Source organism: Triticum dicoccoides, chromosome 7B (genome assembly GCF_002162155.2).
Source record: "Triticum dicoccoides isolate Atlit2015 ecotype Zavitan chromosome 7B, WEW_v2.0, whole genome shotgun sequence".
NCBI lineage: Eukaryota > Viridiplantae > Streptophyta > Magnoliopsida > Poales > Poaceae > Triticum > Triticum dicoccoides.
The window spans coordinates 396,152,102-396,224,190 of record NC_041393.1 but is presented as its reverse complement, the minus strand read 5'-3'; the positions used below and the strand labels follow the sequence as shown (position 1 = coordinate 396,224,190).

The following is a 72,089-nucleotide window of genomic DNA, read 5'->3' as shown; positions in this document are numbered from 1 at the left end:
TCAACTCATCATTCAGTCCTTCCAGAAACTTCTCCTGCTTAGCTGCATCCGTAGAGACGTCATCTGGGGCATAATGTGCTAGCTTACTAAAGTCATCCACATACTAGCCAACTGTACGTCCTCCTTGGCGCAAGTTGCGAAACTCACGCTTCTTCATGGCCGTAGCTCCTGCTGAAACATGGGTGATAACCCGCAAGTATACGAGATAGTTGTAGCCTCTTTCGATAAGTAAGAGTGTCGAACCCAACGAGGAGCTAAAGGTAGAACAAATACTCTCTCAAGTCCTATCGGCCACTAATACGACTCTACGCACGCTTGACGTTCACTTTATCTAGAACAAGTATGAAACTAGAAGTACTTTGTAGGTGTTGATGGATAGGGTTGCAAGATAATAAAGAGCACGTAAATAAAAGCTAGGGGCTGTTTAGATAAAGATGCAATAAAGTAAATATAGCGAGTGTGGAAAAGTGGTGGTAGGAGTTGTGAAATTGTCCCTAAGCAATTGACTACGTTACTAGACCGGTAATCACTATTGCGATTCTATTTGAGGGAGAGGCATAAGCTAACATACTTTCTCTACTTGGATCATATGCACTTATGATTGGAACTCTAGCAAGCATCCACAACTACTAAAGATTCATTAAGGTAAAACCCAACCATAGCATTAAAGCATCAAGTCCCCTTTATCCCATACGCAACAATCCCCTTACTCGGATTTGTGTTTCAGTCACTCACGCAACCCAGTATAAGCGAATCATGAATGCATTGTAACACCCTGTAGCGGGAATCCCTCACGCTTGCGCTACACGGAGGGCACCATAGGACAGCACCAATAATAAAACATGCAACTCAAACCAATCATAGCAATTCATCAATCATCGATAGGACAATGGAAATCTACTCAGACATCATAGGATGGCAACACATCATTGGATAATAATATGAAGCATAAAGCACCATGTTCCAGTAGAGGGTACAACGGGTTGCGGGAGAGTGGACCGCTGAATATAGATGGGGGAAGGTGATCGAGATGTTAGTGAAGATGGCGGAGGTGATGATGGCCCCCCGGCGGTGTTCCGGCGCCACCGGAAGCAAGGGGGAGAGAGCCCCCCTTCTTCTTCTTCTTCCCTGACCTTCTCCCTAGATGGGAGAAGGGTTTCCCCTCTGGTCCTTGGCTCCCATGGCGTGGGAGGGGCGAGAGCCCCTCCGAGATTGGATCTATCTCTCTGTTTCTGCGTTCTGGAATCCTTCCCCTTCACCGTTTCTTTTATATCTAGAGATCCGTAACTCCGATTGGGGTGAATCTTTCGCCCAGACTTTTCTCGTAAAATTAGCTTTCTTGCGGTAAAAGAAGAGCGTCAACCGCCTTACAAGTGTCCCACGAAAGCCCAGGGCACGCCAAGGGGGGAGGGCACGCCCCCCTGTCTCGTGGCCACCCCGGACACCGTTTCACGTTGATTCTTCCTCCAAAAAATCCCAAATATTCCAAAATAATTCTCCGTCCGTTTTTACCCCGTTTGGATTCCTTTGGATATTGGGTTTCTATGAAACAAAAAACATGCAACAGACAGGAACTGGCACTGGGCACTCGATCAATATGTTAGTCCCCAAAATAGTATAAAAAGTTGCCAAAAGTATATAAAAGTTGAATAATATTGGCATGGAACAATCAAAAATTATAGATACGACGGAGACTTATCAGCATCCCCAAGCTTAATTCCTGCTCGTCCTCGAGTAGGTAAATGATAAAAAAGATAATTTTTGATGTGGAATGCTACCTAGCATAATCTTTATCATATGTCTAATCATGGCATGATTATTAAGACACGAGTGATTCAAAGCAATAGTCTATCATTTGACATAAAAATAATAATACTTTGAGCGTACTAATAAAGCAATCATGTCTTTTCAAAACAAGGCCAAAGCAAGCTTATCCCTACAAAATCATATAGTTTGGCCATGCTTCATTTTCGTCACACAAAATGCTCCCATCATGCACAACCCCGATGACAAGCCGAGCAATTGGTTCATACTTTTTAACGCGCTTCAGCTTTTTCAACCCTCACGCAATACATGAGCGTAAGCCATGGATATAGCACTATGGGTGGAATAGAATATAATGATGGAGGTTATGTGAAGAAGACAAAAAGGAGAAAGTCTCACATCGACGCGGCTAATCAACAGGCTATGGAGGTGCCCATCAATTGATGTCAATGCGATGAGTAGGGATTGTCATGCAACGGATGCAATAGAGCTATAAGTGTATGAAAGCTCAACAAAAGAAACTAAGTGGGTGTGCATCCAACTTGCTTGCTCATGAAGACCTAGGGCATTTGAGGAAGCCCATCGTTGGAATATACAAGCCAAGTTCTATAATGAAAATTCCCACTAGTATATGAAAGTGATAACATAGGAGACAATCTATATGAAGAACATGGTGCTACTTTGAAGCACAAGTGTGAAAAAAGGATAGTAACATTGCCCCTTTTCTTTTTTTCTTTTTTTTTTCTTTTTTTTTCTTTTTTTATGGGGCAATGTTCTATAATGATGATCATCACACTTTTATTTACTTACAACTCGATATTACAACTTGATACTGGAACAAAGATATGACTCTATATGAATGCTTCCGGCGGTATACCGGGATGTGCAATGATCTAGCGTAGCAATGACATCAAAAACGGACAAGCCATGAAAACATCATGCTAGCTATCTTACGATCATGCAAAGCAATATGACAATGAATGCTCAAGTCATGTATATGATGATGATGAAAGTTGCATGGCAATATATCTCAAAATGACTATGAAAATACCATGATAGGTAGGTATGGTGGCTGTTTTGAGGAAGATATAAAGAGGCTTATGTGTGACTAGTCGTCGACCCATGCATTCGCACGGGCTAGTGTATATTTTAGTTTGATTTTCTGTTTTGTTTGAATTCAAATGTTTATTTCTTTTATACATGTTCCCATTCCATATTTTCATTTATCAATTTTGCATGTTCACATGTAAATAAAATAAAATTATATATTCACGTGCCATATCGTGAAAAATATATATTCGCAAGTTTGGCAATATGCTACAACATTTGGTTAACTGTACGAAATGGCTATTATATATAACATGAGTGTATATCATATTTACTATAAGTATAAAAATTGGAAAATAAATATCTAGATTCATAGTGTTACATCGGAGTGGCGTTTTTGCAAACCGTTAAATCCTAGCTGTTAAAGGCCAATGATATATAGGTATATGCATTAGCACTTCGGTCAACAATAATATCATATAATATATCCTTGCTAAAATTATGGTTGGTTTACGCTATGCTACTAATTTACTTTAGCTTTCTTGAGGTGCAATTCATACTACTCAGAGTTTAGAATGAGATATCTTCATTTTCTTTAATAACTATCTTCAATGGAGATGTTAGATCAACTGATTAGATGAAAACGGTCATTGTAGAAACCTTAGTTTGTGATATCGCTACACCTAATTCCAGTATCTAGACGTCAACACGTGCGGCTGTACGGGCTAGCATGAAAAAACACATAATAGTGACATTTTTAGTATGTTCATTTTACAAATTCTTTCCATAATGATATAGAAAAATATCCAAATTAGTATTATCCAGCCATATTTAGTTCTCAACTCCTTCGAACTTTCCATAGGACAAAATACTATATTCTTTGAATAAGTTCCTTATTGCATGCATTATATGTTGTAATTTGGTGGTGTAGTAATAAGATATAAAAGAAAATGAGTTGAGGGACAACAGATGTTCGAATAACGACCTTTGAAGTATATATAGTACTCCCTCCATCCGAAAATACTTGTCGGAGAAATGAATGTATCTAGATGTATTTTAGTTCTACATACATCCATTTTTATCCATTTCTTCGACAAGTATTTCCGGACGGAGGGAGTACTATGTACAAACCGAAAGAAATAAGAGCTATACTATAGTATCCGAAATCAAGACCAACCTGCCAACTTATCAGTTAGATGTTCATTGGAATTGAGGAAAAAAGTGGTCCCCACAATCTAATACTAAAATTGAAATATTATACTTTAAACAAATGACATGAAAATAAAATACTGGTTAAAAATATGTAGCAGTTTTTCACGATTATTCGAATTGAATTAGAAACTCGTAATTAGGCATTTTACATATTCATATGATTTCAAACCAGCATTACCTCGGGACTTCTTTTATTTCTTAGCAATCAGTTATATAGTACAACATTTTTTTTTGCCGTTCAACATGAGTAATTGGCTATCTTGATAGAAGTTATATAGTATTCTTTTTGCCTTCTTAGATTCCGTGGTATTGTTTTTTGGTTGATACACCATTGGAGATCTAACATGTATAGTTCTACTTCCAAAAAAATACATGTATAGTTATCTTTTGTCATAGCTAGTTATAATTGTGAACATTCAAACAAAGTGTAGTGCAATTTTATTTGTTCTGCACTTCTGCTTAGCAGCTTTAATAGTTTCTTATTTTGAACCGAGAACAATTCCATTCCACAAATGGCAAGATCAGATAAGTGCCGAAAAACGGAAAGATGTGGTATGATGTTGCATTAGATGGCATGTAACACATGTTTGATCACATCGACAATGTATATCTCAGAGATGCTAATTAATCTCTTCTCATAATAATGACAAAAACATATAATAGTAGGAACATATTACTCACTCGTACAAAAATATAAGAAGTTTTAGGTCACTACTTTAGTGATCTATAAAACGTCTTATATTTATTTACTGGGGGAGTGCACTATATATGCAAAGATCATAGTGTCATACGTTTAGACGGAAATGTTGTAGTAACATCCCTTCTAACATGTGACTTGGGTCGCCACTACCAGTTACATGAAAAATGATGCACGACCTTGTAAATTACCACCAAATCCTCCCAGCGAGTGTAGTTTCTTCCTTCCAACCAAAAATCTGGCCCCATTAAAAAACTGGTTTACAATCTATAAAGTAAAACAAAAGAACTGATTAGTAAAGATTAGCTTAATTTTTAAAAATATAGATTTTGGTCCTTTTATTAAAGTCTGGCTACCAAAGTAGCAATGCACGAACTATATGTCATAGTTATATCAGCGGTACTTGCTTAAAAAAAGATACATATATCAATGATATCCTTTCCATAGCTTTTCTCAAAATGGATGCAACAGTGGGAAGCAAGAGGCGCATGCCATGAAGATTTAATTTTACATCAGTGACAATAGCAAGCTATAATCGGTAGGAGAAAGCACGCATGATCCTTTCTGGTACAAACATCATGTTGGCGTAAATTACATTGGCATGGACGACTTCGAGTCCAATGATTCTAAAGAGTTCTTCTACAGCATTAGATATGTACGAAATACATATAGAATGAATGCATGCAGTCTGAAGAGAATATGATTAATTAGTGTTCTATGTTATATCAGACTTGCAGTGAGATGTACAAATTAGGCATAAAATGTGTTAGTTTCCACCAGAAACACATGTATAGATAAATATTCTACATTAGGATGAAATTTATACAAAACTCCTGCATTCCTCCGAGCAGGTAACAAAATTGGTTGGCTGCCACGGGCTTTACTCATTTTGTCTGTTCTTCACAAACGAAAATAATAGTCTGGAGTACAGATTTATCATAGTACACACCTTTATCCACTGGATGCACCATTGTGATTAGAAAATACATGTCCTTTACTTTACTTAAAAAATTATGTTGTCAACAAAAGGCAAGCATGCATAAGCACTTCATGATTTTTGTACAAATTACATACTGGAAGCGAAACAATTTTCGATGAATTAAAGAAAAAGCTCTGTGGTTTCTCTATATTATGCAATGGGAGCTCGACAAATACCTTACTAGATTATTAAGATGCTATCATGTTTCTCTACAATCTAGCTACATTGGAACACCAGAAGTAATTTCACTTGTGAGAAGTTTATTCTGCAAAGGCATGAGATGTATTCTGTATAAGAAGTTAAGGACACATAGTAAATTGCCAATTAATTAGTACTGATCCCTTTGTAGTATACATTTAAGGAAAAACTTGCCCGGACATAAAATGCATTTGATTCTTGGAAGTGGCGCTACCTTACTACAATATGTTACAAAATAGGCATACTTCCATTTTCTGTAATTTACTGAGCGCCACATTAGAATGCTCTGTACACAATGATTATGATCAACTTCAGTTATAAAAATCACTGTGATATGCACTATCAATATGAAACTAACTCTGTATGATATTCAGAGCATCATATTAAGGGCTTGAATTTACTAAATGGCAAAAATGATAGATTAAAACTACCCGTGCGCTGATACAGAACATATACATCACAGCCAACTCTTGCAGATCATATCTAATGAACTGCCGAATTAATATAAATGTGTGTTGTTTGTCAAAGCTGACATGTTTTCGTTCATAGTAAACTTGGTATATCCATCTCTAAACTTGCATACTACATGCCTAACTGTTGCAGTCACCAAGATTTCAATTTAATTTCTCGGGTTTCATTTGGACCTGCTGTTAGTAGTGTGACCAGCAGTGTGATTTTGTGGCTTATATAACCTTTGGAATGATAGAATGATAAGAAAAATTTGCAGGTGAAGTACATTCGTACTATGTTTAATTTGGATTTATCTTTTCCAGTAAAATGGCTTTCTTCCACTGAATTATTAATCCGACAATCATACCATAATCATCAATCATCATTATTGGTTTCACTCTTGTTTGCAAACTTTGCAGACTATCCGTATATGGCAAGTTAATGACCATAGAAGCTATGGTTGGAGGAACACAGTAAAAGATCACGACGGAAGTATAAAGCCCAAAACACGTGCTCTTCTAAACAAAATTTGAAACATAATAGCTTGCTACTTTACTCATGGTTTGGCATGTGGATTGTACAATGGTGTACCTCAGGTGGAGCACTGGCGGTCGGTGTTCCGTCGAAGTTGTACATATTGTTCTAGAGAAATGGTAGAACAGCGAGACTGGATACTTCCATATAGGGGCTTGAGGCCATCGCTTATGTGGCAAAGAGAGCGTTCCATGTGGAGTCCATGCCCGACACCCATTACTGACATGCTTAAGCAGGACATAACATCCGAGTCGGCGACGCCCTCCATTTTTGCAGCCCCCATAGGCACCTTAACTTGCTATATAGCCACAAGGCATGCATGCTATACATGTACAATTTTATTAATAAACAGCTACAGAGATAAAATAGTTCATCTATGGGGGAGCGAGTACCTGTGGTGAGTGCCAACCACATCAATAACAACAAAACGATCATATTGTTGTTATTGTCTCAACGAAGTATTGCTTGTCTCTGGTGGCTTGATATGCTAGATATATACTCCAAGTATCTGCACAATGGTGCCATGCATCTCAGTATCCACATGGAAAACCACTGTAGACGACTATCAGATTTGATGACATTAGTTATGAAGAGAGAAGAAATATGATTGAAGCTGTTGATACAGGCCGTGAGTTGCGACTCACATGGCACGAAGACACAGGCGCGTAGTAGCGAAACTGACATCCCAATCATGTTCCGGCTAGATGTGCCAGTACATATATACGTAAGCACATCCATATAAACTAAAAGAGAAGTATTTCTTCCAGCACCTAGCACACGCATGTGAGATTCAATTGATGGCAATAGATTCTTGATCATACAGGCCTTCATATTCACGAAGCTCGACTTGAACATATATATACACGTACATGTACAAACCTCCTAATCCAGCATGTACAACCGGCACCCGGCATGGATTGGGGCGTCACCACGGTGAAGAACGCCGGAGCGCAGCGGAGGTCGGGGAAGGAAGTGGGTCGAAGGAGCTTCTCCCGAGGTTAGGGTGGTGAGGACGCAGGACCATCAGCAGAGATCGAGATGGGAGCAGAGATCGAGATGGGGGGAGAGCCGCCGTAGGTCGGGGTAGAGAAGGCGCAGGACCACCGCAGAGGTAGGGGTGGGAGGTGGCGGCGGAGATCGAGGTTGGCGTGGCGGAGCTTCGGGAGGAGCGAGGAAAAATAACACTTTGGGGAGGAGGCGGAGATGAAGATGGCTGGATGGCTTTTGGGCCATACAATGGGCTAACCCCACGCAGGAGGCACATGACCGTGATTAGATTTTTCTCACCATGAATAGATTGTTTAGTCAATCTACACCATAATAATTCAGTCCCACCAAATTAACGGCTGATGATTTTTAATTAACATGATAATTTTTAGGGAGTCTGTAATTAGTATAGGTATAGATAGATAGATAGATAGATAGATAGATAGAGTGTATCATATCACGGTGTTTGGATGCACCGCCGAAGTTTGCACCAACTCTCGAGGTGAGAAAGGGCAATGCACGGTATCAAAGAGGCTAGCAATGATGGAAAGGTAAAAGTGCGTATAATACATGGACTCACATTAATCATAAAGAACTCATATACTTATTGCAAAAGTTTATTAGCCCTCGAAGCAAAGTACTACTACGCATGCCCCTAGAGGGATAGATTGGTAGGAAAAGACCATCGCTCGTCCCCGACCACCACTCATAAGGAAGACAATCAAAGAAACACCCCATGCTTCAAATTTGTCACACAACGGTTACCATACGTGCATGCTACGGGACTTACAAACCTCAAGACAAGTGTCTCTACAATCCACAACCACCCACTAGCATGACTCTAATATCACCATCTTTATATCGCAAAGCTATTGCAAGGAATCAAACATATCATATTCAGCGATCTACAAGTTTATGTAGGATTTTACGACTAACCATGTGAATGGCCAATTCCTGTCATCTCTCTAAATAGATATAAGTGAAGTAAGAGAGTTTAATTCTTTCTACAAAATATATGCCCACGCTCTAACAAATATAAGTGAAGCAAAAGAGCATTCTACAAATGGCGGTTTTCTATGTGAAGAGAAACAGGCAATCCAAACTTCAAATGATATAAGCGAAGCACGTGAAGCATTCTATAAAGCCATACTCAAAAGATTTAAGTGAAGTGCAATGAGCATTCTATAAATCAACCAAGGACTATCTCATACCAGCATGATGCATAAAAGAAAAATGAAAACTAAATGCAAAAGACGCTTCAAGACTTACACATAATGCATAAACGAAACGAATACGGAAACATACCGATACTTGTTGAAGAAAGAGGGGATGCCTTCCGGGGCATCCCCAAGCTTAGACGCTCGAGTCTCCTTGAATATTTACTTGGGGTGCCTCGGGCATCCCCAAGCTTGAGCTCTTGCCTCTCTTCCTTTTCCTCATATCGATACCTCCTCGTTTAGACACTTCATCCACACAAAACTTCAACAGAAAACTCGGTAAGATCCGTTAGTATAATAAAGAAAATCACCACTCTAAGTACTGTAGCAAACCAATTCATACTCTGTTTTTGCATTGTGTCTACTGTAACATAGCTTTTTCATGGCTTAATCCACTAATATAAATTGATAGATTCATCAAAACAAGCAAACTATGCATCAAAAACAGAATCTGTCAAAAACAGAACAGTCTGAAGCAATCTGAACATCCACCATACTTCTGATACCCCACAAATTCTACCAAAATTGGGACAAATAAACAAGTTGTATAGCAAGACAGTGCAAAAGGAATCAGAACCAATTGACATTCCAGTTAAAAATGTAAAATCGCGCACTACAGCCAAAGTTTCTGTCCTGCACCGTACAAACCAACAAGCATTGTAAACATCCTAAAGGCAAACCTTAGCACATTATTTTTATAATACAATGGAATTGTACAAGGGGATAATTATTTTTGATGAAAATTTTCCGTAATTAAGATTCACAAAGTTTTCGTGAGCATGAACAAAGTTCAAAGAGCTCTCCCACTTCAACAATGCTTGTCTCTTTCACTTTCACTTTCCTTTTTGAAAAGTTTTAGGTTTCCCTTTTTATTTTTTTGTTTTTAAACTATATAAAAGCACTCAACAGAAATAAATGACTCTTTAAAACTTCCAGTTGTCTCCCTGGCAGCGCTTTCTTTAAAGCCATTAAGCTAGGCATATAGTGCTCAAGTAATGAATCCACCCGGATCCCAAGGTATATCAAAGCCAATTTTAATTAACAATGATTTGTAATTTAGTAGTGAGCACAAAGTAACATATATAAAGCAATGACGAAGTCTAACTCTCTTCCTATGCATTGGCATGTCATAATAGAACAATTCATGCACAGCTAGTAAAGGCCAATGCATAGTATAAGCGGTTTCTTGCAATTCTATTGTCTTAGAAACATAGAGAGGTGAAGACATAGTTCCTCTCTCATAATAATTGCAAGTAGGAGCAGCAAGCACATGCATATTATATCTATCAAAATCATCATGTGCAATGGTAAAAGACAACCCATCAATGTAATCCTTACTAAGCACAAACTTCTCCGATGTAGTGTAGTTTGGAGAATTCAAAAAGATAATAGGACTATCATGCATGGGTGCAATAGCAACAATTTCATGTTTAACATAAGGAACTATAGCAAGTTCATCTCCATAAGCATAATTCATATTGTCATCTTGGCCACAAGCATAGCAAGCATCATCAAAAAGGGATATTTCAAACAAATTCAAGGGATCATAGCAATCATCCTTCGGTAATCACGAAGGGAAATTAAATAATGTATGAGTTGGAGGGTTACTTTCATTAGAAGGTGGGCACAGGTAGCTAGTCCGCTCTTCCTCTTTTTGTTCTTCGCTCTCCTCATCATCTTTTTCATCCAATGAGCTCATTGTTTCATCAATTTCTTCTTCCGTAGCTTCCTGCAAAATATTAGTCTCTTCTTGGACAGCGGAGAAGTCCTCAATATATGGTTTGACATAGGCATTAGAAGCATAATTATCATAACAATATTGAAATATGGCAAAATTTTCAGATTTATAAAGAGTAGCATCATACTTTTCAATCAAAGAGGCAATCTCATAAGCACCTTTAAAAGCAACAAATTCTTCAATTTGTTGAACATCATAGTAATTGTAAACACCCTTAGCATACGAAGATACGATTCCATTATCATTAAACAAGAATTGATAGGGTAGGTGTTTCTTAGGGTCTTCAGAACAACAAGTAAACTCATATATTTCACATAAATTCCAAGCATAGCATTGCAAACGTTGAATTTGATCCCATAATAGTTTCCCTTTTTCAGATATACGGTGTCGCACAAAACAAGCATGCTCATCTAAAGATTTGCCCTCAACTAAACTAGTGGGGGTTTCAGCACGAGCACAAAGGGATCGAAGATGATCCAAGTAAAAAGCTTCAGGAGTGTGATAGATTTTGAGTGGTTCTTCAACCACTGGTTCAGTAGGTACAACTAATTTTTTTGGTATTTTGCGTTTCCTACCCATAGATAAAGATAGAAAACAACTAAGAACAACAAATAAAAAATACTTAGTGATAAAGCAAACAAGCACACATGAGAATATTCACCCCACGCTATGACTCCCCGGCAACGGCGCCAGAAAAAGGTCTTGATAACTCGCAAGTATACGGGATAGTTGTAGCCTATTTCGATAAGTAAGAGTGTCGAACCCAACCAGGAGCTAAAGGTAGAACAAATACTCTCTCAAGTCCTATCGGCCACTGATACGACTCTACGCACGCTTGACGTTCACTTTACCTAGAACAAGTATGAAACTAGAAGTACTTTGTAGGTGTTGATGGATAGGTTTGCAACATAATAAAGAGCACGTAAATAAAAGCTAGGGGCTATTTACATAAAGATGCAATAAAGTAAATATAGCGAGTGTGGAAAAGTGGTGGTAGGAGTTGTGAAATTGTCCCTAAGCAATTGACTACGTTACTAGACCGGTAATCACTATTGCAATTCTATTTGAGGGAGAGGCATAAGCTAACATACTTTCTCTACTTGGATCATATGCACTTATGATTGTAACTCTAGCAAGCATCCGCAACTACTAAAGATTCATTAAGGTAAAACCCAACCATAGCATTAAAGCATCAAGTCCCCTTTATCCCATACACAACAATCCCCTTACTCGGGTTTGTGTTTCAGTCACTCACGCAACCCACTATAAGCGAATCATGAACGCATTGCAACACCCTACAGCGGGAATCCCTCACGCTTGCGCTACATGGAGGGCACCATAGGACAGCACCAATAATAAAACATGCAACTCAAACCAATCATAGCAATTCATCAATCACCGATAGGACAATGGAAATCTACTCAGACATCATAGGATGGCAACACATCATTGGATAATAATATGAAGCATAAAGCACCATGTTCAAGTAGAGGGTACAACGGGTTGCGGGAGAGTGGACCGCTGAATATAGATGGGGGAAGGTTATGGAGATGTTGGTGAAGATAGCAGAGGTGATGATGGCCCCCCGGCGGTGTTCCGGCGCCACCGAAAGCAAGGGGGAGAGAGCCCCCCTTCTTATTCTTCTTCTTCCTTGACCTTCTCCCTAGATGGGAGAAGGGTTTCCCCTCTGGTCCTTGGCTCCCATGGCGTGGGAGGGGCGAGAGCCCCTCCGAGATTGGATCTATCTCTCTGTTTCTGCGTTCTGGAATCCTTCCCCTTCACCGTTTCTTTTATATCTGGAGATCCGTAACTCCGATTGGGGTGAATCTTTCGCCCAGATTTTTCTCGTAAAATTAGCTTTCTTGCAGCAAAAGAAGAGCATCAACCGCCTTACGGGTGGCCCATGAGAGTCCAGGGCGCACCCAGGGGGGAGGGCGTGCCCCCTTGTCTCGTGGCCACCCCGAACACCGTTTCGCGTTGATTCTTCCTACGAAAAATCCCAAATATTCCAAAATAATTCTCCATCCGTTTTTATCCCGTTTGGATTCTGTTTGATATTGGGTTTCTGCGAAACAAAAAACATGCAACAGACAGGAACTGGCACTGGGCACTGGATCAATATGTTAGTCCCAAAAAATAGTATAAAAAGTTGCCAAAAGTATATAAAAGTTGAATAATATTGGCATGGAACAATCAAAAATTATAGATACGACGGAGACGTATCAATGGGCAGTACGGAAAGCCTGCTGTAACTGATCCCATGTGACAGTGTCGATAGGATAAGTGGCTGTGAAATTCTCCCACCATGATGATGCGGGTCCATCAAGCTGATGTGCGGCAAAACGCACCTTCTCCGCATCTGTGCATCCTGCAGTGGTCAACTCCCTTCCCATCTTGCGGAGCCAATCATCTGCAACTATCGGCTCGGTGCTACTGGAGAACACCGGCGGATTCAACCTCAAGAAATGGGCTAAGTGATCAACAAGTGGTGGTGGTGGTGGGTTATTGTTGTTGTTGTTATTCCCCTAATTCTGATTCTGGACTAGTATTTGCATCAATGCATTCTGCTGCTGGATCAACTGAGTGAGCTCCGCTGGGAAAGCAAATCCATTGTCACGTCTCGGGGGCATCTGAGGGTTTAGAATAGATGAGAATATAGAATAGAATGAGGTCTAGAGAGAAAACACTACCCATATGCACATGAGACAAATTTCAATCAATATCACTTCAATCAATTCAAACAAGGGCATACAACGGTCTAACTATCATTACAAAAGTGCTCGGACTATACTATATACATGGGGAAATGGTACTACTATCATGGTGGTCGACTAGAAAAACTGCTCGGTCGAAGACTCCGTGATATCTTCTCCACCTTCATCAACATAGTCATCATCGCTATCGTCTGGGTCCAAGTCGGTGTCGTCGATGATGATGTAGTTCTCCGGGCAAGTGCAATCATCGTCTTCTCCTCCTGTCGCGGGAAATCCCATGAATACTTTTAGCTTCTTCTTCAGATCATCATTCTTCTCCACAAGCGTTGCTATTTCCTCCTCATACCCATCACATGTAGACTTAAGTTCTTCTTCCAGCTCCGTGATCTTGGTCATAGCCTTCTTCAGGTCTATCATGCCTGCGCACATCTGGTTCTCCTGGCGACGAATGTGCTGGTTTAACTCCTGGATGAAAGCTGCAATTGATCTATCCTTCCTGGTGCTGATCATCTCACATTGATCATCTCGGCGCCCACAAATCTGGTAAATGGTATCCTTGAGATCCTTGTGGTAAACTTCTCCAATGCGTCCCATGGTGATGTGAGCTGCCATGCTCTTTCCTAGACTCCAGGTTGGTGCATGAAAGGAAAACTCTATGGGCTCAGTGACGGGCATGAACGTCCTTCCTGGAACTTGAACTTGAATCATCCAGCGCTCCTCTTCTGGTAAAGTGGCAATGTAGGTCCCGGTGAAGCTTGGTACTCCGATGTTCAGGTATCTAGTGACTTCCTTCAAGTGGCGTCCAAAGGGTGTATCTTCATCCGGTTGCGTGAACTTGTTCCTTGCATCCACCATCCTAACAGAGTAGAAAAGATGAGGAGTCAGAAATGAGAAGAGAGTAGTGATCTAGGGCTTTAGCTTAATGGTCATGTCCTATAGTCAGCGTGTGCTTTGATACCATCTTGTAGCGACCAGACCTCAAACAGTCTGATCTCTGTGCTTTAGTGTCATCCCTGGATCAGTAATGCTGACACACACAGTACTTGAAGGATTTATAACAGAGTAGCAATTACACACTTATTACATCAAATGTCGCAAAATAGAACTTATTACAATAAATATGGCTTAAGGCCATCTAATAACGATAACAGCGGAAGGCTTGGAAGATAAGTGAGTCCATAAACTCCAACGGCATCACTGAGTATAAGACCACAACCTAAGGCACCTTACTCGTTGTCTGAAAAGTCTGCAACATGAACGTTGCAGCCCGAAAACGGGTCAGCACATGGAATATGCTGGCAATGTAACACATAGAGAGTAATGAAAGAATAATGCTATACTACATGCATATTTGGTTGGTGGATAGCTCTATGGTTACAGTTTTGCATAAAGCCAATTTTCCCTACTGCAAAGGAATAAATTTTATTTAACTATCATGGTGGTTGTTAAACATTGAGAAGGTTCACCCAACTCAATCCCAATCAAGCATCATCATTAAACCCAACAAAATTAATTAAAGTAACATGATGAGATTCACATGATAATCCAAGTACTAGATACTCAAAACGTCCATAATCGGGGACATGGCTAACCATGATTAGTTTATACACTCTGCAGAGGTTTGCGCACTTTTCCCCGCAAGACTCGACCTCCTCCGTTGGGATTCTCGCACTATAGGGTGTTTCAGAAACGGATGACCGAGACATAGTCTTTCAGAAGCGTTTGCACCTTACGATGGGTAGATCGTTACACCTACTTTCCCCTACATCTGCTAGTCTACCACTATAAAAGTTCACACGACTTAATCAACTATGCTAGAGCCCATAGTAGCTTGCGGCTGCACATGGAAGTTTCTAGCATGAATAATCTCATGATCCCTTTGAGCCTGGGTGGCGGTCCATAAAGAAAATAACATGCAATCACTGGAACCCCAGGTGCCTCAATCCACCCAGATGTGTATTAAAGTTGCCACCTCAAATAAACCATCAATTAACAATCTCACATCTGTCATGGATACACTCGCCCAATCCACGTCTACTAGCATAGCATAGCAATATAAGCAAACATAGAAGTAACTCCCAAAGGTTTGATAATAAAACAGGATATAGGCACTACCTCAACTACTTCCCAACCCACATATTAATCAGATCCTAATCATGCAATTGTTTGAGGATTGATCTAATGCAATAAAACTGGGTAGTAAAGAGGTATGATCAAAGTGTTACTTGCCTTGCTGGTGATCCGTGAAACCTAGAGATTCAAAGTAGCAAGCGACGCACTCCGGGTACTCTATCACAAACAAACAAGCAGACAATAAGCACTCATCTAATGCACAGGTAAAACACAAATAAGAGATCTAACCAGAAAGTTCAACTTAAGAACTCCGGTTTGCAAAAAGAATCAAATCAAACGAAGCAACAAAACTCAAACGGCGAAAGAAACAAGCTTCGTGTTACTAATCTGGACCTAGGTCAAATTTTACAGTAGCAAAAACTTGTTTGAGTTGGTTAAACGGATAGAGGGTTTCGAGACGAAACTCCATGCGCTTGTATCGCCTGATTCCGATAAATGAGCGAAAAGTTATACTAAAACGAAAATCGGATCCGAAATCGCGATCAAAAATAATCGCGGAAAATCCGAGAAAAAGAAAAACGGACGAACAGGCTAACGAACGAACGTTCGCTGTCTGCGGCTAAACAACGAAAACCGTTCGTTAAAATGAACGTACGGACGAACGTCCGCTAAATAGACTAAACCGGAAAAAAGATAAACCGATCTAAATAAAAAAACGACCACGGTCTTTTAAAAAAACCGGTCGTTAAACGGCGAAAACCGGCGCCGGCGGCGGTTACCTCGGGGTTGGGGTCCGGCGGGGCGGCGGCGAGCTCCGGCGGGTCCGGCGTCGGCGGCGGCGAGGGGATCCGGCGGCGGGTGGCGTCGGCGCGCGGCGTTAGGGTTAGGGCGGGGCTGGGCGGCTCGGGCTAGGCTCCCCCGGCTTATAAAGGCCGGTCGGGCTAGAGTCCAGGTCGGGTACGGTCCGGCTAGGTCGGTTGACTTTAAAAAAAATACGCTCAGAAAATAAATTAAAAGAAATACTAAACAGACTCAAAAAAATCCGAAATAAATTTTCCCCGACTTCTGAAATCAAGCCGGACAAGATGAATATTTATTTGGGGCCTAAATGCAATTTTGAAAAACGCGCATTTTTCCTAAATTCAAATAAAATAGCGATAAACTCCAAAATGAAATCATATTTGATTTTATTATTAAATCCTCAATATTTATTTATTTTGGGAAACTCATTTTATTCCCTCTCTCATATTTTTATAATAGAAATAATTGCAGATAAAATAAATAAAATCAAATGACCCTATTTTCAAAATTTGAGAAAACTCGAATATGAAAATAACGAAATCCCCAACTCTCTCCGTGGGTCCTTGAGTTGCGTAGAATTTCTAGGATCAAGCCAAAATGCAATAAAATATGATATGCAAATGATGATCTATGTATAACATTCCAAATTGAAAATTTGGGATGTTACACGCATCCATTGCAATGCTTCTAGAGCCACCAAGCAGACAACAGAAGAGAAGAGGGCCCCTTATGCAAGGTTGGGGGGCATGGTCGCGGGAGACCGCCAACCAGTCTGGAAAGTCAGCTCTGGACGAGGAAGGTGTGTCGTGGAACGACACCAGCATAGGATCTCATGCCACATCTGGCGGGAGAAGGACCACCCAACAAGGATGTGTTGCATGTCCTCAATCTCCTAGTTGCAAAGGATGCACCGGGCGGCATGGAAAGGCCCACGGGCCAGGCGGCTCGCATTCCAGCACCTATTTTGGAGAGCAAGCCAGATGAAGATCTTTATATGCAATGGTTTCCATGTCTTCCACGTGAGGCACCAATGCGGGGTCTGCATGGCAACCAGGAATATCGTGTCATTGCAGGAGCTAGCTAAATACTATCTGAAGGTACTCCACCGCTAGCGAAGCACGTGGGGGATATGAGAGGTTAGTGTGTCGGAGACAGTGCCACTGGCCGATGTAATGGACCATAGCGGTAAGGCCGCATGCACCTTGGGTGTCCCAGACCCAAGAGCAAAGGGGGAGGTCATCCTAGACCAAGAGAGTCTCACGACGACGGCGAGTAACCAGAGTAAAGAAGAGAGGAGCAAACTCAAAGGTTGACTTCCCATCAATCCAATGATCCACCTAGAAGAGACAGGAGTTGTCATCACCAATAGTCCAGGAATTAGAGGCTCAGAAGATCGCTTGGACCTCAGGGTCACAGGGTATGTGCAGGTGTCGCCAACGGCGAGAAGGGTCCGTCTTTTGAAGCATAATCCAGCAAGCTCACAAGACAATGCTTGAGCGCTAGAGATCTCAAATCCCAACACTGCAAAGAGAGGTCGGACGGCACATGCGTTGCCATTTGACGAGGCACTAGCCACCACGCATGTCCTTACGGCCGACCCAAAGGAAGCCACGGATGACGCGGTTCACCTACTTGAGGATCGACTAGGCGATAGTGATGAGGTAGTGAACCGGGATGTCACTGAGGATGTGTCTAGCTAGGCCAGTCGGTCAGCATAACAGAGCATAGATCCTAGTGGGAACTTTTCGGATGGAGAGCAGCAAACCAAGGTACTACAGCGGGAAGGTGGCAATGGGACACCTCAACTCTTTAGTCGGGACGGGGAGGTGCTTGTCTGAGCATTGAATTGGTGTGGTGAAGCACTTGGAGAAGTTAGTGTGGAGCCCCGAGACAGTCCCAAAGATGGGAATAAACTCGTGGATCGGCAGTATATCATGGATGTTTGGGTGGAAGAAGATGACAACACCATCGGCATATAGGGGCACACTAGATGCTGCATGACGGATCATGAGCCGCTGAAGGATCCCCGAGGAGACCACCCTCTTGATCAAAGAGTTTAGGATGTCGATGATGATCATGAACAACATGGGTGATAGGGGGATCACCCTGACGGAGGCCGCAGGCATAGGCAATGGGGTGGCATCCTGTTAATCAAAACTCGCGTAGAGGCCGATGAAAGGAGGATCGAGATCCACTCCCCCCACCGACAGTTGAAACCAAGGTGTCAAAGGGTCCCAGGGAGAAATGTCGATGAGACAGAGTCGAAGGTGCGATGATATCCAACTTGAGAAGCATGCAAGGCACCTTAAGATCAGGGAGAAGATGTGCATTCTACTGGACAAGAAGGAAGTTGTTCGGGATGCTTCCTCCAGTGATGAAGGCGCTTTGCTTGGTGAACACAAGAGAACTCAAACGTGGTTCTAGCCACAGGGAAAGGGCCTTCGCGAATAGCTTCACAAGAAGGTGAATGAGACTAATGGGACGAAGGTCAAAAAGAGACTCCCTGTCGGCTTTCTTGGTGATCAAGGTTGTTAGGACATTTCCTGCTTTAGTGTTTTGGTGATGATGACAACTCACTTTATGATCTAATCATGTGCCAAGTTCTTCAGGTACTCTCTCTTCTGGTACAAGATGATTAGACATTCCCTCTTGACGGAAAAGATCGAAGACGGTGGTTCCGACGTGTTTATTTCTTTGGTCGTAGGAATCGCATACTATTAAGAGGGAATCCACATCGGAAGGTATTGGGTGAATCAATGCACGTACACTTTCCTGTCCACCCAATGCTCCCTTCCGTTCGATGAGAAAGAGGTCCTCACTTCCTCCTACACAGTGGTGTTAATCCCGAGCGGTTGTACCGATGGGCATGGCGGTTGTACCGCCTGTCTGGCTCTAACAACACAACCACCACCCTTGGGGTGATACCCTGGGGTTGCGGTTCCCAGTTACATGCTCAGTGGTAGTACCGTTGCCCCTAGGCGGTGGTACCGCCACAGCTCAGGGAAAACCTAGGACTACTTCACGGGCGGTTGTACCGGCCGACCATCGGTCCAGCTTCTGTGGCGGGGCGGTTATTGGGTGGGGTTGTCCCAGTTACTCTCTATTAACCGGTACTACCGGTGCCCAGAGTTGTTCTATCACTCGGGACTTAGCCACCATCAGGACTCGGGCCAGGGTGTGTGCACCGGTGCAACTACCGCCCCTACAACTAGGGGTGATTCCCTTCTGGTTTGAAGCAGTTGTCGAGCGGTGGAGGAGCGGTTGGTCCGGTTACTTGTGTCAACCGGTACCACCGCCCAGCCCACCGGTTGTACCGCCCTATAGGGTTTCTACAGGGTACCCGTGAAATCCAGTTGTACTGGGCCATGAAGCAGTTGTACCGCTGCAGCATAAAACTGCTGTAATGGTTGGATTTGGGGGCACTATATAAAGTGGGGGTTCTTCCACCTACCACTTTACCTCTTACCCGTGTCTCTCCTCCATTAATTCCTATCAAGGTTTCTTGCCCGATCTCTCTCTCTAGCCACTCAAGCTTGTTGATTTGCTAGGGATTGAAGGAGAAGACCTAGATCTACACTTCCACCAAAGGAAATTTGATTTCCCCATACTTTCTTGTGTGGATTTTGTTACTCTTGGGTGTTTGGGCACCCTAGATGGAAGAGGTCCCTCGGAGCCACATTCCATTGTGGTGAAGCTCTGTGGTGGTGTTGGGAGCCTCCAATTCAGTTGTGGAGAGAGCCCCAACCTTGTTTGTAAAGGTCCGATTGCCGCCTTCAAGGGCACCACTAGTGGAATCACAGCATCTCGCATTGTGTGAGGGCGTGAGGAGAATACAGTGGCTCTAGTGGCTTCTTGGGGAGCATTGTGCCTCCACACCGCTCCAACGGAGACGTACTTCCTCTCAAAGGGAGGGAACTTCGGTAACACATCCTTGTCTCCGGCCCCTGACTCCACTTGTGGTTATCTCTTACCTTTACTTCGTGCAAGCTATTCTCGTGTTGTTTATCTTGCTTGATTGTGTTGTTGTATTTGCTAGCATCATATAGGTTGCCCACCTAGTTGCACATCTAGATAACCTATTTGTTGCTTAACCTAATTTGTTAAGAAAAGCTAAAATTTGGCAGTTGCCTATTCACCCCCCCTCTAGTCAACCATATCGATCCTTTCAATTGGTATCAGAGCCTTGTCTCTTTATTAAGGGTTTCACCACCCGAAGAGTATGGTTGCAGGAGAGGAGGAAGTGCCCAAGGCCGTGGAGTTGAAATCGATCACCCAAGATGACTTAAATGAAGCAATGGCTAAAATAATTACTTGAGGGGTTGAAATCTACCCCCGATCCATTGCTTGTGGTTAATCCCACCGCATCGGAGTCGGAGGCCAATTCCGGCAAGGAAATGGCTAAAGGTACTCAAGCCTCCTCCTGTCAAAACAAGAATGGGACAGGAACCTTTGCCTCGGTTCCCCCTCCCCCGGCCTATGGAGGATCGGTACCTACACCGCATATTAACAACCTTGGTCCTCCTCGTAAGCTTGTAAAAGGTGATTTCGCTAATTGGGTTTTTCGTATCAAGTCTCATTTGAATCACAGCTCAACAAATCTTTGGAGAATCATCAAGCAAGGTTTCTACCCACATGATCCAAACAATCTCATCCCAAGAGAAGAGGCGTACAATCAATACAATCACTCCGCATGGTTCATCCTTCAATCCGCAATCACTCCGCATGTGTTCCTCTGATCTGAACATTCAATCCAAAAAGACAAAACTTCAAAGGGTAAAGATTCAATTCATCACAACAAGAGTAAAGAGGGGAGAAACATCATATGATCCATATATGTTTAACAAAGCCCATGATACATCAAGATCGTGACATCTCAACACTACTAGGGAAAAGCCTAGCAACAGCGCGAGTTTTAGGCCTATCAGTAGCGCGAGACGATGCACTACTGATAAGGCGCTACAGCTAACGTATAGCAGTAGCGCCTGTCATCCCACGCTACTGCTATACATGGATAGCTGTAGCGCGCTTTAGAGAAGAGCACTGCTAATATTATCTGCAACACTTTTTACAGGGAAGCGCTACTGGTAAGGTGGCGCTACTGCTAAATTTTTCCCCTCGCTACTACTAGTTTTATTAGTTTTTTTCCTACATATTTGTTTTGTATTTGAATAGGCTTTATACAATAATCTTTAGCATATCATACACATACAAATGTAATCATAGCATATACATACAACTAGTCTTATCAAATCATGTCATCATCATAATCATCATCCAACACAAAGTGGTCTCTCGTCATCATCTCGAAAATAGCGATACAAGTCTCTATTACTTGCAAATACATCGTCATCCATCTAAACAATGATATACGCGAGAAGAGCTATCACTTTGAGTGAGAGCGGAACTATGCAGTACGTGAGTTCGTATCCCTCTCTCGCATTAGCGTGAACCTAAACTAACTACTGCCTGTCGCTCGGAAACTGGAAACCGGTACACCTGGGCCTGACACTCCGGCCACTCGTCGTATATATACTCTTAGCGTAGCACTTCTTCGCCATCGATGATCTCGGAGTAGGGTTCCTTGTCGATGATCCTTGCTTTCACCCTTGTTTTCCAGGCGGCTAACGCGTCGCTAAACTTGGTCATGGCATGTTTGTTTATCTTCTTCATTGCCGGGTCCTTATCTGGATCTTCATAATCCTTTTCATTCCGGCCCAGGAACAATCTGGTGAAACTTCTTTAGGAGGGAGGGCCTCATATTATCTATCTTCTATAGTTTCTCATCGTTGATGGTGGCGGTTGTCCGTACGATGCAGCCAATTTGATTGCCATAGCACTTGCACGCTTCCTCGGGCGCCTTTGGCTCAAAATTGCCATCGTCCACCTCCGTGACCACCAATCTAGTAGTCCTGAGTTTGTTAGGAAGTCGTTGCCTCTTTGCTTTCGGTTCTACACCGGCTCCGCTCCCCGAGGTAGCGCCGGTCTCAGTCTCAGCGCCAGTCTCGATGCCGGACTGAGTCTCAGCGCCGGTCTCAGTCCCAGCACCGGTCTGCCTGTCGGTCTCAATCCCCGATGCCACTGGTGTTCCCAGCAACAACATCGGTTGATCGTCGGCAAGGCTCAAAAATGCACCTGTCGCCCGGTAGATGTCGTCGCAATCACCAGAACCTTGTCCTTCATCGTTGCTAGCCATGTTTCCTATGATTAAATCTATTCAATTAATTCTAGACCTAATAAAATGAATAATGACATAAAAAAGGCCTATTGTTTTGCAGGAACGTTGACTCCTTCCTGGTGCGGCAAATTCCGGGCACTCGATATGTCCTAGTTTGTAGCACAAGTCATGCCAAAATTCCTGGTGCAACTAGGAAATTCGGCATGACCTTTGCTAAAAAGTGGACAAATCGAGAACCTGAAATTTGCCGGAACAGAAATGAATCAACATTTCGGCAAAACATAGGCCACTCGCTTCATTCCCTGGAAACAGTGTTCAAATATCCCTCTTCGACACCGCAACACATGTCCAAATATACACGAGCAACCACATGTCCAAATTTCACAAGCTAATTCAAAAACAAAGTGTAGAAGAAAATTCGTTTAACTACTAATAGAACAAGATTCAGTTAACTTTAGTGCTCTATAATGATGAAAGGAAAACAAATTCAGTTAACTACTAATTTCATTCATTTAGGTTATTCATTTAACTTCACCTAATTAACCTACTGTACCACTACTACTAGCAACACTACTAACCTAATTAACCTAGCAAAACTCTACTGCCCTAACTGAAAAACATCTAATTAACATCTACTAGTACCACTACTGCCCTAACCTAATTAACATCTACTAGTATCACTATATACTATACAGGCAGCATCTACCCTAATTAAACCCTACTGCCCTAACTAACTTTTGCTGTAAACCAAATTTTTTGCTCTAAACTAATTTTTTGCTCTAACATCTACTACTTAACATCCTTTGCTCTAAACTAAATTTTTTTCTATAAACAAACTTTTGCTCTACTAATTTTTGCTCTAAAATGCAGAGAGAGGAGTGGGGGAGGGGTGGGGGACTTACAGAGAGGGGAGAGACGGTGGCGGGGAGGTGCTCGGCGACGGAGGCAGGGGCGGAGAGGGCGGGCTCGGGCACGGGCAACGGCGGTCCTGGGCGGGCTCGGGCGGCGGTGAGGTGGAGGTCAGCGACGGTGAGGTCGAGGGCGGCCTCGGGCGGTGGCGGTGAGGCTGAGGGCGGCCATGGGCGGCGGCGGTGAGGATGACGGCGGCCTCGGGGGGAGACGGTGAGGTTGCGGGCGTCCACGCCGGCAGGAGACGGTGGCAAAGTGGGGCGACGGCGAAGTGGGGAGACGGCGGCAAGAGTGAGGGATTTGGGGAAGAAGTGGTGGCCGAGGGGACCGCTGTTTAAGTGAAACTTAACGGTAGCGCGTTTCCAAAAACGCGCTATAGCTAAGTTAGCTACAGCGCGTTTCCTGAAACTCGCTACTGCTATTCCTTTCTCCTTTTCCCTTTTTTCATTTATTTTTCTTTACATTTTATTTTTTTCCTTTCTCCTTTTTCTATTTCTTTCATTTTCATTTACTTTTCTACTTGTTTTTCATTTTATTTTATTTTCTTTAGCAGTAGCACCTTACACATAAACGTGCTGCTACAACAAAATTAGCGGTAGCGTTGTTTCTAAAAGAGCGCTACTACTATGTGTAGCCGATCGGCTTAGCGGTGGGAATTTTTGTAGTAGCGCTTTTACGGCGGGACGCGCTACTACTATATGTGTATCTGTAGCACGGTTTTCGCGCGCGCTACTGCTGTCTAGCAGTAGCGCCCTTTTTTAACATGCGCTACTGCTAAAGTTCTGTCTATAGGCTTTTCCCTAGTAGTGCAAGGTCATGAGAGAGAGAGAGAGAGATTAAACACATAGCTACTGGTACAAACACTACAAAAAAAATACACTTCCGTGATGATACATGTTTGTAACAGTAGGTCATGTTTTTTGCCATGCATGTACATCTATGACGATTTTATGACAGAATCAAGATAGTCATACATGTGCTGTCGTAGAAGTGTTCCATGACATTACCAAAATTATCATCATGGAAGTGTCCACTTCCATGACGATAAATCGTGTGTCATAGAAGTGCTTCCGTCAAGGGTGACTGACACCTGGCATCCACCGTAACGGGTCGCCGTTAAGCTACCGGGTCCGTTTTTGATCCGATAACCCATTAACAGCCCGGAGCAATGGCGATTTTCCACGTGTAAAATTCTCATTGACCGAAGGAAACACGTGTCAGCTCGTCATTGGGTCAGATAGGCACCTATGATATGTCGACACGTGCGAAGGCCCAACACTGGCCCATTTAGCTTACAAAGGCTGGCCCATTTGACTTGGTCAAAAGTTAGCGGGCTGGCCCATTTGACTTGGTCAAAAGTTAGCGGGCTGGCCCATGAAAATCCTGTTAACTTTTTGTTCGCATATAGCCCATTTTACGGCCCGGTAACTCATGGCCTATTAGGGCCTTCCCGAAATCGGCCCAACAACGTCATGTGGGCCATCGAATATAACACCAACCCATTTCACTTTTGGCCCATGTATGGCCCACGACGTCTTTCGGCCCATATGAGGCCTTCCGTATCTTTAGGCCCTTCAGTGGCCCACGGTGACTCTGGCCCATAATGAATAGTAAATTTCTTTGTGCCCATTAATGACCCATGATTTCCATGGGCCATTTCCAGCCCATGTTAGCTTTCGGCCTACTAACGGCACATACGTTCTTGGGCTCCTTTCCAGCCGTCGATTACTTCCGGCCCGTTAGTGACCTATTCCCCTAATGGGCCAAATTCGGCCCGTGGTTGGAATTGGCCTGTTTGTGGCCTGTTAACCCGTTGCGTCATTTCCAGCCTGTCCTATATTCTGGCCAATTAACGCCCTGTTATGCCTGTAACAGAATTATGCCTTTGCTGTCTTCCGGCCTGTTAACGTCCCGTTACCGTGCTGGCCCAATACCAATTATGCCCGTTTACAGCCCATGTGGACCCATTTATCTGACGGCCCGAGGCCCGCCGATTCTTCGGCCCGTTGGAGGCCCATTTATCCGACAGCCCATAGGAGGCCCATGGATCCTACGGCCTGTAGCAGGATCAAGGTTACCACGGTCCGTATATGGTCCATGGTTGTTGCAGCCACTAGCAAACCAGGGGAAAAGAAGACTAGGAAATAAATAAGCCCGAAACTAATGCTGGGCTATTAAGGCGATTACACAGATTACATCCACTGGGCATCAAAGTTCGCCACCAGTGCAAATATAGGGAACACCCTACACTATACAAAAATGGCTTGCTGTTTTCTTCAGCCGATGGCTGCACGTTAAGAACAAACTACAACCATAAAACAAAAGGAAGGTTGGCATGAAAGTTAACAGTCTGGCAGATAAGTGCACCACCAGAAGTTCAGAAGCTCAGTTCATTTGACCTGACTGATATGTTTTCATGTTGTACTGACCGATGGAGCACCATAACCTTCGCCTTTATTTCTCCTAGGCTCCTGAACAACATAGCAAATGTATGATAGTCTGGTTTCAAAACCATGCATATCTTAACGACATCGAACAATGGCTGTCCTAGTTTCACAAAGGTTCTTTGTTAGGGAATTGACTTGTGTCTGGAGCGCAGATATAACATTGTTTTGAGCTTGCATATCTTGATCATGAGGCAATTTGGATGAGATTGCCTTAACAACTGATACGTCTCCAATGTATCTATAATTTTTTATTGTTCCATGCTATTATATTATCCATCTTTGATGTTTTATATGCATTTATATGTTATTTTATATGATTTTTGGGACTAACCTATTAACCTAGAGCCCAGTGTCAGTTTCTGTTTTTTCCTTGTTTTTGAGTTTTACAGAAAAGGAATATCAAACGGGGTCCAAATGAGCTAAAAATTCCCGATAATTTTTTATGGACCAGAAGAAGCCCCCGAAGCAAAAGAGTTGGGCCAGAAGAGTCCCGAGTCATTCACGAGGGTGGAGGGCGCGCCCTACCCCCTGGGCGCACCCCCTACCTTGTGGCTGACTCAGAGAACCCCCTGACATGAAACCGACGCCAAAATTTCCTATAAATACAGAAACCCTCAAAAATAAACCTAGATTAGGAGTTCCGCTGCCGCAAGACTCTGTAGCCACCAAAAACCAATCGAGACCCTGTTCTGATACCCTGCCGGAGGGGGGATCCATCACCGGTGGCCATCTTCATCATCCCGGCGCTCTCCATGACGAGGAGGGAGTAGTTCACCCTCGGGGCTGAGGGTATGTACCAGTAGCTATGTGTTTGATCTATCTCTCTCGTGTTCTTGATTTGGCACGATCTTGATGTACCGCGAGCTTTGCTATTATAGTTGGGTATTATGATGTTTCTCCCCCTCTACCTTCTTGTAATGGATTGAGTTTTCCCTTTGAAGTTATCTTATCGGATTGAGTCTTTAAGGATTTGAGAACACTTGATGCATGTCTTGCATGTGCTTATCTGTGGTGACAATGGGATATTCACGTGATCTACTTGATGTTTGTTTTTGGTACTTGCGGGTTCAGTGACCTTGTGAACTTATGCATAGGGGTTGGCCCATGTTTTCATCTTGACTCTCTAGTAGAAACTTTGGGGCACTCTTTGGTTCTTTGTGTTGGTTGAATAGATGAATCTGAGACTGTGTGATGCATATCGTATAATCAAACCTGTGGATCGTTGAGGTGACATTGGAGTATCTAGGTGACATTAGAGTTTCGGTTGATTTGTGTCTAAATTAAGGTGTTATTTTACTATGAACTCTAGGGCTGTTTGTGACACTTATAGGAATAGCCCAATGGATTGATTGGAAAGAATAACTTTGAGGTGGTTTCGTACCCTACAATAATCTCTTTGCTTGTTCTCCGCTATTAGTGACTTTGGAGTGACTCTTTGTTGCATGTTGAGGGATAGTTATATGATCCAATTATGTTATTATTGTTGAGAGAACTTGCACTAGTGAAAGTATGAGCCCTAGGCCTTGTTTCGAAGCATTGCAATACCGTTTACGCTCACTTTACCACTTGTTACCTTGCTGTTTTCATATTTTCAGATTACAAAAAACCTATATTTACCATCCATATTGCACTTGTATCACCATCTCTTCGCCGAACTAGTGCACCTATACAATTTACCATTGCATTGGATGTGTTGGGGACACAAGAGACTCTTTGTTATTTGGTTGTAGGGTTGTTTGAGAGAGACCATCTTCATCCTACGCCTCCCACGGATTGATAAACCTTAGGTCATCCACTTGAGGGAAATTTGCTACTGTCCTACAAACCTCTGCACTTGGAGGCCCAACAACGTCTACAAGAAGAAGGTTGCATAGTAGACATCAAATTCTTTTCTGGCACCGTTGCCGGGGAGGTTAGTGCTTGAAGGTATATCTTTAGATCTTGCAAACGAATCTTTTAGTTTCTTGTTTTATCACTAGTTTAGTTTTTTAAAGAAAACTACAAAAAATGGAGTTGAGGTTGCCTCATATGCTTCATCTTTTTAATGTCTTCCATGAAAATAACGATTCTGATAATTGTGCCAAAGTGTTAGAAGAAGAATGCAATAAAATGTTTGGCACTAGATCTTTGAATGATGAGCATGATTGCAATTGTTGTTAGTATGAACTCTTTGAATATCCATAGTACTAATGATGATTGCACTAGTCATGATAAAAATGTCTCATAAGCATGCCAACTTTTGTGGAGTGCATAGAATTTGCAAGTACACACCAAATAGGGAAGGTAGATTTTGCAAGAGGCATAAATATTTAGAAACTAAATGGTTGCAAGAGAGGATAGATGCTTGTGCTGGAAATGTAAAATTTCTTTGCCATCCTTGTGAACTTTGCAATGAACGCGATCATTTAAATCTCCAATGCAAATTGTTTCATGATCGAATCATGTCCAAAAATTGTGATGACTTGATTTTCCTTGCGCATCATAATGAACTTAGGTTGCTTTTGGGTTATGAAGAAATGAAACGTATAACTACGGATATTCCAAAATTTGTCCTTGATAAAGTTCTTGATTTTGATCTAGAGGAAATCTATGTGTATTGTGCGGTGAATTGCATTGAAAATTCTTATATTGCCAATTACATAAAGAAAAGAAAACAAATAGATGAAGAGAATACTAATGAAAGGAAAGAGGTTTCCCAATATCCTCCAATTCTTTCTTATGATGAATCAGGTAACGAGGAGGAGCTTTCTATTCAACCAATCTCATTAATAAGGAGCTCCAAAAAGAGGATTAAACCCACACATAATTTGAAGAAGAAAAATAAAAGACAGAGAAGCAAAGGTAAAAAGGTATCCCTCCCAAATGATGTTGCTCCTATTACTCATTGTGATGGTGATAATTGCTATACTATTGGTGCTATCCATACTATTAATGATGAGAGTGATTATGCTTATGATATGCAAAGGCCCAAGCTTGGGGATGCTATGTTTGATGAGAATGACATGTTTGAGAATTTATTTTCTGCAATTAATGTTTGTCCCAAGCTTGGGGATTCTATGTTTAATGAAGATGATATCTTTAGTCTCCGAAGTTTTGATATGCAAATTTATTATGATGATAGTATGCCTCCTACTTATGATGATTATATTGACGAAAGTGGGTTTGGAAGAGTGTCAACTTTAGGAAGTAATGACCCCACTATTTTGGAGGGTATTGAATCTTATTGTGACAACTATGAAAGTGGATTTGGAGAGGTCATGACTTTGTTTAGTTATGATTCCACTATCTTGGAAGAGGTTTCAATTGATTATGATGAGAACAAAGTTGCTACTTATGATGATTATTGTGATGATACTTATATTATGAAAAGTAGTGATGATTATATTTATAAAACTTGTCATGATTATGATTACCCTATTTTTGAACATTACTCTTTTAATGTGGAAACAATTTATAGTATTCGAGTTTCTTATGATACTCCCACTATTCCGAATGAGAAGAATTTTGCTTATGTGGAGAGTAGTAAATTTTCTATGCTTGTAGATCATGAAAAGAATGCTTTATGTGATAGTTATATTGTTTAATTCATTCATGATGCTACTGAAAATTATTATGAGGGAGGAATATATGCTTGTAGGAATTGCAATAGTATCAAGTTTCCTCTCTATGTGTTGAAAATCTTGAAGTTATGCTTGTTTTGCTTTTCTATGCTAGTTGATTCTGTTATCATAAGTTGTTTGCTCACAAAATCCCTAGGCATAGGAAGTGGGTTAGGCTTAAATGTGCTAGTCATATTCTTCATGATGCTCCTATTATGTTTCAATTCTTATCTTTTATACAAGCACCATTGAAATCATCATACCTAGCTAAAAGGCATTAAAGAAAGGCACTTGTTGGGAGACAACCCAATATTTACCCCTACTGTTTTTGTGTGTTCAAATGATTAAGCTACTGTAGTAATCATGTTTTATAGCTTTTGTTTCAATGAAGTGCCAAGTAAGACCTTTGGGATAGCTTACGGTGATAGTTGTGTTGATCCTGTTAAAAATTAGAAACTTTTGTGCCCAGTAAATTAGTTTCAATAATTCACAGAAACGTCATTTTGATCTGATTCGTTTTGATATGGATTGGTACACAAATTTATCAGATTTTCCTAATTTGGCTCAGTTTTTGGAGTTACAAAAGTATTTGAGAGTTACAGATTACTACAGACTGTTCTGTTTTTGACAGATTCTGTTTCCTATGTGTTGTTTGCTTATTTTGATGAATCTATGAGTAGTATCGGAGGGTATGAACCACAGAGAAGTTGTAATACAGTAGATATAACCCCAATATGAATTTAGAATGAGTTCACAACAGTACCTGAGTGGTGATTTATTTTCTTATACTAACGGAGCTTGCGAGTTTTCTGTCGAGTTTTGTGTTGTGAAGTTTTCAAGTTTTGGGTAAAGATTCGATGGACTATGGAATAAGGAGTGGCAAGAGCCTAAGCTTGGGGATTCCCAAGGCACCTCAAGGCAATATTCTAGGACAACCAAGAGCCTAAGCTTGGGGATGACCCGAATGGCATCCCCTCTTTCGTCTTCGTTCATCGGTAACTTTACTTGGAGCTATATTTTTATTCACCACATCATATGTGTTTTGCTTGGAGCGTCATTTAATTTTATTTTGTTTTGCTTGCTGTTTTAATAATATACCAAGATCTGAAATTCTGAAATGTTAGAGAGTCTTCACATAGTTGCATAATTATTAGACAACTCATTGATCTTCACTTATATCTTTTGGAGTAGTTTGTCGCTTGCTCTAGTGCTTCACTTATATCTTTTTAGGGCATGGCGGTGGTTTTATTTTGAAGAAATTTATGAACTCTCATGATTCACTTATATTATTTTGAGAGTCTTAAACAATATGGTAATTTGCTTTGGTTATGAATTTAGTCTTAATATGATGGGCATCCAAGAGGGATACAATAAAAGCTTTCATATAATGGGCATTGAACACTATGAGAAGTTTGATTCTTTATGATTGTTTTGAGATATGAGGATGGTGATATTAGAGTCATGCTAGTGGAGTAATTGTGAATTTGATAAATACTTGTGTTGAGGTTTGTGAGTCCCGTAGCATGCACGTATGGTGAACCGTTGCGTAACAAATTTGGAGCATACAGTATTTCTTTGATTGTCATCCTTTGTGTGGAGGTCGGGATCGCGCGATGGTTAACTCCTACCAACCCTTGCCCTAGGAGCATGCGCGTAGTGCTTGGTTTCTATGACTAATATATTTTTGCAATAAGTATGTGAGTTCTTTATGACTAATGTTGAGTCCATGGATTATACGCACTCTCACCCTTCCACCATTGCTAGCCTCTCTTGTACAGCGCAACTTTCCCCATTACCATACACCCACCATATACCTTCCTCAAAACAGCCACCATATACCTATTATAGCATTTCCATAGCCATTCTGAGATATATTGCCATGCAACTTTCCACCGTTCCGTTTATTATGACACACTTCATCATTGTCATATTGCTTTGCATGATCATGTAGTTGACATCGTATTTGTGGCAAAGCCACCCTTCATAATTTTTTCATACATGTCACTCTTGATTCATTGCACATCCCGGTACACCGCCGGAAGCATTGATATAGAGTCATATTTTTGTTCTAAGTATCGAGTTGTAAGTAAATAAAAGTGTGATGATCATCATTATTAGAGCATTGTCCCATGTGAGGAAATAAAAAAAAGGGGGCCAAAGAAGCCAATAAAAAAAGGAGGCCAAAGAAGCCAATCAAAAAAAAGAAAAAGAAAAGAAAAGAAATGAAATGAGAGAAAAAGAGAGATGGGACAATGTTACTATCTTTTTTCCACACTTGTGCTTCGAAGTAGCACCATGATCTTCATGATAGAGAGTCTCTTATTTTGTCACTTTCATATACTAGTGGGAATTTTTCATTATAGAACTTGGCTTGTATATTCCAATGATGGGCTTCCTCAAATGCCCTAGGTCTTCATGAGCAAGCAAGTTGGATGCACACCCACTTAGTTTTTTATTGAGCTTTCATACACTTATAGCTCTAGTGCATTTGTTGCATGGCAATCCATACTCACTCACAATGATATATATTGATGGGCATCTCCATAGCCCGTTGATACACCTAGTTGATGTGAGACTATCTCCTTATTTTTGTCTTCTCCACAACCACCATTCTCTTCCACCTATAGTGCTATGTCCATGGCTCATGCTCAAGTATTGTGTGAAAGTTGAAAAGTTTGAGAATACTAAAGTATGAAACAATTGCTTGGCTGAAACCGAGGTTGTGGATGATTTGAATATTTTGTGTGACGAAGATGGAGCATATCCAGACTATATGATTTTGTAGGTATAAGCTTTCTTTGGCCATGTTATTTTGAGAAGACATAATTGCCTTGTTAGTATGCTTGAAGTATTATTGTTTTTATGTCAATATTAAACTTTTGTTTTGAATCTTTCGGATCTGAACATTCATGCCACAATAAAGAGAATTACATGGATAAATATGTTAGGCAGCATTCCACATCAAAAATTCTATTTTTATCATTTACCTACTCGAGGACGAGCAAGAATTAAGCTTGGGGATGCTTGATACGTCTCCAACGTATCTATAATTTTTCATTGTTCCACGCTATTATATTATCCATATTTGATGTTTTATATGCATTTATATGCTATTTTATATGATTTTTGGGACTAACCTATTAACCTAGAGCCCAGTGCCAGTTTCTATTTTTTCCTTGTTTTTGAGTTTTACAGAAAAGGAATATCAAACGGGGTCCAAACGAGCTGAAAATTCCCGATGATTTTTATGAACCAGAAGGAGCCCCCGAAGCAAAAGAGTTGGGCCAGAAGAGTCCCGAGTCAACCACGAGAGTGGAGGGCGCGCCCTATGCCCCTGGGCGTGCCCTACTACCTCGTGGCTGACTCGGAGGCCCCCCTGACGTGAAACGACGCCAAAAATTCCTATAAATACAGAAACCCTTGAAAAGAAACCTAGATCGGGAGTTCCGCCGCCGCAAGCCTCTGTAGCCACCAAAAACCCATCTGGGCCCTATTCCAGCACCCTGCCGGAGGGGGGATCCATCACCGGTGACCATCTTCATCATCCCGGCGCTCTCCATGACAAGAAGGGAGTAGTTAACCCTCGGGACTGAGGGTATGTACCAGTAGCTATGTGTTTGATCTCTCTCTCTCTCGTGTTCCTGATTTGGCACGATCTTGATGTACCGTGAGCTTTGCTATTATAGTTGGATCTTATGATGTTTCTCCCCCTCTACCTTCTTGTAATGAATTGAGTTTTCCCTTTGAAGTTATCTTATTGGATCGAGTCTTTAAGGATTTGAGAACACTTGATGTATGTCTTGCATGTGCTTATCTATGGTGACAATGGGATATTCATGTGATCTACTTGATGTATGTTTTTTGTGATCAACTTGCGGGTTCAGTGACCTTGTGAACTTATGCATAGGGGTTGGCACACGTTTTTGTCTTGACCCTCAGGCAGAAACTTTGGGGTACTCTTTGAGGTTCTTTGTGTTGGTTGAATAGATGAATCTGAGATTGTGTGATGCATATCGTATAATCAAACCCGCGGATACTTGAGGTGACATTGGAGTATCTAGGTGACATTAGGGTTTTTGTTGATGTGTTTCTTAAGGTGTTATTTTACTACGAACTCTAGGGCTGTTTGTGACAATTATAGGAATAGCCTAATGGATTGATCGGAAAGAATAACTTTGACGTGGTTTCGTACCCTACAATAATCTCTTTGTTTGTTCTCCGCTATTAGTGACTTTGGAGTGACTCTTTGTTGCATGTTGAGGGATAGTTATGTGATCCAATTATGTTATTGTTGTTGAGAGAACTTGCACTAGTGAAAGTATGAACCCTAGGCCTTGTTTCGAAGCATTGCAATACCGTTTACGCTCACTTTTACCACTTGTTACCTTGCTGTTTTTATATTTTTCAGATTATAAAAACCTATATCTACCATCCATATTGCACTTTATCACTATCTCTTCACTGAACTAGTGCACCTATACAATTTACCATTGTATTGGGTGTGCTGGGGACACAAGAGACTCTTTGTTATTTGGTTGTAGGGTTGTTTGAGAGAGACCATCTTCATCCTACGCCTCCCACGGATTGATAAACCTTAAGTCATCCACTTGAGGGAAATTTTCTTGTCCTACAAACCTCTGCACTTGGAGGCCCAACAACGTCTACAAGAAGAAGGTTGCGTAGTAGACATCAACAACCAACCCAGTATTACGCAGACGTGCTTTTGGCACTGTTAGTGGACATGTATTGACCCACTGCAGCAATAGGTGACATTGGGGTTATAGTTGCCTCGTGACCTTCAGAAGGTGGCGGTTCCACCATTTTTTCCATAGCTTGCTGAAAAGTTGAGTTTTTACATTAGTACTACCAGAATAGAAGATATTAATGAGGCAGCAAAACCGAACAAAATAGCTTTGGTCTATATACAAAACTTATTTTGGTGAACACGTGTAAAATATTAGTTGTATTTACTGTAAAGTACATAATAAAACCAGGTTCCAAACATATGACTATGTACCATGGCTAATGTATTGTGTATTTCTTCACATTGGATTGACAGCTAAGGATAAATAGACAAAGTTTATAATACGGTAAGCATAGTATGACATCATTCATATCACAAAACAACTGAGAACAGACAAATAGGCAATTGTAGCGTTGTGTGGGCAAGTCCAGCACAGAACTAGATTACAGATCAAGATCAAAGGAACATCACTCCTCTCTTTTAAACCTTGTAAGGTGTAATGATATCCTAAGACAATTGTGTATAAAATTGAAAAGAGTAATAGACATTGGATGCAAACCATGCAGTTCAACGCATGAGTCAGAGTAAGTAGTAGTTAAAAGGCATGAGGATTAAGGACTTACAACAACGGCTTTGACTGGTGTAGGCATGCGCTTTGTCTTGCTGGTGTGACAGTCCTTGAAGATATCCACGACATTTGGTTCAGGTACTTTTTAGTCCTTGCGGGCTTTCCTCTTTATTTGGAACAAGTCAATATAGATCTAATAATATGGCACAGCAAAAAGAATGAAACAACAGCTAATTACAAGAGCCTCGCGGTGTGCAATATAGCTACGAGATCCTGTTGTCTGTTGGAATTTCACTTTTGTACAGTTGGCCTTGTTCTTTGAACAATTCACCTACAAGAAGATAGATTTGTGAGGCACATGCGTAAATAGGAGTTCAACATGTGATCTGATCACCTACATATAACGTACTTGATACTTTGTATCAGACTAGTGTTTAACGTGGCCTATCCAGTCTTCATCTGATATATTTCCCACTGGAGATGTTTGGGCAAGTTCACTATTAGCCTTTCCTTGAAAGTGAGTTTTCCTCAAGTTATACCGATACTGTCGCAGAGCAGACTTCAAAACATGGGTGCAAGCTTGTGTGGTTGCATCATCTTGGTTATCCAACTTGAACCTCATCTGTTGAAAATTGTGGGAGTCTCATTATCAGCAACCTAGAAAGTATTGGACAGAGCAAGACGATATTACTTGTTTCCATACATAACCATACTTACAGATAAATGGTCGAGGAAGGTATTGAACTGGGTTTCGTCTTTGTCATTCCTGTACTAAATCCATGTTGGGAGGATACGTGCATGACACCTAACGGCAACCGCTGCCTCTGATACTAACTTGGCTGACTCTGTAGCATCACGTGGCCTTTTTAAACCTGCCCCAAAACGGATCTCCATTCTTCCTCCTCTAGATTTAGTTAACCTATCGAGCATTATCCCTGATGTTTGTTTCCTCTTGCGCCTAGGTGCTAGTCCAACAACGAACATAGGAAGTGTTAGTTGATGTCTACTATGCAAATTTATTCTTGTAGACACGTGTTGGGCCTCCAAGCGTAGAGTTTTGTAGGACAGTAGCAATTTTCCCTCAAGTGGATGACTGATACATCTCCAACATATCTATGATTTTTTATTGTTCCATGCTATTATATTATCTATTTTGGATGTTTAATGGGCTTTAATATGCTCTTTTATATTATTTTTGGGACTAACCTATTAACCGGAGGCCCAGTGCCAGTTTCTGCTTTTTTCCTATTTTAAAGTTTTGCAAAAAAAGGAATACCAAACGGAGTCCAAACGGAATGAAACCTTCGCAATAATCTTTCTTGGACCGAAAGCAAACCAAAATACTTGGAGTTGAAGTCAGAGACGCAACGAGGCGTCCACGAGGCAGGAGGGCGCGCCCAGGGGGGTAGGTGCGCCCCCACCCTCGTGGGCCCCTCGTAGCTCCACCGACCTAGTTCTTTCGCCTATATATACTCTTATACCCTAAAAACATCAGGGGGATCCATGAAACCACTTTTCCACTGCCGCAACCTTCTATACCCGTGATATCCCATCTTGGGGCCTTTTTCGGTGATCTACCGGAGGGGGATTCGATCACGGAGGGCTTCTACATCAACACAATTGCCTCTCCGATGAAGCGTGAGTAGTTTACCACAAACCTTCGGGTCCATAGTTATTAGCTAGATGGCTTCTTCTCTCTCTTTGATTCTCAGTACAAAGTTCTCCTCGATGTTCTTGGAGATCTATTCGATGTAATATTCTTTTGCGGTGTGTTTGTCGAGATCCAATGAATTGTGGATTTATGAACAAGATTATCTATGAATATTATTTGGTTCTTCTCTAAATTCGTATATGCATGATTTGATATCTTTGCAAGTCTCTTCAAATTATCGGTTTAGTTTGGCCTACTAGATTGATCTTTCTTGCCATGGGAGAAGTGCTTAGCTTTGGGTTCAATCTTGCGGTGTCCTTTCCTAGTGACAGTAGGGGCAGCAAGGCACGTATTGTATTGTTGCCATCGAGGATAAAAAGATGGGTTTATATCATATTGCTTGAGTTTATCCCTCTACATCATGTCATCTTGCTTAATGCATTACTCCGTTCTTATGAACTTAATACTCTAGATGCATGCTGGATAGCGGTCGATGTGTGGAGTAATAGTAGTAGATGCAGGCAGGAGTCGGTCTAGTTGACACAGACGTGATGCCTATGCTCATGACCATTGCCTTACATGTCATCATAATTATGCGCTTTTCTATCAATTGCTCGGCAGTAATTTGTTCACCCACCGTAATACATGCTATCTCGAGAGAAGCCACTAGTGAAACCTATGGCCCCCGGGTCTCTTTTCCATTATATTAAAGTCTCTTTTCCATATTGTTGAATCTTGTTTACTATTTTTGCAATCTTTACTTTCCAATCTATACAACAAAAATACCAAAAATATTTACTATACTATCTCTATCAGATCTCACTTTTGCGAGTGACCGTGAAGGGATTGACAACCCCCTTATCGCGTTGGATGCAAATTCTTGATTGTTTGTGCAGGTATTCGGTGACTTGTGCATCGTCTCCTACTGGATTGATACCTTGGTTCTCAAAACTGAGGGAAATACTTATGCTACTTGCTGCATCACCCTTTCCTCTTTAAGGGAAAACCAACACAAGCTCAAGAGGTAGCAAGAAGTATTTCTGGCGCCGTTGCCGGGGAGATCTACGCCAAGTTAAGCCATGCCAAGTACCCATCATAAACTCTTCTCCCTTGCATTACATTATTTGCCATTTGCCTCTCATTTTCCTCTCCCCCACTTCTGAAACGATTTTTGAAAACCTTTGCCTTTTCTTCGCCCCTCTTCCATTCGTCTCTTCTCGCTTGCTTCTTGTGTGCTTGTGTGTTGGCTTTGATGGCTCTGCCAAAAAGCATTGATCCCCACTTAGGAGGTTGGAAGAAATTGAAAACAAAGTTAGAAGTTTTATGTCCTTGCAATTTGAGCATAATAATTTCTTCAGAAACGAGCTTAAAGAACAAAAAAGTTTTATGGAGTACATGAATAAAGAGCTCGATGATATGTCTAAGGAATTTTATGGTTTGAAATCTCAGTTTGCTCATCTTGAAAAATTAGTAGGCCAAATTTCTGATAAGCAAGCCACTTTAGTTAATAAGATGGACGCTAAAGCGGAAGATCTACATAATAATGATGAAGATCTAAAAGTGATTGATGTGACTCCTATTAAATCTTTGTTTTCCAATATGAATCTTGATAAAGATGGGAATGGAGATGAGTCAACTTTAGTTAAAAGGCGTCCCAATGATTCGGAGTTTTTAGATCTAGATGCAAAAATTGCTAAAGGTGGGATTGAAGAGGTCAAAACTTTAAATAGCAATGAACACTCTATTTTGGATTTCAAGGGATTTAATTATGATAATTGTTCTTTAATAAATTGTATTTCCTTATTGCAATGTGTGTTAAATTCTCCTCATGCATATAATCAAAATAAAGCTTTTACTAAACATATCCTTGATGCTTTGATGCAATCTTATGAAGAAAAGCTTGAACTAGAAGTTTCTATCCCTAGAAAACTTTATGATGAGTGGGAACCTACTATTAAAACTAAGATTAAATATTATGATTGTTATGCTTTGTGTGATTTGGGTGCTAGTGTTTCCACGATTCCAAAAACTTTGTGTGATGTGCTAGGTTTCCACGAATTTGATGATTGTTCTTTAAATTTGCATCTTGCGGATTCCACCATCAAGAAACCTATGGGAAGGATTAATGATGTTCTTATTGTTTCAAATAGTAATTATGTGCCCGTAGATTTCATTGTTCTTGATATAGATCGCAGTCCTACATGTCCTATTATTCTTGGTAGACCTTTCCTTAGAATGATTAGTGCAATTACTGATGTGAAAGAAGGAAATATTAGATACCAATTTACCTTAAGGAAGGGCATGGAACACTTTCCTAGGAAGAAAAATTAAATTGCCTTATGAATCTATTATTATGGACACTTATGGATTGCCTACCAAAGATGCCAATACCTAGATCTATTCTTGTTTTTATTCCTAGCTAGGGCCGTTAAACGATAGCGCTTGTTGGGAGGCAACCATTTATTTTTGTTCTTTGCTTTTTGATCCAGTTTAGTAATATATAATTTATCTAGCTTCTGTTTATATGTGTTTTTATGTTTTAATTAGTGTTTGTGCCAAGTAGAACCTTTGGGAAGACTTGGGTGAAGTCTTTGTGATCTTGCTGTAAAAAACAGAAACTTTTGCACTCACGAGAATGGCTCTCATTTTTTACAGAAGAGTGATTTTATGTTGATTCTTTTTGAATATGGTTAATAGACAAATTCTTCATGTCCACCAATTTATTTCAGAATTTTTGGATCTACATAAGTATTCTAAAGTTACATATTGATACAGACTATTCTGTTTTTGACATATTCTGTTTTTCGTGTGTTGTTTGCTTATTTTGATGAATCTATGAGTAGCATCGGGGGGTATGAACAATAGAGAAGTTGGAATACAGTAGGTTTAACACCAATATAAATAAATAATGACTTCATTACAGTACCTTAAAGTGGTGGTTTATTTTCTTATGCTAACGGAGCTCATGAGATTTTCTGTTGAAGTTTTGTGTTGTGAAGTTTTCAAGTTTTGGGTAAAGATTTGATGGATTTTGGAATTAGGAGTGGAAAGAGCCTAAGCTTGGGGGTGACCAAGGCACCCCAAGGTAAAATTCAAGGACAACCAAAAGCCTAAGCTTGGGGATGCCCCGGAAGGCATCCCCTCTTTCGCCTTCGTCTATCGGTAACTTTACTTGAGGCTATATTTTATTCACCACATGATATGTGTTTTGCTTGGAGCGTCTTGTATGATTTGAGTCTTTGCTTTTTAATTTACAACAATCATCCTTGCTGTACACACCTTTTTGGAGAGACATGCATGAATCACAATTTATTAGAATGCTCTATGTGCTTCACTTATATCTTTTGAGCTAGACAATATTGCTCTAGTGCTTCATCACTTATATCTTTTTAGAGCACGGCGGTGGTTTTATTTTATAGAAATTGTTGATCTATCATGCTTCACTTATATTATTTTGAGAGTCTTTTAGAACAGCATGGTAATTTGCTTTGGTTATAAAATTAGTCCTAATATGATGGGCATCCAAGATGGGTATAGTAAAAACTTTCATATAAAGTGCATTGAATACTATGAGAAGTTGATTCTTTATGATTGTTTTGAGATATGAAGATGGTGATATTAGAGTCATGCTAGTAGAGTAGTTGTGAATTTGAGAGATACTTGTGTTAAAGTTTGTGATTCCCGTAGCATGCACGTATGGTGAACCGTTAGGTGATGAAGTTGGATCATGATTTATTTATTGATTGTCTTCCTTATGAGTGGCGGTCGGGGACGAGTGATGGTATTTTCCTATCAGTCTATCCCCCTAGGAGCATGCGCGTAGTACTTCGTTTAGATAAATAATAGATTTTTGCAATAAGTATGTGAGTTCTTTATGACTAATGTTGAGTCCATGGATTATACGCACTCTCACCCTTCCACCATTGCTAACTTCTCTAGTACCGCGCAACTTTCGCCGGTACCATACACCCACCATATACCTTCCTCAAAACAGCCGCCATACCTACCTATTATGGCATTTCCATAGCCATTCAGATATATATTGCCATGCAACTTTCCACCGTTCCGTTTATTATGACACACTCCATCATTGTCATATTGCCTAGTATGATCATGTAGTTGACATCGTATTTGTGGCAAAGCCAGCGTTCATAATTTTTCATACATGTCACTCTTGAATCATTGCACATCCTGGTACACCGCCGGAGGCATTCACATAGAGTCATTTTTTTCTAAGCATCGAGTTGTAATTCTTGAGTTGTAAGTAAATAAAAGTGTGATGATCTTCCTTATTAGAGCAATGTCCCGGTGAGGAAAGGATGATGGAGACTATGATTCCCCCACAAGTCGGGATGAGACTCCGGATGAAAATAAAATAAAAAATAGAGGCCATAAAAATAGAAAAGGCCCAAATAAAAAATGAGAGAAAAAGAGAGAAGGGGCAATGCTACTATCCTTTTTCCACACTTGTGCTTCAAAGTAGCACCATGATCTTCATGATAGAGAGTCCTATGTTGTCACTTTCATATACTAGTAGGATTTTTTCATTATAGAACTTGGCTTGTATATTTTGATGATGGGCTTCCTCAAAAGTGCCCTAGGTCTTCGTGAGCAAGCAAGTTGGATGCACACCCACTTAGTTTCTTTTTGAGCTTTCATACACTTATAGCTCTAGTGCATCCATTGCATGGCAATCCTTACTCACTCACATTGATATCTATTTATGGGCATCTCCATAGACCGTTGATACGCCTAGTTTATGTGAGACTATATTCTCCTTTTTGTCTTCTCCACAACCACCATTCTATTCCACCTATAGTGCTATGTCCATGGCTCACGCTCATGTATTGCGTGAAGATTGAAAAAGTTTGAGAACATCAAAAGTATGAAACAATTTCTTGGCTTGTCATTGGGGTTGTGCATGATTAAATACTTTGTGTAATGAAGATAGAGCATAACCAGACTATATGATTTTGTAGGGATAGCTTTCTTTGGCCATGTTATTTTGAGAAGACACGATTGCTTTGTTAGTATGCTTGAAGTATTATTTTTTTATGTCAATATTAAACTTCTGTCTTGAATCTTTCGGATCTGAAAATTCATCCACAATAAATAAAATTACATTGATAAATATGTTAGGCAGCATTCCACATCAAAAATTCTGTTTTTATCATTTACCTACTCGAGGACGAGCAGGAATTAAGCTTGGGGATGCTTGATACGTCTCCAGCATATATATAATTTTTTATTGTTCCATGCTATTATATTATCTGTTTTGGATGTTTAATGGGCTTTAATGTGCTCTTTTATATTATTTTTGGGACTAACCTATTAACCAAGGGCCCAGTGCCAGTTTCTATATTCTTTTGCCTATTTTAGAGTTTCGCAGAAAAGTAATACCAAACGGAGTCCAAACGGAATACCCAGCCCAGAATTGTTGTTTTTTGCCTTTTTCAGTATTTCGAAGAAACAGAATATCAAACGGAGTCCAAACGGCATGAAACCTTCGGGATCGTGATTTTCCAACCGAACGTGACCCAAGAGACTTGGACCCTACTCCAAGCAGTGCCCGAGGAGGTCACGAGGGTGGAGGGCGCGCCCCCTACCTCGTGGGTCCCTCGGAGCTCCACTGACGTTCTCCTTCCTCCTATATATACCTACATATCCCCGAACGATCAGAACAGGAGCCAAAAACCTAATTCCACCGCCGCAACCTTCTGTATCCACGAGATCCCATCTTGGGGCCTGTTCCGGAGCTCCGCTGGAGGGGGCATCCACCACGGAGGGCTTCTACATCATCACCATAGCCCCTCCGATGAAGTGTGAGTAGTTTACTTCAGACATTCGGGTCCATAGCTAGTAGCTAGATGGCTTCTTCTCTCTTTTTGGATCTCAATACAATGTTCTCCCCCTCTCTCGTGGAGATCTATTCGATGTAATCTTCTTTTTGCGGTGTGTTTGTTGAGACCGATGAATTGTGGGTTTATGATCCAGTATTATCTATGGAAAATATTTGATTCTTCTCTGAATTCTTTTATGTATGATTGAGTTATCTTTGCAAGTCTCTTCGAAATATCTTTTTGGTTTGGCCAACTAGATTGGTAGTTCTTGCAATGGGAGAAGTGCTTAGCTTTGGGTTCAATCTTGCGGTGTCCTTACTCAGTGACAGAAAGAGTTGCAAGGCACATATTGTATTGTTGCCATCGAGGATAACAAGATGGGGTTTTTTATCTTATTGCATGAATTTATCCCTCTACATCATGTCATCTTGCTTACGGCGTTACTCTGTTTTTACTTAATACTCTAGATGCATGCTGGATAGAGGTCGATGAGTGAAGTAATAGTAGTAGATGCAGAATCATTTCGATCTACTTGTTTTGGACGTGATGCCTATATACATGATCATTGCCTAGATATACTCATAACTATGCTCAATTCTATCAATTGCTCAACAGTAATTTGTTCACCCACCGTAGAATACTTATGCTCTTGGGAGAAGCCACTAGTGAAACCTATGGCCCCCGGGTCTATTCTCATCATATCTATCTATATCACTTTATTTACTTGCTTTGTTTTTACTTTTTACTTTGCATCTATCTATCAAAAATACCAAAAATATTATCTCTATCAGATCTCACTCTCGTAAGTGACCGTGAAGGGATTGACAACCCCTAAGCGTTGGTTGCGAGTTGCTATCGTTTTGTGTAGGTACGAGGGACTTGTGCGTGGTCTCCTACTGGATTGATACCTTGGTTCTCAAAAACTGAGGGAAATACTTACGCTACTTTACTGCATCATCCTCTCCTCTTTGGGGAAATCCAACGCAGTGCTCAAGAGGTAGCAAGAAGAATTTCTAGCACCGTTGCCGGGGAGGCTCACACAAGCAAGTCAACCATACCAAGTACCCATCGCAATCCCTATCTCTCGCATTATATTATTTGTCATTTGCCTCTCGTTTTCCTCTCCCCCACTTCACCCTTGCCGTTTTATTTGCCCTCTCTTTCCCAATCTCCTCCTCCTTTCCCTTTTGTTTGCTTTCTTCCGCCTTGCTTTTTCTGCCGCTATGTCTGAAATTGGGGAGATTATCGTCGATATGGACAACAATGATAATACAGAAAATCCCGAGGCTCCGACCGATGAACCTCCTATCTTGCATACCAAAAAGTTTCGAATCGGCAGTGGTAACATCATTGGCAAAGGCATTATTCAAGATTTCTTTACTTGTGCCGGTGCTTTACCTTCCATGGGCTGTTCTATTCTTCATAGAACTAGTAGCCTTGCGGATGCTATGGCTATGCTTGTGGTTGAACTTGAAAGACAATTTATGCATATGCACCCTTGCATACAGAGAATTTTCTCAGAATTCTCTAATATTGAGCACTCTTATATTAAGCGCGCTGTTACTATCTTTTTGGCTCATGAATTTAGATTTATCATAAGAGAAGCCAAAGAAATCTTTTCGCACTATAGGGTGGACGCCGGTCGTCCGCCCATAGAAGCAATCCTCTATGATCAAGAGGAAATTAGACGTTTTCAATCTTCGAACTATGTCGCTTTCAATGAAAACCTAAGAAAAAAGGTCCCTATCAATGTCTTAGTTGATTGCATTAACGAGCTTAATAATGATTTTGCCCTTAGAAATAATGAGCTAGGATACTCTCTCGAGTATAAGCTCACAAGATTTTGCCAAAAGAATGCTTTCAGTGATGAAATAGTTGTGCATTATGAAGGGCCAAGGGAGGAACCCGTTCCTCCCGTGATTGATCTTGGGGATTTTTGTCCCGCTAAATTTAGCCCTTTTGATTATTTTTGCTTGCCTCAAAGGAAACTTGCTGCCGAACATAGGGAATACGAGATGAGCTTTCAAGATCTATCTTATTATTACGGCATGACCTAGATCTATCCTTGCTTTTATGCCTAGCTAGGGGCGTTAAACGATAGCGCTTGTTGGGAGGCAACCCAATTTTATTTTGTGTTTTTTGTTTTTCCTTCTGTTTAGGAATAAATAATCCATCTACCTTCTGTTTGGATGTGGTTTTATGTTTTAATTAGTGTTTGTGCCAAGTAGGACCTATAGGATAACCTACGATGATAGTTGATTTGATTCTGCTGAAAAATAGAAACTTTGTGCGCACGAATTTAGTTATGATAAATCACAGGAAAGTGATTTTGCGTTGATTCTTTTTTATGCTGATCAATAAACAAATTTTCCAGGACTTCCTGTTTTGGTAGAATTTTTAGAGTTTCAGAAGTTTGCGTTAGTTACAGATTGCTACAGACTGTTCTGTTTTTGACAGATTCTGTTTTTCGTGTGTTGTTTGCTTATTTTGATGAATCTATGGCTAGTAAATTAGTTTATAAACCATAGAGAAGTTGGAATACAGTAGGTTTAACACCAATATAAATAAACAATGAGTTCATTACAGTACCTTGAAGTAGTCTTTTGTTTTCTTTCTCTAACGGAGCTCACGAGATTTCTGTTGAGTTTTGTGTTGTGAAGTTTTCAAGTTTTGGGTGAATTCCTTTGATGGATTATGGAACAAGGAGTGGCAAGATCCTAAGCTTGGGGATGCCCATGGCAGCCCCAAGATAATCCAAGGACACCAAAAAGTCAAAGCTTGGGGATCCCCTCTTTCGTCCACTTCCATCGGTAATTTACTTGGAGCTATATTTTTATTCACCAACATGATATGTGTTTTGCTTGGAGCGTCTTGTATTATTAGTGCCTTTGATTGTTAGTCTATCACAATCATCCTTGCTGTACACACCTTTTGAGAGAGCCATACATGAATTGGAATTTTTTAGAATACTCTATGTGCTTCACTTATATCTTTTGAGCTTGATAGTTTTGCTCATAGTGATTAACTTATATCTTTTGAGCGTGATAATTTTTGCTCTAGTACTTCACTTAGATCTTTTAGAGCATGGTGGTGGATTTGTTTTAAAGAAACTATTTGATCTCTCATGATTCACTTAGATTATTTTGAGAGTCTTTAATAGCATGGTAATTTGCTTAATGTTAATATACTTGGTGTTCAAGATATGTGAAACTTTCTTTTGAGTGAATTGAATACTAAGATAAGTTTGATGCTTGATAATTGTTTTGAGATATGGAGGTGATAATATCAAAGTCGTGCTAGTTGGGTGATTATGAATTTGAGAAATACTTGTGTTGAAGTTTGCAAGTCCCGTAGCATGCACGTATGGTTAAAGTTGTGTAACAAATTTGAAACATGAAGTGTACCTGGCTTGTGCATCCTTATGAGTGGCGGTCGGGGACGAGCGATGGTCTTTTCCTACCAATATATCCCCCTAGGAGCATGCGCGTAGTACTTGAATTTTTGATGACTTCTAAATTTTTGCAATAAGTATATGAGTTCTTTTGACTAATGTTGAGTCCATGGATTATACGCACTCTCACCTTTCCACCTTTGCTAGCCTCTTCGGTACCATGCATTGCCCTTTCTCACCTTGAGAGTCGGTGCAAACTTCGCCGGTGCATCCAAACCCCGTGATACAATACGCTCTATCACACATAAACCTCCTTATATCTTCCTCAAAACAGCCACCATACCTACCTATCATGGCATTTCCATAGCCATTCTGAGATATATTGACGTGCAACTTCCACCATCATCATCATGACATACATTACTTTTGTCATATTTCCATTGCATGATCTTGTAGTTGACATCGTATTTGTGGCAAAGCCACCATGCATTATTTTCCATACATGTCACTCTTGATTCATTGCACCATCCCGGTACACCACCGGAGGCATTCATATAGAGTCATATCTTGTTCTAAGTTTGGAGTTGTAATCCTTGTGTTGTAATCAATAGAAGTGTGATGATCATCATTATTAGAGCATTGCCCAAATAAAAAAAAGGGAAAGGCCAAAAAAAATGTCCCAAAAAAAAGAAAATAAAAAGAGCAATGCTACTATCTCTTTTTCCACACTTGTGCTTCAAAGTACCACCTTGTTCTTCATGTAGTGAGTCTCATATATTGTGCTTCAAAGTAGCACCTTGTTCCTCATGTAGTGAGTCTCATAAGTTGTCCTTTTTATACTAGTGGGAATTTTTCATTATAGAGCTTGGCTTGTATATTCCTACGATGGGCTTCCTCAAATGCCCTAGGTCTTCGTGAGCAAGCAAGTTGGATGCACACCCACTAGTTTTCTTTTGTTGAGCATTCATAGATATAGTGCATCCGTTGCATGGCAATCCCTACTCCTCATGTTGACATCAATTGATGGGCATCTCCATAGTCCATTGATTAGCCTCGTCAATGTGAGACTTTCTCCTTTTTGTCTTCTCCACACAATCCCCATCATCATATTCTATTCCACCCATAGTGCTATATCCATGGCTCACGCTCATGTATTGCGTGAAGGTTGAAAAAGTTTGAGATTATTTAAGTATGAAACAATTGCTTGGCTTGTCATCGGGGGTATAGAAGTTGAGAATATCTTTGTGTGACGAAAATGAAGCATAGCCTAACTATATGATTTTGTAGGGATGAACTTTCTTTTGCCATGTTATTTTGAGAAGATATGATTGCTTTGATTAGTATGCTTGAAGTATTATTATTTTTGTGTCAATATGAACTTTTGTCTTGAATCTTTCGGATCTGAATATTTATATCACAATTAAGAAGATTTACATTGAAATTATGCCAAAGTATCACTCCGCATCAAAAATTCTTTTTTATCATTTACCTACTCGAGGACGAGCGGGAATTAAGCTTGGGGATGCCTGATACGTCTCCAACGTATCTATAATTTTTGATTGCTCCATGCTACTTTATCTACTGTTTTGGACTATATTGGGCTTTATTTTCCACTTTTATATTACTTTTGGGACTAACCTATTAACTGGAGGCCCAGCCCAGAATTGCTGTTTTTTTTTGCCTTTTTCAGTATTTCGAAGAAACAGAATATCAAAGGAGTCCAAACGGAATGAAACCTTCGGGATCGTGATTTTCCAACCGAACGTGACCCAGGAGACTTGGACCCTACTCCAAGTAGTGCCTGAGGAGGTCACGAGGGTGGAGGGCGTGCCCCCCCTAGGCGCGCCCCCCTACCTCGTGGGCCCCTCGGAGCTCCACTGACGTACTCCTTCCTCCTATATATACCTATGTATCCCCGAACGATCAGAACAGGAGCCAAAAACCTAATTCCACCGCCGCAACCTTCTGTATCCATGAGATCCCATCTTGGGGCCTGTTCCGGAGCTCTGCCGGAGGGGGCATCCACCATGGAGGGCTTCTACATCATCACCATAGCCCCTCCAATGAAGTGTGAGTAGTTTACTTCAGACCTTCGGGTCCATAGCTAGTAGCTAGATGGCTTCTTCTCTCTTTTTGGATCTCAATACAATGTTCTCCCCCTCTCTCATGGAGATCTATTCGATGTAATCTTCTTTTTGCGGTGTGTTTGTTGAGACCGATGAATTGTGGGTTTATGATCCAGTATTATCTATGGAAAATATTTGATTCTTCTCTGAATTCTTTTATGTATGATTGAGTTATCTTTGCAAGTCTCTTCGAATTATCTTTTTTATTTGGCCAACTGGATTGGTAGTTCTTGCAATGGGAGAAGTGCTTAGCTTTGGGTTCAATCTTGCGGTGTCCTTACTCAGTGACAGAAAGAGTTGCAAGGCATGTATTGTATTGTTGCCATCGAGGATAACAAGATGGGTTTTTTTATCATATTGCATGAATTTATCCCTCTACATCATGTCATCTTGCTTACGGCGTTACTCTGTTTTTACTTAATACTCTAGATGCATGCTGGATAGAGGTCGATGAGTGGAGTAATAGTAGTAGATGCAGAATCATTTCTATCTACTTGTTTTGGACGTGATGCCTATATACATGATCATTGCCTAGATATACTCATAACTATGCTCAATTCTATCAACTGCTCAACAGTAATTTGTTCACCCACCGTAGAATACTTATGCTCTTGAGAGAAGCCACTAGTGAAACCTATGGCCCCCGGGTCTATTCTCATTATATCAATCTATATCACTTTATTTACTTGCTTTGTTTTTACTTTTTACTTTGCATCTATCTATCAAAAATACCAAAAATATTATCTCTATCAGATCTCACTCTCGTAAGTGATCGTGAAGGGATTGACAACCCCTAAGCGTTGGTTGCGAGTTGCTATCGTTTTGTATAGGTACGAGGGACTTGTGCGTGGTCTCCTACTGGATTGATACCTTGGTTCTAAAAAACTGAGGGAAATACTTACGCTACTTTACTACATCATCCTCTCCTCTTCGGGGATATCCAACACAGTGCTCAAGAGGTAGCAGGATGCAGCGGCCGGTGGCTATCAAGACGAGCAGGAAGGAGGGAGGGGATGCGGCGCCTATGGTGTCGAGCGAGGGAGAAAGGAGAGGTGTGGCGGCTAGGATTGGTGCGGGTGTGTGCTTTGGCGCAGCAACCCCGCGACAAGGATTTGGAGCGGAGCGCGCGCGGGGATTGGGCAAAAGTCTTTTCCACGCCAGATCAATCAACCCAGCCAATAAACACATGGCGTGAGCCCACCAGTCACTGGACTGCTAAAACTGACCGTGAGGTGAAATTGAATTTGACAACAGGTAAAGATCGCACACACAAAAAAATCCTAAAATAACTTAGCTACAGATTATGAAGCAAGTAGGCCCTTAGATTCACGCAATTTTAACATCATGCACATGTTAAATGGTATACTCATCACTATACAGAGTACATAAATCACATCAACTACCAATTTAAACGAAAATAGCCAAAAAAACTCAGTAGGAAAACTAACACAATGCAGACCATGATTTACTTGGTATTAGAACAAATCATACAGATTCAATCTTTGCTCAATGAAAACTGAGGAAGAACTCTATAACTATCCTAATCTGAAGTGATCATTGCATGATATCAATATTCCTCTTTTACAGAACTAAATTTCAACAACCATGTAAGCTCTAAACATTGTTCTTGATTAAAAGGACAAAAGGATAAACAAATGGAATAAGTCTCACTGGGTAATTTGGAACTGGTCTTAGATTATGCTAGTATGACCTCTTTTAATAGTCTTTTGTAATCTCATGTTGTACTAACGAATTTTTTTATAAACACCGAAACATCACTCCGCATTGAAATCTCTAAACACCAGTTCATCTAACTAATCGAGCAAGTAGCAGTCCTGCACTGAAACGCCTAAACACCAATTCAGCTATCCATATTATACACATCTCTGCTACTAAAAAATCTAAAAAAAAAGAAACTGGACTCTCAGAACATCGTCCTGGAACCTTGAACCCAGCAAGGAAAGAAGCAAAGCACTTTGTTTTTATAGATTCTATAAAAAAACACTTAAGGATGGTGTAGCTAAGCGGAACAACAAAGATAAATATTTTAAAATGATTGAACAAGCTTTCGGTGTCCAACTCCTGCTACCCAAGTGAAGTAAATTTTTACCGTCCAGGTTGGTTGTTAAGTTAATAATAAATCGAGTATAGCTATATGATAACATTATCACCTCTTATTTCAATTGGTGTGTGTACCTCAGGTCAGATGCGTGCCTTTGATTCCTCGGATAATTTTTTGTCCTGTTGATTAGAATTAGTCACAGGCATAGTTAATAACTAAACTATAGTGGCAGCGAGTTTGCTTGAATGGCCTGGCCTAGTGGCTAGGCTGACTGGTGGTGTAAGTTTAGGAATGAATTCACTTCTTTAACAAAATAGGAAAGGTGTGGTTTATAGCATGAGGAATCAATGCAAGAAATTAAACTGCTTTCCAAGGAACCACTATTTAGGACAAAAATAATTGCAGCTAAGAATTATTATCTGTACATAGGTCCCAAAAAATATGAATCTGGTAACAGAAATACCTTGCAATATCTGTAGTGCATACTTCAAATAACAAATTTCTTCCTTAGTCATGCAAGAATGCACAAAGCTCTTTCGCTTGTCGATGAGCAACCTTACTAACGGTCCTACAAATCAAAAAAAAATATTGATTTAAGGAGGAGAAAAAAACAGCAAAAATATTTAGATATTTACATAGGCATAGCTTGCGATGATTACGAAATGAGATACAAATGGGAGTGGCCAACTATTTGTTCTTACACTGAGCAGACCGCCTCAACACATCGTCAAGACTACCTTACACCAAGTTAACATAGAGATAAATGCTTATTGACGGAAAGTGAAATGTCCTACGAGGAATAGAAACAACAGGCTGATTATGTAAGAAAAGGCCAACATGTCTATTTAAAAATAGACCAGAGAGTAGACAGATCGTCCATATGCACTCACCATGCCGTTAGGAATGCAGAAACAATCTTGCAGACACTCCACAACACCAAAGGCCCAACAGGCACCACAATGACCCTGCCATTGTTAACCAATGCATACTAACTTGAGCATTTGATAAACAAAGCTAGCTCTACACAAATATTAGAGTTCTGGAATACTGTAGCCAGTGCAGTATAAATCAAACTAATGAAAGTTAACATGTTAATCATATCTATATTTAGAAGAGCATCTAGATCAAACCTGGAATGCCGTCTAACTGGAGAAGGTTCAGGTGAATAAGCTGTGAGTAAAGAGATAATATTTAAAAATCAGATGAAAGGCTATAAGATATGAATTACATGAACTGCTTTATACTTACAGGGGTAACGAGACCTTGGGGATCTTGACAGCGACTAACTTCTTCTGTAGTTTCCATCCATATGCCTACCACTATATCAGCAGAGGCAAAAATATATCCTTTGGTTATTTTAGATTTGATATTTACTACCCTACCTAATGCCTAAGTAAAAAACAGTACGTATGTACCTTGATCTTGTTCTGAAGCGCATTTCTTGTGGGGGTTTTCTATTCTCCTTGGCAAAAACTATTGTAATCTCTCGACCGCAAATAACTTGATGATTCATTTCTTGGTTAGCATATGCAGCATCCTCAGGGTGGTGGAATTTCACAAACCCAAAACCACGTAATTCCCTGGAAATATATATCAATTTGACCAATGATCAAGAAACTACTTGTTATTCAACAACAACAAAAAACACTTCCTGGAAAATATATATCACTTTTACGAATGCAATAAACTACTTGTTATTCAACAACAAAAAATCAACAGCTAAAATAATTTTTATAGCAATAGTTACTCTGAACCTAGCTTGGGAGCAGGCACCGCCGTTGGCCACCGCTGTGCCTCTTGGCGGCTGGATCCACCCCTATTGTGGTTGTCGGCATCGATGGAAAGCAGTGTGGCTTGGAGCGACATGCCACCGTCGACCATAAAAAGTACTACAGCTTTCGCTGACAGTATCATGCTAGCCAGTAACATATATGCATACATCCTAAATAGTAAATATAAATAATACTTCATATCATATATCATGTAAGAATAAAATTCAGCTGGTAGGCTTCTCACTACTAATTCAGTAGGAGACGGCTACCTCATCTTTTACTATTTGTTTACACCTAAAAGTAATATACGGCTTCTCACTATTAATTCAGGAGGTAGGGCGCTCACTGAGAGTTTTACCAATGTCAACCATATGATTCATACCTCTGTATCGATGGAAAATGCATCATAAACATGATCCTAGTCTTGTTCAGCCACTACAACTTCGAATTCAAGCTGTCGAAGAGTGGGTCTATCACATTTGGGTACAATCAGATTCCCTTGACAGACATACAACTATTTCATTGGTCTTTCCCCGAATTTACCTATTCATCTGTGCTTATGTTTAAAGATCGAGTATCCATCTGCTGTAACATCAAGGAAATTGCACATGTATCTTTCTCTCTACTCTTTTCACAAAATTGGTTGCTTCAAACATAAAAATTGTTGGCAATACATATATAATGATTATATTTTTTCCAAATAATGAACTCACATGTTAGCATCCATATCTTGGCAGTCATTATTTATCCAAGAATTTGGTGGCATGGATCCACTCTGGCAACAAACAGATGCATGGTAGGAGAAAAATGCGAAGAGAAAAAACATGGGGCAACACAGACCTTGCCTCCTCCCTGGCCCGGCTCCCTGTCGCGAGCCTCCTTCCCCTCCTGCGCAGCTCCACCCCATTGCAACTGGAGCATTGCCCCGTGCTCCAACCACCGGATGGCCAGTGAAGCTAGTTGTGCTGAGGGAGAGAGACCATCAATGAAGGTTTGAAGAGGAAAAACTAAGAGAATAGATATGGGGAGAGGGATCTCACCATCTCCAGCTTCCTCGTCCTCGAGCACCTCCATCCGGTCTCCTTTTTTGACCTTCCCCATCTCGGCCTCTAGCTCGAGCTCTGACCCACCAACGCCAGATTCGACCCAGAAGCAGCAACGGTGGTGGAGGGGAGTAGCAGGCAGCGGCGGTGACGACCGAGGATGAGGGAGGGGCTGTGGGGAACGAAGTGTGCGCAGCACCCCAGCAACGGTATGGCGCCACGGACAGCGGCTTCCCCCCGACGGCATGGTTGTAGGACAGAAAGGAGGGAGGCAGAACGGCAGCAGTGGCTAATGAGGAAGGAGGAGGAGGGAGGAGTGTGGGATGTGAGGCTAGGGTTTGTCCGGTGGGGACTGGGGCCTGGGGAGACGGGGGATTGGGTCCGGAGCGTGCGGTGCGGATTGGGCAAAAATGCCCTGCACGCGAAAGCATGCAACCCAGCCAACCAGCACGCCGCGTGAGCCCACCCGTCATTGGACAATGAAAACGACCGTGAGGTGAAAATTAGTTTTAACCGTTGTGAAGATCCAATGGCACACACGCGCTAGAAAACAGATCTGACGGCCAACGAAGATGCAAATCGAGGGAGCCTCCTGGAGGTGAGTTGGCTAGCTTCTGTTTTGTTTTAAATTGCTCGACAGTAATTTTTTCACCCACCGTAATACATGCTATCTCGAGAGAAGACACTAGTGAAACCTATGGCCCCTGGGTCTCTTTTCCATTATTATATTAAAGTCTCTTTTCCATATTGTTGAATCTCGTTTACTATTTTTGCAATCTTTACTTTCCAATCTATACAATAAAAATACCAAAAATATTTACTTTACTATCTCTATCAGATCTCACTTTTGCGAGTGACTGTGAAGGGATTGACAACCCCTTTTTCGTGTTGGTTGCAAGTTCTTGATTGTTTGTGCAGGTATTCGGTGACTTGTGCGTCGTCTCCTACTGGATTTATACCTTGGTTATCAAAACTGAGGGAAATACTTACGCTACTTTGCTGCATCACCCTTTCCTCTTCAAGGGAAAACCAACACAAGCTCAAGAGGTAGCAATGACCTAAGGTTTATCAATCCGTGGGAGGCGTAGGATAAAGATAGTATCTCTCAAACGAGCCTGCAACCAAATACAAGAACTCTCTTGTGTCCCCAACACACCCAATACAATGGCCAATTGTATAGGTGCACTAGTTCGGCGAAGAGATGGTGATAAAAGTGTATATGGAAGGTAGAAATATATTTTTATAACCTGAATAAATAAAAACATCTAGGTAGCAAATAGTAAATGGGCACAAAACGGTATTGCAATGCTTGAAAACAAGGCCTAGGATCCGTACTTTCGCTAGTGCAATCTCTCAATAGTGGTAATATAATTGGATCATATAGCCATCCCTCAAAGTGAGATGAAAGAATCACTCCAAAGTTCCTATCTAGTGGAGAACATAAGAATAAATTGTTTGTAGGGTACGAAACCACCTCAAAGCTATTCTTTCCATTCGATCTATTCCAGAGTTCGTACTAAAATAACACAAAGCTATTCTTTCCATTTGATCTATCCTAGAGTTCATACTAAAATAACACCAAAGCAAATTCATATTCATAATACTCAATCCAACACAAAGAACTTCAAAGAGTGCCCCAAGATTTCTACCGGAGAAACAAAAGACGAGAACGTGCATCAACCCATATGCATGGATTACCCCAATGTCACCGCGGGAATCCGCGAGTTGAGTGCCAAAACATATATCAAGTGAATCAATATGATACCCAATTGTCACCACGAGTATTCAATTGCAAGACTTATATCAAGTGTTCACAAATCCATAAAAGTATTCAATCCGATAACAATGAAATCTCAAAGGGAAAAACTCAGTTCATCACAACAAGATAGAGAGGGGAAAACACCACATGACCCGACTATATTAACAAAGCCCACGATACATCAAGATCGTGACATCTCAAGAATACGAGAGAGAGAGAGAGAGAGAGATTAAACACATAGATACTGGTACAAACCCTCAGCCTCGAGGGTGGACTACTCCCTCCTTATCGTGGCGGCCGCCGGGATGATGAAGATGGCCACCAGTGATGATTCCCCCCTCCGGCAGGGTGCCAGAACGAGGTCTAGATTGGATCTCATGGATACAGAGGCCTTGCAGCGGCGGTACTTCTGATCTAGGGCTACCCCGAAGGGTTTTGGAATATTTGAGATTTTATAGGGTAAAGAGGCGGTCCGGGGAGGTACCCGTGGTGGGCAGCACCCACCAGGGCGCGCCTGGACCTCCTGGCGCGCCCTGGTGAGTGTTGCTCCCCTCGAGCAGCCCCCCAGGTGCTTCCTTGGCCCACTGGCTTTCTTTTGGCCCAAAAAATCCTCCAGGAGTTTAGTTGCATTTGGACTCCGTTTGATAATGATTTCCTGTGATGTAAAAAACAAGCAAAAAACAGCAACTGGCACTGGGCACTGGGTTAATATGTTAGTCCTAAAAAATGATATAAAGTTGCTATAAATGATTGTAAAACATCTGAGAATGATAATAAAATAGCATGAATACTTCATAAATTATAGATACATTGGAGACATATCAACATCCCCAAGCTTAATTCCTACTCGTCCTCGAGTAGGTAAATGATAAAAGAAATAATTTATGAAGTGTGAATGCTAGCAAAGTGCATAAGTTTGATCAATGATAATTTCAATCACTTTTCCTAGCATCATAACAACAATTCTTTCTTATAAAAATTCGCATGTTATAGTAGCAACCAATTCACATGTTAAGGTTCAAACAATGAATTCTCTTGAAACTCAACAACCTATGTTCTCAGTCACCAAGCAATTGCAATACAACTTAATCAACAGAGTCTAAGTAAGAGATCCACATACTCAACCACCATATAGTCTTCTATGGTTGCTAATACTCACCACATACACATGAGCAAAACGTTTCAACCGGACACATAGAAAGATAGGGGCTTATAATTTCGCCTCCCAATGTATTCACCTTTGGGTGATGTCAAGAATAATAACTCATGCTACCCATATCCAACTGGATATATGTGCCTAGATCTTTCCTCATCACATGATGCTTGCCAAAAGATAAAAATAAAAAGGAATGGAGAGAGAGACTTTGACTCGTTGCATAAAAGTAAATACTGAAAAGTAAAAGATAGGCCCTTCGCAGAGGGAAGCAGAGGTTGCCAAGCGCTTATTTGTTTGTATGCTCAACCCCTTAGTGCAAAAGAACGTCACGTTATATTGCCCCTTACGATAGCAACCTTGCCATCACAAGTTCGTACAACGCTCAATTTTCTCTTACACTAAATGATCTAACACTTTTAGAAGCAATTTTTATTGCCTTTTTGCACCGATGACAACTTAATTGAAGGATCTTGCTCAATCCTTAGGTAGGTATGGTGGACTCTCAAAACAAGATTTGGGTTTAAGGGGTTTTTGGATGCACGAGTAGTATTTCTACTTGGTGCGGAATTTTTGGCTAGCAAAGATAGGGGGCAAGCACCACATGTTGAAGGATCTATGACAATATAACTTCTATGTGAATATGAACAAACATAAATCATTACATTGTCTTCAATGTCTAATGATACGTCTCTCAACGTATCTATAATTTATGAAGCATTCATGCTATTTTATTATCTCTTTTGAATGATTATGGGCTTTATTATACACTGTTATATTACTTTTGGGACTAACCTATTAACCGGAGGCCCAGCCCATATTGTTGTTTTATTGCCTGTTTCAGTATTTTGAGGAAAAGGAATATCAAACGGAGTCCAAACGGAATGAAACCTTTGGCGGCGTGATTTTTTGGAAGAATATGATCCGGGAGACTTGGAGTTCACGTCAGAAGATCCTCGAGGAGGCCACGAGATAGGAGGGCGCCCCCCTACTTGGTGTGCCCCCTATCTCGTGGGCCCCTCGAGCACCTCCCGACCAACTACTTTCACCTATATAAGCCTACGTACCCTAAAACCATCGAATATTAAGATAGATCGGGAGTTCTGCCGCCAAAAGCCTCTATAGCCACCAAAACCCTCTCGGGAGTCCGTTCCGGCACCCTGCTGGAGGGGGAACCCATCACCGGTGGCCATCTTCATCATCCCGGCGCTATCCATGACGAGGAGGGAGTAGTTCACCCTCGGGGCTGAGGGTATGTACCAGTAGCTATGTGTTTGATCTCTCTCTCTTGTGTTCTCTCTATGGCACGATCTTGATGTATCGCGATCATTGTTGTTATAGTTGGATCTTATGATGTTTCTCCCCCTCTACTCTCTTGTGATGAATTGAGTTTCCCTCTTGAAGTTATATTATCGGATTGAGTCTTTATTTGAGAACACTTGATGTATGTCTTGCCGTGTTTATCTGTGGTGACAATGGGATATCACGTGCCACTTTATGTATGTTTTGGTGACCAACTTGTGGGTTCCGCGCATGAACCTATGCATAGGGGTGGGTTGGCACACGTTTTCTTGACTCTCCGGTAGAAACTTTGGGGCACTCTTTGAAGTACTTTGTGTTGGTTGGATGAATCTGAGATTGTGTGATGCATATCGTATAATCATGTCCACGGATACTTGAGGTGACAATGGAGTATCTAGGTGACATTAGGGTTTTGGTTGATTTGTGTCTTAAGGTGTTATTCTAGTACGAACTCTTTAATAGATTGATCCGAAAGAATAACTTTGAGGTGGTTTCGTACCCTATCATAATCTCTATGTTTGTTCTCCGCTATTAGTGGCTTTGGAGTGACTCTTTGTTGCATGTTGAGGGATTGTTATATGATCTATCTATGTTATTATTGTTGAGAGAACTTGCACTAGTGAAAGTATGAACCCTATGCCTTGTTTCCTACCATTGCAATACCGTTTACGCTCACTTTTATCATTAGTTACCTTGCTGTTTTTATATTTTCATATTACAAATACCTTTATCTACCATCCATATTGCACTTGTATCACCATCTCTTCGCCAAACTAGTGCACCTATACAATTTACCATTGTATTGGGTGTGTTGGGGACACAAGAGACTCTTTGTTATTTGGTTGCAGGGTTGTTTGAGAGAGACCATCTTCATCCTACGCCTCCTACGGATTGATAAACCATAGGTCATCCACTTGAGGGAAATTTGCTACTGTCCTATAAACCTGTGCACTTGCAGGCCCAACAACGTCTACAAGAAGAAGGTTGTGTAGTATACATCAAGCTCTTTTCTGGCGCCATTGCCGGGGAGGTGAGTGCTTGAAGGTATATCTTTAGATCTTGCAATCGAATCTTTTTGTTTCTTGTTTTATCACTAGTTTAGTTTATAAAAGAAAATTACAAAAAAAATGGAATTGAGTTTGTCTCATACGCTTCGTCTTTTTAATATCTTTCGTGAGTATGATGGAAAGGAAAATTGTGTTCAAGTTCTAGAAGAAGAACACATCAAAATGCTTAGTACTAAATCTTTGTGTGATGAGCATGATTGCAATGTTGTTAGTATGAATTCCTTGAATATCCATGATGCTAATGATATGCAAAGCCACAAGCTTGGGGAAGCTATGTTTGATGAATATGATATTTTTTGTCCCCCGAAGTTTTGATGAGAATATTTATTTTGATGATAGCATGCCTCCTATTTATGATGATTATATTGATGAAAGTGGGTTTGGAAGAGTGTCAACTTTAGAAAGTAGTGATCCCACTATTTTGGAGGATGTTGAATCTTATTGTGATGAACATGAAAGTGGATTTGGAAGAGTGTCAACTTTATTTAGTGATGATTCCACTATTTCGGAAGAGGTTCCAATTGATTATGAGAACAAAGTTGCTATCTATGATGATTATTGTGATGACTTGTATGCTATTAGGAATAATTATAACCATGAAACTTGTCATCATGATTTTAGTTTTCAATTGGATTATGCCTCACATGATAATTATTTTGTTGAGTTTGCTCCCACTACTATTCATGAGAAGAAATTTGCTTATGTGGAGAGTAGTAAACTTTCTATGCTTGTAGATCATGAAAAGAATGCTTTAGGTGTTGGTTATATTGTTGAATTCATTCATGATGCTACTGAAAATTATTATGAGGTAGGAACATATGCTTGTAGGAATTGCAATAATATCAAGTTTCCTCTCTATGTGCTTAAAGTTTTGAAGTTATGCTTGCTTTTCCTTCCTATGCTTGTTGATTATTGTTCCCATAAGTTGTTTGCTCACAAAATCCCTATGCATAGGAAGTGGGTTAGACTTAAATGTGCTAGTCATATGCTTCATGATGCTCCCGTTATGTTTCAATTCTTATCTTTTATGTGAGCATCATTGCCATCATCATGCCTAGCTAGAAAGGCATTAAAGAAAAGCGCTTGTTGGGAGACAACCCAATATTTATCCTTACTGTTTTTGTGTTTCCACATGATTATGCTACTGTAGTAATCATGTTTTATAGCTTTTGTTTCAATAAAGTGCCAAGTAAGACCTTTAGGATAGCTTACCGGTGATAGTTGTGTTGATCCTGCTGAAAATCAGAAACTTTTGCACCCAGTAAATTAGTTTTGTTAATTCACGGAAACATGCTTCTGATCTTATTCTTTTTGATATGGATTGATACACAAATTGCTTAGGACTTCCTAATGTGGTAGGATTTTTGGAGTTCCATAAGTATATGTTTGATACAGATTACTACAGACTGTTCTGTTTTTGACAGATTCTGTTTTCTATGTGTTGTTTGCTTATTTTGATGCATCTATGGCTAGTATTAAGTGGTATGAACCATAGATAAGTTAGAGTACAGTAGATATTACACCAATATGAATTTATAATGAGTTCATTACAGTACCTAAGTGGTGGTTTTATTTTCTTATACTAATGGAGCTTACGAGTTTTCTGTTTAGTTTTGTGTTGTGAAGTTTTCAAGTTGTGGGTAAGGATTCGATGGACTATGGAATAAGGAGTGGCAAGAGCCCAAGCTTGGGGATGCCCAAGGCACCCCAAGGTAATATTCAAGGACAACCAAGAGCCTAAGCTTGGGGATGCCCCGGATGGCATCCCCTCTTTCGTCTTCGTTCATCGGTAACTTTACTTGGAGCTATATTTTTATTCACCACATGGTATGTGTTTTGCTTGGAGCGTCATTTTATTTTGTTACTATTTGCTTTCTGTTATTTAGAATAATGTTTTGCATCTTTAGTTTCAATAGAAATGTCAAGGATAGCCTTTGCCATGCTTATTTTGCTAGTATACATGTTGCTGTTTGAAAACAGAAAATTTACCGCTGTTGCAAAAATTCCCTAGAAAATTCAGAGCATTATATAATAATGAAACCTTTTGAATGATGAGCTCTGATAAATTTACTACGGTGGGAATTTTATTTCATAATTTTTGGAGTTAGGGAAGTATGATGAATCTTGCATTCTTTACAGACTATACTGTTTTGGCAGATTGCTGTTATGGTTGCATTGTTTGCATATGTTTGCTTGTTTAATGATTCTATTTGAGGATAGGAGTATTAAATATGCAGAGGAATTTAGTATGCAATGTTGAATAATAATTTTAGTGATTTGTTATAGTAGAAAATGATAAGGTTTTGCATTGGTTTATACTAACCTATCTCACGAGTTCTTGTTGAGTTTGGTGTGGATGAAGCTTTTGATAAAAAGATAAACCATGATATGAGTGGAATTAAGTAGACACAAAAGTTCAAGCTTGGGGATGCCCAAGGCACCCCAAGATAATATTTCAAGAAGTCTCAAGCATCTAAGCTTGGGGATGACCCGGTAGGCATCCCACCTTTCTTCTCCAACAATTATCGGTTAGTATCAGTTGAGCCTAAGTTTTTGCTTCTTCACATGAGTCGTGCTATCCTTGCAATGTCATTTTATTTTGTTTTGCTTGCTGTTTGAATACAATATCAAGATCTGAAATTCTTTAATGAGAGAGAGTCTTCACATAGTTGCATAATTATTTAGCTACTCATTGATCTTCACTTTTGTCTTTTTGGAGTAGTTTGTCATTTACTCGTGTGCTTCACTTATATCGTATGAGTAAATTGTTGAATGAGTTGATTGTCATAAATCTGAAATTATATATGTTTCATTTGCTTGTCCCATGGGGAGTAATGACTTCACGTCTAAGAAGTAGAGGTTGTAAATTTATTGAAGGTTAGCAAGCATTGTATTGGTCATTTGAACAATTCATGAAAGAATATTGAAGGAAGAGAGATTTCACATATAAATACACTATCCTAGACATCTTTTATAACTGGGAGCACTCATTAAGTATGACATGCTAAAGAGTTGATGTTGGACAAGGAAGACAACGTAATGGTTTATGTTTTCCGACATCTCAGTTAAAGTATATTGTCATGGATCATTCAAACAAGTTGAGCTTGCCTTTACCCCTCATGCTAGCCAAAATTCCTTGCACCAAGTAGAGATACTACTTGTGCTTCCAAATACCCTTAAACCCAGTTTTGCCATGAGAGTCCACCATACCTACCTATGGATTGAGTAAGATCCTTCAAGTAAGTTGTCATCGGTGCAAGCAATAAAAATTGCTCTCTAAATATGTATGATCTTTTGGTGTGAAGAAAATAGCTTTATACGATCTCTTGTTATGGAAGCAATAAAAGGGACGGACTGCATAATAAAGGTCCATATACAATTGGCAACATAAAGTGGTGTTCATTCACATTAAGATTTTGTGCATCCAACCCTAAAAGCGCATGACAACCTCTGCTTCCCTCTGCGAAGGGCCTATCTTTTACTTTATGTCTTCTACTTTTATGCAAGAGTCAAGGTGATCTTCACCTTTCCCTTTTTCATTTTATCCTTTGGCAAACACCTCGTGTTGGGAAGATCTTGATATACATATCCAATTGGATGTAAGTTAGCATGAACTATTATTGTTGACATCACCCAAAGGTGAATACGTTGGGAGGCAACACTATAAGCCCCTATCTTTCTCAGTGTCCGATTAAAACTCCGTAACCATTAGTATTGCGTGAGTGTTAGCAATTGTAGAAGACTATATGATAGTTGAGTATGTGGAGTTTGTTATTTCTGAAAATAAGATGAATTGCAATTGTTTGATGACTGAGAATGAAGTTTGCTAGTTTTCAAGAAAGTTTATGGTCTATGCTTTGACATGTGAATTGCTTGTTACTTTATCGTGAGAAATTTTATGAGATGAACTACTGTTATGACATATTATCAGGCTAGAAAAGGTGATTGAAATTATCATTGATCAAACTTGTGCACCTTCTAGCATTCACACTTCATAAATTCTTTCTTTTATCATTTACCTACTCGAGGACGAGTAGGAATTAAGCTTGGGGATGCTGATACGTCTCCAACGTATCTATAATTTATGAAGCATTCATGCTATTTTATTATCTGTTTTGAATGATTATGGGCTTTATTATACACTTTTATATTACGTTTGGGACTAACCTATTAACCAGAGGCCTAGCCCATATTACTGTTTTATTGCCTGTTTCAGTATTTCGAGGAAAAGGAATATCAAACGGAGTCCAAACGGAATGAAACCTTTGGCAGCGTGATTTTTTGGAAGAATATGATCCGGGAGACTTGGAGTTCATGTCAGAAGATCCTCGAGGAGGCCACGAGATAGGAGGGCACGCCCCCCCCTACTGGGCACGCCCCCTATCTCGTGGGCCCCTCGAGCACCTCCCGACCGACTACTTTCGCCTATATAAGCCTACGTACCCTAAAACCATCGAATATCAAGATAGATCGGGAGTTCCACCGCCGCAAGCCTCTGTAGCCACCAAAAACCTCTCGAGAGTCCGTTCCGGCACCCTACCGGAGGGGGAACCCATCACCGATGGCCATCTTCATCATCCCAGCGTTATCCATGATGAGGAGGGAGTAGTTCACCCTCGGGGCTGAGGGTATGTACCAGTAGCTATGTGTTTGATCTCTCTATCTCTCTCGTGTTCTCTCTATGGCACAATCTTGATGTATTGTGAGCTTTGTTATTATAGTTGGATCTTATGATGTTTCTCCCCCTCTATTCTCTTGTGATGAATTGAGTTTCCCTCTTGAAGTTATCTTATCGGATTGAGTCTTTATTTGAGAACACTTGATGTATGTCTTGCCGTGTTTATCTGTGGTGACGATGGGATATCACGTGCCACTTGATGTATGTTTTGGTGACCAACTTGCGGGTTCCGCCCATGAACCTATGCATAGGGGTTGGCACATGTTTTCTTGACTCTCCGGTAGAAATTTTGGGGCACTCTTTGAAGTACTTTGTGTTGGTTGGATGAATCTGAGATTGTGTGATGCATATCGTATAATCATGCCCACGGATACTTGAGGTGACAATGGAGTATCTAGGTGACATTAGGGTTTTGGTTGATTTGTGTCTTAAGGTGTTATTCTAGTACGAACTCTTTAATAGATTGATCCAAAAGAATAACTTTGAGGTGGTTTCGTACCCTACCATAATCTCTACGTTTGTTCTCCGCTATTAGTGGCTTTGGAGTGACTCTTTGTTGCATGTTGAGGGATTGTTATATGATCTATCTATGTTATTATTGTTGAGAGAATTTGCACTAGTGGAAGTATGAACCCCATGCCATGTTTCCTACCATTGCAATACCGTTTACGCTCACTTTTATCATTAGTTACCTTGCTGTTTTTATATTTTCAGATTACAAATACCTTTATCTACCATCCATATTGCACTTGTATCACCATCTCTTCGCCGAACTAGTGCACCTCTACAATTTACCATTGTATTGGGTGTGTTGGGGACACAAGAGACTCTTTGTTATTTGGTTGCAGGGTTGTTTGAGAGAGACCATCTTCATCCTACGCCTCCTACGGATTGATAAACCTTAGGTCATCCACTTGAGGGAAATTTGCTACTGTCCTACAAACCTGTGCACTTGCAGGCCCAACAACGTCTACAAGAAGAAGGTTGTGTAGTAGACATCATCTAACGTCAACAATTTTGGCATATAATATTTTGATGGGGGCTCACAATCACAAAAGATTTCCAAGATAGTGTATTTGCATGTGAAAGTGCTCTTCCTTATACTAATCATTTGTGAATTGCTTGTATGACCAATATTGTGATTGTCAAGCTTCAAAAGATTTCACTTTCTAAACCTAATGTGAAGCTACCACTAGGCATGATATGATTTCAACTTCATGATATTCAATTTATTCAACAATTTACTCATAGGATATAATTGAAGCACAAGAGTAAATGACAAGCTACTCCAAAAAGATATAAGTGAAGATCATGGGCATAATATTTCTTTATCTCAAATTAATTTAAGTGAAGCAAGAGAGAATTTATTCAAAAATACTAAAGCACACCATGCTCAAAAAGATATAAGTGAAGCACTTGAGCAATTCCATAGAAAAGAGCTTCGTTGACGGGATGTGAATGTCGCTTACTTAGCCTCCCTGGCAACTATTTGAGGACTCTATTTTATTTAAAACTTTCAGATCTAATAGTTTTATTAAAACAGAAAGCAAAACAAAACAAAATGACATTCCAATAATAGCACAATTCATGTTAAGAAGCAAAAACTTAGGCTCAACCGATACTAACCGATAATTGTTGAAGAAGAAAGGTGGGATGCCTATCGGGGCATCCCCAAGCTTAGATGCTTGAGACTTATTGAAATATTACCTTGGGGTGCCTTGAGCATCCCCAAGCTTGAGCTTTTGTGTCTCCTTAATTCCTCTTATATCACGGTTTCCCTAAATCTCAAAAGCTTCATCCACACAAAACTCAACAAGAACTCGTGAGATAAGTTAGTATAAATCAATGCAAAACCTTATCATTATCTACTATAGAAAATTACTAAAATTATTATTCAACATTGCATACTAAATGCCTCTGAATATTTAAACTCTTATCCTCAAATAGAATCATTAAACAAGCAAATATATGCAAACAATGTAAACATAGCAGCAATCTGCCAAACCAGTACAGTCTGTAGAGAATTCAAGAGTATCAATACTTCCCTAACTCCAAAAATTATGAAACAAAATAAACACTGTAGAAAATTTATCATAGATTATTTTGCAAAAAGTTTCAACATTTTATCACATTCTTACTTTTCTAGGGAATTTTTGCAACAACGGCAAACTTTCTGTTTTGAAACAGCAACATGTATACTTGCAAAATAAGCATGGCAAAGACTATCATTGCCATTTTTATTGAAATAAAAGATGCAAAAAGTTATTATAAATAACAGCAAGCAAATCCTAAAAAACTAAATTGGCGCACCAAGCAAAACACATATCATGTGACGAATGAAAACATAGCTCCAAGTGAGGTTACCGATAATGTTGGAGATGAAAGAGGGGATGCCTTCCGTGGCATCCAAGCTTAGTTGCTTGGATATTCCTTTAATATTACCTTGGGGGTGCCTTGGTCATCCCCAATCTTAGGGTCTTGTCACTCCTTATTCTCCTCATATCGATATCTCACCCAAAACTTGAAAACTTCAAGCACACAAAACTTAACGGAACCTTGTGAGATAGATTAGTATGATAAAGAGCAAACCATTTCACTTTTGATACTGTCAAAGACAAGATTCATAATTGTTTCCACACAATGCCTACTGTAGCATATCATTTACACAATTTATATTGAGCAATATAAGGCACAGAAACAAGGAAACAAGCAAACTATGCATTGAAAATAGAATCTGTCAAAAACAGAACAGTCTGTAGTAATTTGTACTCAAACCATACTTCTGCTACTCCAAAAATTATGGAAAATATGACCACGTGAAATTTGTATATTAATCTTCTACAAAAAGAATCTACTCAAAAACACTCAACTGTTAAAAATGAGAGCTATTTTCATGAGCGCAAGAGTTTCTGTTTTTCAGCAAGATCAAATCAACTATCACCCAACATGATCCCAAAGGCTTTACTTGGCACTTTATTCAAACAAAAACAATAAAACATGATTACTACAGTAGCATAATCATGTGAACACACAAAAACACTAGATAAAAGTGTTGGGTTGTCTCCCAACAAGCGCTTTTCTTTAATGCCTTTTAGCTAGGCATGATGAGTTCAATGATACTCGCATAAAAGATAAGAATTGAAACATAAAAAGAGCATCATGAAGCATATGACTAGCACATTTAAGTCTAACCCACTTCCTATGCATAGGGATTTTGTGAGCAAACAACTTATGGGAGCAATAATCAACTAGCATAGGAAGGCAAAACAAGTGCAACTTCAAGCTTTTCAACACGTAGAGAGATATCATGATATTGTTGCAATATGTAAAAGCATAAGTTCCTCTCTCATAATAATTTTCAGTGGCATCATGAATGAATTCAACGATATAACTTTCACATAAAGCATTCCTTTCATGATGCATGAGGATAGAAATTTTATTACTCTCCACATAAGCAAATTTATTCTCATGAATAGTCGTGGGGGCAAGTTCAACAAAATAGCTATCATGTGATTGAAAATTAAAATCATGATGACAAGTTTCATGGTTATGATTATTCAATATAGCATACATGTCATCACCATAATAATAAAAGATAGGAGGCATGCTTTCATCATAATAAACTTGCTCATCAAAACTTGGGGGACTAAAAATATCATCTTCATCAAACATAGCATCCCCAAGCTTGTAGCTTTGCATATCATTAGCATACTGGATACTCAAATAATTCATACTAACAACATTGCAATCATGCTCATCATTCAAATATTTTTGTGCCAGACATTTTATTGACTTCTTCTTCTAACAATTGAGCACAATTTTCCAAACCATCATTTTCAAGAAAGATATTATAAAGATGATCAATAATATGATGCAACCTCAATTCCATTTTTTATAGTTTTCTTTTATGAACCAAAATAGTGACAAAACAAGAAACTAAAAGATTTGATTACAAGATATAAAGATATACCTTCAAGCACTCATCTCCCCGGTAACGGCGCCAGAAAAGAGCTTGATGTCTACTATGCAACTTTATTCTTGTAGACATGTGTTGGGACTCCAAGCGCAGAGTTTTGTAGGACACAGTAGCAATTTTCCCTCAAGTGGATGACCTAAGGTTTATCAATCTATGGGAGGCGTAGGATAAAGATAGTCTCTCTCAAACGAGCCTGCAACCAAATACAAGAAATCTCTTGTGTCCCCAACACACCCAATACAATGGCAAATTGTATAGGTGCACTAGTTCGGAGAAGAGATGATGATAAAAGTGTAATATGTATGGTAGAAATATATTTTTATAATCTTAATAAATAAAAACAGCAAGGTAGCAAATAGTAAACGGTCACAAAACGGCATTGCAATGCTTGAAAACAAGGCCTAGGATCCATACTTTCGCTAGTGAAATCTCTCAACAGTGCTAATATAATTGGATCATATAACCATCCCTCAAAGTGAATCACTCCAAAGTTCCTATCTAGCGGAGAACATAAGAATAAATTACGAAACCACCTCAAAGCTATTCTTTCCGTTCGATCTATTCAAGAGTTCGTACTAAAATAACACAAAGCTATTCTTTCCGTTCGATCTATCCTAGAGTTCGTACTAAAATAACACCAAAGCAAATTCATATTCATAATACTCAATCCAACACAAAGAACTTCAAAGAGTGCCCCAAGATTTCTACCTGAGAAACAAATGACGAGAACGTGCATCAACCCCTATGCATAGATTACCCCAATGTCACCGCGGGAATCCACGAGTTGAGTGCCAAAACATATATCAAGTGAATCAATACGATACCCCATTGTCACCGCGAGTATTCAACTGCAAGACATATATCAAGTGTTCTCAAATCCATAAACATATTCAATCTGATAACAACAAAATCTCAAAGGGAAAAACTCAATTCATCACAACAAGATAGAGATGGGAAAACACCACACGATCCTACTATATTAACAAAGCCTGCGATACATCAAGATCGTGACATCTCAAGAATATGAGAGAGAGAGAGATTAAACACACAGCTACTGTTACAAACCCTCAGCCCCGAGGGTGGACTACTCCCTCCTCATCGTGGTGGCCGCCAGGATGATGAAGATGGCCACCAGTGATGATTCCCCCCTCCAGTAGGGTGCCGGAACAGGGTTTAGATTGGATCTCGTGGATACAGAGGCCTTGCAGCGGTGGAACTTCTGATCTAGGGCTGCCCCAAAGGGTTTTGGAATATTTGGGATTTTATTGGGTAAAGAGGCGGTCCCGCGGGCCCCGAGGTGGGCCGCACCCACCAGGGCGTGCCTGGGCCTCCTGGCGCGCCCTAGTGGGTGCCGCTCCCCTCGAGCAGCCCCCCCAGGTGCTTCCTTGGCCCACTGGCTCCCTTTTGGCCCAAAAAAATTCTCCATGAGTTTTGTTGCATTTGGACTCCGTTTGATATTGATTTCCTGCAATGTAAAAAACAAGCAAAAAATAGCAAGTGGCACTGGGCACTGGGTCAATAGGTTAGTCCCAAAAAATGATATAAAGTTTCTATAAAATGATTGTAAAACATCCAAGAATTGTAATAAAACAACATGAATACTTCATAAATTATAGATACATTGGAGACGTATCATTAGTGTATGTCAAACTGTGAGACTACATATAAAGAAGCATGCAACTGTAACTTGACTCCAGCAACTACCTTCTAGTTGTTGAAGCTCACAAGGTTCATCTGATCTTGCCAACTCGTCTTATGTCAAACGTGTCTTATGAGATGTGATTGTTGCAGGTTACACAACAGTAGTGCTTTGATGTAAGAACATGGTGTGATAGACAGATGTTGTATGTTTTAGAAACAAGAACACGTGTCTGATTCACTAGTATAATGTGTAAAGTAAGCAGATGGAATTCAACAAAATTAGAAGCAATACAAGCTACACATCATGCATAACATGCAACCACATATAACAGTGTCATGTTAGAGGGAGCACCTGTGGTGGTGCACTAGGGGAGACGTGCTCATCATCAAGGTTGAGTGTCTATGCATGTGTTGTCTTCCAAATCTTCTTGGGGGTGGTGGAGTAGAATCTGTAGAGGCCCTCTATTTGGAAGGAGCGCCTTTATCCACTGCCTTGCTAATTTCCTTCCACTTTATTGATTTTGAATTGTCAAGTAAAACCGACAAGAAAAGGCAATAAAGTTCACTCTTCAGAACTCATTCATGCATGATACTGACAATCACTACTTTGAGGTAAGGTAAACACATGATACCAGGATGGAATAATGTACGAAAAATAGGACGGCACGGCATATTCACAACTGTTTGTGTAAACTAAGCAGAAGTTATTTCAACAAATAAGAAGCAATGCAAGCTAGACACCACATGAAAGATGCAACCAATATGACTCTGCCAAGTTAAAAGCGTCTCATCATAAATGGCATTTCAAGAAATTAGAAGCAGCGCATGCTATAAATCATATGAAAGATGCAATATCGCACTGCATATACTGAAGGCGTCTCGTCATGTTGATTAATGAGGGATACAAAATAAACAATAGTTTTATGTAAGGACATGCTTAATAGACAGATGTACTATGTACTAAAAACAGGAAGGCATATTACATTAATTAACAGGTATAATGTATAAACTAAGCAGAATAGCACATGCAATTTAACGAGATTGGAAGAATTACAATCTAGACACCATATGCAACATGCAACCACATATCACGCTGCCAAGTTAGAGCAAGCACCTGCGATGCTAGTGTAGGGGAAATGCGGTAATCAACTACATAGCTACGTTCACTATCTTCATCTAGCCATGTTGTTTCTTGAGAATCATGTGGGGAGGCTGACGCTACATTCTTTAAATGAGGATCTTTTCTCGCAGTAGTCCACTGGCCTGACTACCTCATCATAAGTGATTGATGATGGATACACAAGAACATTAGTTTGATGTAAGAACATGGTTAATAGACAGATGTACTAATATGTACCAAAAACAGGAAGGCATGTCATATTCAAAGGTATAATGTGTAAGCTAAGCAGATGGAATTTAACCAAATTGGAAGCAATACAAGCTAGACACCATATGCAACATGCAACCACATATGACACCGCGAAGTTAAAGCAAGCACCTGTGATGGTGGTTCATGGCGAGCGAGATCATCAACTCCAGAGATACATTTACCGTCTCCATCTGTTGAACATCCAACCTTTAAAGCGTTGACACATGTCTTGCCTGCGTGCAAAGAAAACAGGAGAGACTTCTCTCTTTTATTTCATGCTTCTGTCAAGGCAGAATCTGAAATACCCATGCATAAAAACACAATAGTGAGAGTATGGGTGAAGTGTGTGCAGAACTAGTGCACTGTAAAAGTAGCAGATAGCAGGTAGCTGAAAAATAAATGACAGGAGACATATGATAGCTCTACAACATTGCATGGCAAACAAAATTAGATTCTACTCCATATGATTCTGTAATATATGAGCACAGGGATGGCTAGGAAATGCAGGTACTCCTCCAGCACACCACCACATGTGGCCCTATCAAAATAACAGTCGACTAAAAATAAATAGGTCAGTCGATTTTTTATGAACCGTCCGATCTATAAGGAACGGACAGATGGCCTTCATCTACCTCCCGCAAATCACTATTGACGATCTTTCTAGAACCGCGAGCGACCACCGGCCCAGACCCCTGCCTCCTCCGCCCCGCCCTCCCCTCGACCTCACACCACCGCCGTGCTTGGCAGCGCCCCCCGACCGTCCCTTTAATCCCGGCCGAGCTCCAGATTGGGCGCCAGCAGCTCCTAGGCCCCACACACCCCTAAGATAAACACCGAGGCGCTGCTTCCCTAGCGTAATAGGCGAACTAGCGCCTGTTACGCTGGGGAATGCTTCCTTTAATTGGGAATCAACTTATCAGGAATTGAAACCTAGGGGGGCGAACCTCTAGCTAAGGTGAAATAGTATATGAGGAGAAACCTTGTGCATCGCGAGTTACTAGGAACATCTAGTATCAGGAAGAAGCGGTCAACTAGTGTCTTCTATGGGATAATACCGTGCAAGCAGACACGTAAGATTTGCAGGAATAAGGGAAGAGGAGTACCATTTCCGGTTGACAGTGTTGTGTCCTCCAGATGTCGCGGTGATTTTCTTGTTTTTACCGGGGGAACTGATGTTTTGGAGGAGGGTGGAGCCTTGGACGAACCCATGGCCAAATTGTTGATTGTGTTGCGGTGGCCGTCTGTCAGCGTAGCGGAAGCCGATCCAAGGTGGCAAAGGACGGCGTAGTGGGAACAGCTCTAGTGCGGTGGACAATGGCGAAGTTGGAGCAGCAGCGGTGAGGCGCAGGATGGTGTGGTTGAACTAGCTCGGGTATGGCGCACGTCGGCATCCTAGATGCAGCTCAGCCTCGGCTTCAACTACTAGCCGCGGAGGGCGTTGCGGTGGACGACGACGTCGGGGTATCGGCTCCAGCGTGATGGAGGAGGGCGGCAGTTGATGGGTGGATGGGATGGCGAACAGAGGACGCCGCGGTTTCGTGGCTGGTGGAGAGGTAGTTTTGGCGCCCATGGAGTACGAATGGGGAATCGAACAGGGGGGAGCTAAGGAAGAACCATGTTTTGGTTTGGGACACACTTGTTTTTGGTTTTTTTGAATAGATTGGATGTGCTTGTTTGAAATTTGGGGAAAGTACAAACTTTGCCCCCTCCTAAATTTTAGACCTATTGCGGGTCGGGGGTAGGATGGTAATCCCAGGTGTCCCAAATAGTGGGCGGGAGCGATTTCGGCCGCGCGCATGTGCGTTTAGGCGGCCATTATGTATGAATGTTTTTGGAGGCGGTTGTGTGGCATCTAGATGAAGCTACAAACCTACCCCGGTTTAGAGCTTTGGACGTTGGGCCAGTAGGTTTCACGGGTCGGAGTTAGAAAAGTAATTTCCTTCTACCAAACATTGGTCTCACGCGGTTTCGGGTGAGTAGATGCTCTTTTGGCGCTTCGTTTGAAATTTTGAAAGAGAAGCATTCACGTTTAGAGTACTCCCTCCGTTTTTATTTACTCTGGATATTAGAGTTGACTGAAGTCAACTTTCACAAAGTTTGACCCAGTTTATAAAAAAATAGTATATAAATCTATATGATGTGAAAGTACATTCAATAATAAATCTAATTTTATTGATTTTTTATTGCTTATGTTAATATTTTTTATAAACTTGGTCAAAGTTTATAAAACTTGACTTCTACCAAAGCTAATACGCGGACTAAATAAAAACGGAGGGAGTACTCTTGAACTTTGAGGATTGACCTAAATAGACAATGTTAAATTTGACCTTGTATGTCTGAAAATCTCATTAAATTATATTCTTCTTTTTGAAATTTTGACACTTGAAAATCCTATAACTATGATTA

The 72,089-nt window shown here is 40.5% G+C and overlaps 1 long non-coding RNA gene and 1 pseudogene across 4 annotated transcripts; both read right to left on the bottom strand.

The window, feature by feature from the left end:
- Positions 1–4,619: 4,619 nt before the first annotated feature.
- Positions 4,620–8,095, bottom strand: LOC119341424. 4 transcript variants are annotated; one of them, XR_005165095.1, is made up of 5 exons: positions 7,751–8,095; positions 7,526–7,651; positions 7,274–7,443; positions 6,939–7,203; positions 4,620–4,987 (listed from the first exon to the last, which is right to left on the bottom strand). It is a non-coding gene; the product is annotated as an uncharacterized LOC119341424 (long non-coding RNA). The 4 variants fall into 4 exon arrangements; XR_005165094.1 differs by having other exon boundaries at positions 4,620–5,964; positions 7,274–7,389; XR_005165092.1 differs by having other exon boundaries at positions 7,274–7,389.
- Positions 8,096–48,821: 40,726 nt separating this feature from the next.
- LOC119338933 lies at positions 48,822–52,796 on the bottom strand (annotated as a pseudogene).
- Positions 52,797–72,089: the final 19,293 nt, after the last annotated feature.